Source organism: Chionomys nivalis, chromosome 20 (genome assembly GCF_950005125.1).
Source record: "Chionomys nivalis chromosome 20, mChiNiv1.1, whole genome shotgun sequence".
Taxonomy (NCBI): Eukaryota; Metazoa; Chordata; class Mammalia; order Rodentia; family Cricetidae; genus Chionomys; species Chionomys nivalis.
Genome location: NC_080105.1, coordinates 26,057,102 through 26,129,190, shown reverse-complemented (window position 1 = coordinate 26,129,190; position 72,089 = coordinate 26,057,102).

The window sequence follows — 72,089 nt, the reverse complement described above, 5'->3', positions numbered from 1 at the left end:
CCAAGCAAATGGACCTAAGAAGCAAGCTAGTATAACTATTCTAATATCTACCAAAATAAACTTCAAAGAGAACTAATCAAAAGAAATGAGGAAGGACACTGCATTTCCATCAAAGGAAAAAACCCATCAAGATGACATTTCAGTTCTTACCATGTATGTCCCAAATGCAAGTGCACTCATGTTTGTAAAAGAAACACTAATAAAGTTTAAAACACATATTGAGCTTTACACGTTGATAGTGGAAAATTTCAATACCATATTCTCAATAATTGCCAGATCATCCAAAGAAAATGAAACACAGAAACACTACAGCTAATAGACATTATAAACCAAATGGACATAACTGATACTTCAGACCATTTTGTGTTCACCTAAATACAGAAGAACATTCCTTCTCTAAGTGCCTCACAGAACTTTCTCCAAAATTGACCACATTCTCAGTCACAAAGCAAGTCTCAAAAAAAAAAAATAGAAAAAAATTAAAATGATTCCCCTGAAAACTATCAGACCATCATAGATTAAATCTGGATGTCAACAAGAGAAAGCTTAGAAATTTATGGAAACTGAACAACACCCTACTGAATGAAAAATTATTCCAGATAGACATAAAGTAATTAAATACTTCCTAAAATTCAATAAAAATGATTACACAGAGTAATCAAACTTATGTGTAACAATATAAATTGTGCTAATAGTTCATAGATTAAATGCCTTCATAAAAAATTGAGAAAATCTCATACTAACAACTTAACAGCACACTTAAAAATTCTAGAATAAAAAGAAGTAATCACATTAAACAGGAGTAGATACAAAAAAAATCAAACTAAGGGTTGAATTCACTAAAATATTAGCAAAAAGAACAACATAAAGACTTAATGAACAAAAGATTTGAGTCTTTGAGAAAATAAAAAAAACACAAATTCTTATCCCAATTAATTTAGAAAGATGACAAAGGATATCCAAATAAATAAAATATAAAACAAAAGTAGGAGCATAAAAATGGACATCAAGGTAACCTAGAGAATTATAAGAACATATTTTAACAACTATACTCCCCAAAATCATATAATTTAAAAAGTTGATATTTTTGTTGATAGGTACCACTTACCAAATTTAAATCAAGATCAGAGAAAGGATTGAAATAGACCTCTAGCTAAATAGAAACATTCATTAAAAGTCCAAGAATAGATGGCTGTAGTGCAAAATTCTACCAGACTTTAAAAGAAGAGTTATCTTTATACCAACCCTCCTCAAATTCTTCCACAAGTAGAAACAGAAGGACCATTTCCCAATTCATTTTATGAGCCCACAGTTACCTTGATACTTAAATCATATAAAGACTTAATAAAAAGAGAATTACAGACTAATTTCTTTTTAGAACATAAATGAAAAATGCTCAACTACTTGCAGTTTATAGTAAAAACTGGCATAAATAATAACATTGATTAATTTAATTTAATTGCAGACCTAGACATAAATCCAAAAACATATGGACACTTTATTTTTGATAAAGAAGCCAGAAATATAAACTGGGAAAATAGACAGCATCTTCAACAAATGGTGCTGTTCAAGCTGGATGTCTCCATGTAGAAGAATGTAAATATTTGTATTTACCACCCTGTACAAAACTCAACTCCAAGTGCATCAAAGACCTCAGGATAAAAATAGATACATTAAACTTGATAGAACATAAAGGGGGAGTAGTCATCAATGCATTAGCACAGATGCTAATGGTCTCAACATAGCACAAATAGTGTAGGTAATAAAATTACCAATTAGTAAATGGGATCTTATAAAACTGAAAAGCTTGTGTAAGTCAAAGGATACCACCAACTGGACAAGGGACCAGCCTACCAAATGAGAAAAGATGTTTACCAACTTCATATTCAATAGAGGACTGAAATAAAGAACTCAAAATATTAGATATCAAAAACCAAATAATCTAATTAAATAATTTGGTTCTAAACAGAATTCTCAATAGTAAACTTTAAAATGGCTAAGAAACACTTAAATTTGTGTTCAAGAGTTTAAAGAAATGTTCAGTACCCTTAAAAATCAGACAAATGCAAAACAAAATTACTTAGATATTCCATCTTACACCTGTCAGAAAGGTTAAGAAAACCCAAGTGACAATTCATGCTGGAGAATATATGGAGCAAGGGGAACATTCCTCCTTTCCTGGTGGGAGTTTTATAGAGTCCCTGTGAAAATTAATATGGAGGTTTTTCAGAAAATTTGGAATCTATCTAACTCAAGACCCAGCTATACTACTCCTGGGCACATCCCCATAGGATGCTCATCCTTCATCTTGCTCAACTATGTGCATTGTTTATTTATAAATAAACTTTAGAAACAACTTAGATACCCCTCAACTGAGTTGTTTTTTATTTAAATGTGATACTTTAATACAATGGAATGTTACTCAGCTCTTAAAAAATGACATCATGAAATTTTCAGGCAAATGGATGGAACTAGACAAAAAAAAAATCTGCTTGAGTTAATCCAGACCCCTAAAGACAAATATGCTATTTATCTACTTATAAGTGGCTATTAGTTGTCAAGTAAATGATAAACAAACTATAATCCATAAATCTGGAGAGGTTAGGTAGAGGAGGAGTTTAAGGGGTGATGCTATAAGGATCTACATGGGAATGGAAAACATATTTATTGAATCCCTTGAATATACATTTAAGCTAACTGCATTTATATTACTTTAATATTTCTGTTCTTATTAAAATTATAGCAACAATTCTCTTAATATATTCAATTATTTTGGGTACTATTCATAATCATTTTGCTGTCTTTAATTTTGGAAGTATATTAAAAATTTATTTCATTAATACTCATAATACTAATAGTAAACTATATCACTGATCCAAACCTAAAAATACAATTTTAATTACTAATTTTTTAGATCCTTTTTTATACTTATTTTTGGATTATACTATTGAATATGAATCCCATCTTTTTTAAAATTTCATTATTTAAAAGCAAAATACATGACACTCTGAGGGAAATTAAAACTACTAAGATCATTTGCATTAAATTCTCTGAATATGGCACATTAAGCCAAAATTCTTTTTTACAAAAAGTAAAATTATTGTGTGCATTTAGTTAACCTGGATGCTTTTCAATTTTTTATACTGTTGACACTTAAATGTTAGCTGATCTGGGAAATCTAAGGTCAGCATCTGGTTTTCAAATATTAGCATAGTGTGTGAAATCATCGGCAATATCATTTCCTAAATTACACGCATGTCAGGTGATTATTTTTTCCCCAGAGAAGTCACACAACCTTTCTTACTGAAATCAACTGTCCCTTCTGAATGTCTCAGTATATTGTTCCACTGCTGTGATCTGGATATCCCAACAAACATTTTATTTCAGATCATTTTGTGTAATAAAGATAACAACTATTTTCACACATTTTTCATAATGAGTATAAGAGGAAAAGTTTCTATGGTGCACATTTTCCTCTCAAAATGTTTTCAAAGGTGAGTTTTCTCAGACCGATTGATTAAGATATTTATTATGAGTTTAAGGTTTACTTAAAAGCAATGTTGGGAATATGCTTCATATGTAATAATATAACTATGCATTTTAGTGTGTGAGAAAAATATTACAGAATTATTATATCATTTGCATTTTCTTATTAAAACAGATATGTCACCTCCAAAGTAACCCATTTTGTTCACCATGTATTTCAGAAATGTTCAAAGAATTCTGGCCTATGGTATGTTACGATATTATCAGGTCTGTGGTGGATCAGAAAAAAAACACTAATAAAACGTTTTCAGAATTGTGCAGCTTGATTTGTTTGAACAAAGATTTTCTCAGATTGAAATGATGAGCCACACTACTGTCATCAAAACAATAAAAATGCTTCAATAAAAACGAGGCTCTTAATTTGATTGTTAATTTGGGAGGCCTGCGATCCATATGCCTATGTTGCAGCTTGAATGACTGAAGGGATTAGACAATTGCTATTTCCATCAGAATTTCAAAATTTTAAAACCTGACACTGGAACAGAATTTTTCTACATAAATGACTATTTACCATCTTTGTAAACATCCTTGCCCATTTTTATAAGCATCGAGGGAAACATCATACCACTGAGACCCATAACACCCTAATGGTGCTTTTATAAACTTTGAATTTAAAAAAGAAGTTATTTAATGATTTAAGGTGTGCCTACTAATAAATGCTAGTAAATCAACATACCTTATCATCTTTTGAAATCTAGAAAACCTCACTGAGGAAAATAAGAACAGCATTGGCTATATTTTCTTTCTTTAAATAAAATTATATCTATCTGTCCATGTATCTTTAAGATTTGACTATATCACATTTAATTTAGTTCCTTTCCTTCTTCTTTTCTGTGTGTGCAAGCACTCACGTGCACAGGTGTGTGTTCATACACACACATGCATGATGTGTGGTGAGCATGTCCTTGAATATAAAGGGGTGGTATAAAAGAATGTTTGTCATTACGTGAGTTCCAGTTATATTCTTACTCAGTTCTTCTGGACAAGACGATGAAAGATACCTTTACCTAGTTGAGCCTGCTAAAGTGTTAAATATAGAAAAATGCTGAGTGAAAGCAGACGAATCCTTTCTGCAATACTTGTCGTTATTGAAGAATTGAGAACTAGGCAAAAACAAATGATGCCTGACTATGTGGCATGCATGTCCCAAGGCAGGTATGTTATGGTGAGAGGGTAATTAGTGTTCAGTCAACTTTGACTTTTCAGCATTATGTGGGTAGGGATGAGACTTATATTGTTAGGCTCGTATTGTTAAGTTCTATTACCTACTGAAACATCTGTTTGACCAACATTTTAGTGCTTGTTAAGTATCCTGTCTCAAGTAATATGATCAAATTCAGAGACATATCACAATTGCCCAGAAGAGAAAATAAAGACTTGAGTATGTCATTAACAGAAGTGAGAATACTGTCAATTCTCTTCACACACAAACTAATATAATTCTGTCAAAGGAAAGTTATTAAGATGATTAATATGAATATTATTGACCTCCAGTCAACAGCCTGGGAGGTCATATTTCTGGCAAGATCATGACCACATGCTAGTAGCAATCTTCCTTCATCTCTCTAGTTTTTTGAATTCCTTAAGTATCTAAGTATATTAAGACAGTTTTTCAAAAAAAAAAAAAAAAAGCTGAGTTTATATGTCACCTGAAGAGCTTGTTAACACTAAAAGTTAAGACCAGCTCTCAGGTAAAAGAGGTATAATTAATTCTTAGATTAATTCTTAGAATACAGTGTGACTTGCAAGTACAGAAAATCATTAACATATGTTAAGACTATAAATATCCTAGGTACAAAACTATTTTTAAATTAAAATCCAAAGTAATTTTTGGCAAGGTTCTTACATATTCTGTATTTTCGAGGAATACACATATTAAGCATGTTAAGATTATATTTTGTTGAGGGAGAAACATCACCAAAAATAATGCCACCGTGCCTATTTGAATGCAATAGTAGTGATCTGATTACAACTGCCATGTGATTGTAAACACTTGAACACTTCATTATGTCTTAAATGTTAAAATTTTTACCCTTTTACAATATTTCTTTATTCTTCTACTAAAAGTATACTAGGATATTAATAGTTACAAATTTTGTGCTTATACTTTATGTTGTCTCTGAAATATCTTTCATAACTGGAAATGAAGCACAAGAAAATACATTTATAAAAAGCTGGGAATTGAGTGGATGATATCTGCTAATTCTAATTTTTGCTGTTCTATCTTTTCAACTCCTGCAAGAGGTGGAGTAAGCTTACTGACTCTGGTTTTAACTCATATATTGGAAGGGAGATTATGGTTATATAAATGGATCACAGAAGAAGATGCTTCTCCAAGTATTACAAGAATTAAAGTGGACACTCTGATCTTCTCACACACTTCTCCCAACTATTTTAGGGACCAGAACATATACCTTAGCAGAATTGTAACCTCCACCCAGATCTGCTATATCCTACCTAGGTATTAATCAAAATCTAAATCCTTTGTATGCACTAAGTTCGCAAAGTGATCATTAAGCCATTTCCTAATCACAAACCTACAGTTGATATCAGCAAGCTGGATGCCCTCTCTCCATGCCACAACCCCAATTCTGCATACTTCTTATATCTTACATCTGGGTTCATTTTACATTATGGCATACTATAATACATTAATTCCTAAATCAGGAGAAGTTGGGGCATCAGTGATGGTCTCTTCTCTGGGCCAGAACAAGCATGAGGATAAGGGGACAACTATCAGTGTCAGGCCAAAATGTCACACCATGCATACCTCCTTTTCCAAAGGAAAATATGTGTCTGGAAGAAACCTTGCCTACTCAAAACATGACTGTTTCTCTAGCCAGAAAGAGGACAAAGCCTCTTATTTCTCTCTTGTAAATCTTACTCCATGATCGAACAAACATTTTGTTTGTTTGCTTTATACTTTTAAATATGTTGTCCTGTATTTTCTCCCAGTCTTGCTCCCCTAGTCCTTCAGAGTGACTGCCGGTCCTGAATGTTTGCACTCTTGAATTCAACTAGCAATTCCTCTTCCATCTTTTTCTTCCCCTTCAGAGATAACATACATTTCTTCATACCTGAACCATAGAAACAATAGAACACCTCACCTTCTGTGCAGTAATACAAAATAAGCAATAAAAGACCTAGCTTCAGTCATTCTAATGTACTCTGTGCCCTTGAATGTAAAGGGAAGGTACAAGAGAGAGTTTTCTATCGTGTGCTTTCAAGTGATATTCTTGCTTAGGTCTCATCAAAGAGCTAATAACTGTTATCTTAGCTAATTGAGTTTGCTAGCGAGTTAAATATAGATAAATGTTGCATCAAAGCAGATGGATGCTTTCTGCAATGTTTGACATTGTTGACAAATTGGGAATTGGGCAAAAACAAACAATGCTTGACTATCAAATGTTCTAATAATTTTAAGTTTAATGTCATTTATGTCAGCGTCCATTTCAACCTGAAATCTCTTTATTAACCTCCATTGCAACTGAATAGACATAAGGAAAAGCTAACAGAAAGGGTCAGAAAAATATAATGTCTTAACATTCCTATCATAAGTCTATGTGAGAAATTCTATCTGTTGTCTTTTTTTGGCTGTTGTTGCTTCATTTTTTTTTTCTACTTTGCCATGCCACAATTCTGGTATTTAAAACCCTTATAAACATGACGGTTTTTTTGCATACTTCTGAGCAACTATTTGAGGTTAATTTCATCCCAAATTTATATTCTTTGACAGTTCCCAGCTGTTACTCAAGCAAGGCTCACACATACTGCTTGCTGAATATAATGCACTCATTGTAGTTAGGACTGTGGCACATCTGACAGAAAACTGTGGTCACATTGCTCAATTGACAGTTATGGCCATTTAGAGTTAAGTTATCAAAGCACTAAATCACAAATGATTAAAATGTAAAACTTCAATAATTAATGATATTCTATATTTAATCATTATGGACGAATAGAAAGATAAAAGCAGACAGACTCCTAGAATTTTAGGTACTGGCAAGCTGTTGCAGTCTCTAAACAAATTTCTGAATTCTCGACTGTAACTTCAGTGTTCTCTTGCATTCCAGTTGATGCCAACAATATTTTAAGCACATCTAGTACACAGACACCCCTAGGATGACTCCTATGCCTGTCAGTGATGATATTCTAAGATAACAAAAATTTTGTTATGTTCTATAGATCCTATGGTTTGTTATATTTGTGGTAATTTTATATATAGTAAGCATTTACAGATAATAGCAATCTATACATGTTTAAAGTAAGAAGTTGGCGTTTCCTTAAGAGAAAGAGTAAATATGAATGCTTTGTCAGAGCAATCAGACTCTCTCGCTCCATCTCCAGGTTTTTCTCTATGCTCATTAGCGTGTTTGTCCTTGAAACAACTTTTTTATTCGTTTGTAGACAATGCCAATAATTCCCATGTCACTGGGAAGAGAAAACAAGTCCTTTCTGCTCCCAGCAGAGCTCTCTTGCCAGAGATTACATTGAGTCCTCATACACATTAGCAATTTCACTTGCACACTAAAAAAGATCAGTATTTTTGATTGAGTTTGACATTTTGAAATTTCACTACAATAGCTTACCCTATAAACAGGAAGTGACTGTAAAACAGATGTTCTTATTTAGAGAAGATGTTACCAAAAGAGCAAATCACTAAATTTCTCCTTGCTGTAATTGTGTCATTTAAACCAAGAGGAAAAAGTCAGAGTCCTAAGACTGAAGAAACCCTGATAGGAAAATTATGCCATCATTCAATATTATAAGATGTCTCCTGAAGAAAGAATATGATTTAAGATTCAATGCTGTTTCCCTGTGATACGAATACTAATTTTCAAATTCTGTTATGCAATTACTGAGCGAGAGGCTTCCGGTATTTGTGGGAGTAAAGGTTTGCAAATGATTTTAAATGACTTAGGAGAAAGAGTCAATCTCAAACTCTGGAATCCAATATTAGATGTTCACTCTTTTTAGAAAAATTATTCCTGTTAATTTCTAAGCCTAAACTTTATCTATGAAAATATCAGAAAATGATGTGCATTTAAACAGATATTAAAATCATCAATATTGTAATAAATTAATCAACAAATCTTGAATATCTGTTTTGAATGAAACTTACTGTTACAATTGCTTGTAATTTTGACCAAAAAAAAATGCGTGGTTTTTGACATATTTGGTAGGGGTAAACATCCACGTAGCAAACATAGTAGGACCAACTATGTTCATGAACCAGTCTTCAAAAAGATTGCATTTGAATCTGATAAGCTTTTGTTTTTTAATCATAGACAATAGGTCATATTAGGATAAAATTTTTTTGAAAATTCACTTTGGAAAATTAGTCGGTTTACATCAGAAGTTAAATCAATAAGACAGAAAAATAACCCGTAACTTTAAGGGCTACTGTAATTACATATTCTGTAGGCAATTGAAAATAGCTAATGATGTGAAATCTGTTCACTTCTTCCTTATTTGCTTTATTACCTAATCTAAATTAGGCAATATTATCTTATATTATCCTCCTATATTATTCTTTGGTGTAATTACATATTTTTTCAACATCTAGGGTCAAAGAAATTTAGAAATGATATCTTAGGACTCACACCTCCATGACTGACTTCCATTTTTATTTTTGAACTAGATTCATGGCACATAATGTAAGTCACACAAACGTCTGCCACTAAATCATCTTCTAGAGTTATGTAATGACCTAGCTAGGGTTTCTATTGCTGTGATGAAATAATGTAACCAAAAGGCCAGTTAGAGGAAAGGGTTTATTTGTTAACCCTCACAGTGTAGTCCATCATTGAAGGAAGTCAGGATTGGAACCCAAACAGGGCAGTAATCTAGAGACAGGAGCTGATGCAGAGAGCACAGAGGAATTTTGATTACTGCTGTCCTCCTAATAACTTGCTCATCCTACTTTCTCATAGATTGAAGGTTTATGAGCCTAAGGATGTAACCACTCACAATGGAATGAGTCCACCAGCATCATTAAGAAAATGCCCAACAGGCAGGTCTACAGTGAGGTATTATGGAGGCATTTTCTCAATTGAGTTTCCCCTCTCAGATGTCTGTAGTTTAAGTCAGGTTGGCATAACAATTACCATCACATGTAAACAAATAATGTTTATCAAGGAATCCCTGGAAAAAATAAAAATGGAGTCGGATGCACCCATTACAGCTCTGCATAAGAAGGTATCACCCACAAATTTTGTTTTCTCTTTTAAAGAAAAAAGTCTCCCTCATGATGCATCAAGATTTGCTACACTCAGGCCAATCCCAGAAATGTAGTTGACTGTCTGCTCTGAGCCAATGGCATGGGCCTCCATTTCCCTTCTATGTGACTCTGAATTATAAGAAGATGGAATGTACTTCAACTCTAGCTAGCATCTTAGTATGGTGGGAAATGACAGTATTATTTCTCCTACACTGGAGCACAGAAGTCTAGAAGATCGAGATCAGTCCCTTGTCACATACCTGGGTGCCTGAAAATTTTTCAAAAAAAAAAAATCTTCACTGAAAATCTCCAAGTTTCATCTATTATACCCAACACTCAGAAATGAAATGGTATCTTCTCACATTTTCTTGTTCTTAATTTCAGTAACAGAGCAGAAACTTTAGCCTTGAGATTTTCACTTTTTAATGTTTCAAATTGTGGTCAACACTGACTTTGCTTTTTTTCTGAGCTTCCCTAGTTTATATTTTTTAAAAAAATTCAACAATGAAGTTGTCATTCATAATGTAGGTAGTTCTTATCCAGTAAACTGAAATAAACTGAAGTGATTAGTAGTTGGTAAAGCTGACTGATCTCTTTCTTTCTCATTTTTGCTCCTACTTACAGTAAGATTATTCCCAGGTAAACACCTGTCAGCTCTCCCCCAGGTCTTCTGCTGACTAATATTGTACTTGAAATAGAATTTCTAGTCCTTTGAAAATGCCATAGAATATCCAGTCAGATTTTATATACTTAACACATGCAGAATACCATGATGATTATTGTAAATATATAGTACGTGTGTGTTTGTGTGTATGTATGCACATATACACATCATATGGATTTTATTTCTCTGGAGAACCATCAATAATTAAGCTCTGAAGAACTCTGTTCCAAAATACTTATACATAAATTTATTTCAATATAAAATGTTGAAATAATTGATAATTTCCTATTAAATGGTTGAAAACATAGACAATCATGAAAGCACCATTGAACTTTACAATGTGGCAATGAAGCAGTATGAAAACTTTAGCCTTTTATGTGTATAGGATAGACAAATCAGTGACTGAGCAAAGAAAGAAAAGACTTCTATAATGGAAACAAATGAAGTTTAAGGATAATAGCAGGACACCAGAAATATCAACAGTAGGCATGTATGTGAGGATGATTCTCAGGGGGAAAAAGCATATTTACAAATTTACATTATTTTCCCAAGTTCTTATCTGATTCTGTAATTTCCATTTTAATCAGACCATGACCACAACAGACAGTGTGACCCATACTAGAAACCAAATAAGAGTAATATTTGGTTAGTGTGTCTCCTTTTCTGGCTATATTAACAGAATATAATTTGCTCAAGGATGTCATGCTGTTTTTCATCTCTCACCTAATTTATTCACCTCTTCACCCTCTACAGACATTCTAGGTCTGAGATTATTAAGGGAAGCTAAAAGTCAATATTTCAGAGCAAGTAATTTTCATCTATTACCAAAGAGAAATGGGTAAAATACAATGTTTGTTGTGCACCTTTGCACTTTACTCTCTAATTGTCAGAGATAACTATGTGCCCGAAGCATAAGAATGGACTTAAGAAGGCATAGAGGACACTCTACACCTCTAATTCAGCTCATTAAACATTCATGAAGAATGTATTGCCTGCATCTAAAAGCATTAAAAGCCATATAAAACAATGTTTTCCTTCCTTCTCTCTCTCACACACACAATCTAAGCATTAATAAAATCCATTAATATACCTTTTAGTGATAAGCCAATTATTTTGTTGTTTATTAGTGTTTTTATACAGGTAAAACTTCTACACTAGCATTCAAATAGGTAGCCACTCTACATTTATATATGTATATCCAACACAAAAGATATTGCCTGTCAAAGCTTTTGAGGCATTATCTGTGTTACAGAGGAGTACAAAAGTGTCTTATTAACATTATAATAAAATCAGTGACCTAAGTGGTAGTTTGCCGAACTAATGTACGAGTTTCTGAATGAGAATACTTTACAAACAATTATAAACTAAGACTTTATTACAAAATTGATTTAAAATAGACGAGAAACTGTGTGAACAGAGATATATGACACAATATGTAGATGGTACCCATCAAAACCATCAAAATCCATATTTAAATGATTTTTGATATTTAAAATAATTCAAAATTGGCCACTTTAATAACTCATTCTATTTTTGCATGCACATATGTGTATTGATATATGTTTGTGTGTGTGTGTGTATGTATGTACCTTTGTATTCATATGTGTAGGAATGCACATATGTACAAAGGTGTGAATAAGTACACATGAGTACAATCTCTTGTGCAGGTATGAACTTGATGTAGAGTTTCTTCCTCAGTTATTCTCCCAACTATTTATTGAGGTCTGGTATCTCACGATACCCTGAGCTCCCAAACTAATGAAGGTCCAGTAAGCCAGACTATTTCCCTAGTCTCTTACACCCAGCATTTATATTTACATGCTTTGCCATCTTTTGTGGTTTCTATTGCTCTGAAATCCAGACCCCATGCTTGGGAGACTAGCACTTTATAATTGAGCCATGTCCCCAGCTGTCATTCTACTTTTTAAAAAATAAATCTTGGTAAGTTCTAGAACTGTTGTCTGAGGTTTCTGTCCTGCCTGGTTTCCATAAGAAATCACACAGAGGTCTACATTAGTTATAAACTGATTGGCCCATTACCTAAGGCTTCTTATTAACTCTCATAACTTATATTAGCCCATTATTTTTATCTGTGTTAGCTACATGGCTCAGTACCTTTTTCAGCGAGGCAGTCACAACTTGATTCTTCTGTTGCTGGACCAGGACTGCAGAGCTGCTCTTTCCAGAATTCACCTGTGCTCATTGACCCACCTCTACTTCCTATCTGGTTGTCCTGCCTATACTTCCTGCCTGGCTACTGACCAATCAGCGTTTATTTGAAACATAATAGACAGAATACAGACAATTGTCCTATACCATAGAACCTCAAAGAAAACGACAAAGTTTTAGTATGGATGATGACTTTCAATAATTCTGTAAAATCACACATGTGAAGACTTCCATTAGTTTTTATGGAGAGAGAAAAGGAAGTGAATGGCATCAGGAATAATTTAGCCTGACTTGTTTTATATCATATTTAATTCCTTTCAGTATATCTCTTAAGGCTTATATAATCCCATTTTCCTTATATGTACAATGGGAATGAAATGTTATTGTCTGATAAAATACCAGAGCCAATTTTGGTCAAATAAGGTAGGTTTAATGAATATCAACACTTTATAAATTCCAAAATATTAAAAATCCTTTATAAAATGGCCGCCATATCTTTCCTGGATTCCTTTTATTTACTCTGAAAGATGGAGTAAATCTTAGGGGTAGCTTTTCCCTAAATTTCCCCTAAAACTTCTCAAAATTAATATGTTCCTCAGATACCATAGAGAAAAAATTATGGTGATCATATGTATCTATACACTGAAAAATAGAACAGGAGTTATAAGTGTAGATAAAAGATAGAGATAAACTCCATAGAGATGTTCTTAAGACAGATTTTTTTTTTTGTACATTTGTTTGCTTGTTTGCCTTTGCCCTCAATTCCATCATATATATATGTCTGTCTCAACTCTTACTTGTTCTGGATGAATTTTCTTTTTCATTTTCTTCTTTTATTGATTCTTTGTGAGTTTACATCATGCATTCTGATTCCGCTTATCTCCCCATTCCCTCACTCTCACATTCTTCCTCTGTCCTTGCCAAACTCCTCACAAAACAAAACCCAATTTAAAAGAAAAACCAAAAACCAAACAAAAGGAAAAAATATAATTTTGAAAGAAGTGACATGGTAAATATTTAATTTTATTGATTTAATATACGCATAATTGTGTTGTGAAGATCCACATTTTCATAAATGTTTAACCTACTATATCCCACTAATTGTAAGGTTTGAATCTAAGAGATGACGATTTTCTTTGCATTTCTGTTCAAGTCTATTTTCCAGAGAAAATAATCATCACTTGTAAAAGCACCAAATCCCACTAGTAAAATGAATTGGCTTCAAAAGACATATTAAAATAATGTTTATCTGAATATAAATATACATATTTTAGGTAATAAATATAAAGATTTTTCCATGAATTCAAAAGCCTTAAAATATCTTTTCTTCTCTAAAAATATTTGTTGGACTTAAAATCTTCTCCAAATCAATGCAAATGCCTCCTCTCACATTACCTGACTCTGATTGAACAGATTTTCCAGTCCCCATGACTATTTAATGGAAGTATTCAGACTCTATACCTCACTCTAATGCAATTCCAATCATTGCACTTCAATAGACTTTATACTGGATTCTCAACACAATTTGAAATGAAAGGATTATAGGCCTAGGATAGCCCTTCTCTATCTTTGACTATCTTTGATGATTCTGCATTCTAATTTCTCCATATTTATACCATGGTCAGGTTTTGGAATGCACTTTAAATAATAGAAAGGAGTAAGGATTTGGGAAAAGTTTTTCCAATCAAATGGACCTAAGAAACAAGTGGGTGGAGCTATCCTAATATCTAACAAAATAGATTACAAACTAAAATTCATCGCAGAGATGGAGAAGAATACTTTATACTCATCACAGGAACAATGCATCAATATGAAGTCTCAATTTTGAACGTTTATGCCCCTAATACAAGAGCAACCACATATGTAAAAGAAACATTACTAAAGCTTAAATTGCACACCAATCCCCACACACTAATAGTAGGAGACTTCAACACTCGGGTCTCACCAATAGACAGGTCAGTCAGACAGAAACTTAACAGAGAAATAAGAGAACTAACAGATATCATGAATCAAACAGACTTAACAGACATCCACAGAACATTACACCCAAACACAAGAGAATATACTTTCTTCTCAGCACCTCATGGAACCATCTCTAAAATTGACCACATGCTCTGTTAACAAAGTAAACCTCCATAGATACAAAATCATTGGAGTAACCCCTTGTATCTTATCAGATCACCATAGCTTGAAGTTACAATTTAACAACAACACTACTCTCAGAAAGCCTACACTCTTGGAAATTGAACAGTGAACTATTGAACCACCCCTGAGTCAAGAAAGAAAAAAAGAAAGAAATAAAAGACTTCATAGAATTCAATGACAGTGAAGGCACACCTTACTCAAACCTATGGGATACTATGAAATCAGTGCTAAGAGGAAAGTTCATAGCACTAAGTGCCTACACACACACAAAAAAAAAAAAATGGAGAAAGCTCACATTAGTTACTTAACAGCACACCTGAAAGCTCTAAAACAAACAAACAAATAAAGCAGACTCACCCAGGAGGAGTAGAAGACAGGAAGTAATCAAATTGAGTGCTGAAATCAATATAATAGAAAGAAAGGAAACAATACAAAGAATCAATGAAACAAAGAGCTTGTCTATCAACAAGATAGACAAACCCTTATCCAAACTAATCAAAAGACAGAGAGAAAACAACCAAATTAACAAATTCAGAAACAAAAAGGGGGCATAACAACTGACACTGAGGAAATTCACAGAATTATTATGTCATACTACACAAACTTGTACTTCACAAAACTGGAAAGCTTAAGAGAAATAGACAATTTTCTAGATAGATACCGTATACCAAAATTAAATCAAGACCAAGTGAACAATTTAAAAAGACCTATAAATTGGAATTAGAAACTGTTATTAACCACCCCCACAAAAGCCCAAGGCCAGATAGTTTTAGTGTAGAATTCTACCAGATCTTCCAAGAATTGCTAATACCTATATTCCTCAAAGTGTTCCACATAATAGAAACAGAAGGAACATTGCCAAACTCTTTTCATGAAGCTTCAGTTACCCTGATACCAAAACCACCTAAAGACTCAACTAAGAAAGAGAATTATGGATCAGTCTCATGCATGAACATGGATGCAAAAATACTCAATAAAATACTGGCAAACTGAATCCAAGAAAACATCAAAAAAAGCATCCACCATAATCAAGTCAACTTCATTCCAGAGATGCAGGGATGGTTCAACATAGAAAATCTATCAATGTAATCCATCATATAAATAAACCAAAACAAGCCATATGATCATCTCCTTAGATGCTGCAAAAGTATTTGACAGAATCCAACATCCCTTCATGATAAAGGTACTGATAAAGGAACAGACACTGAGAATAATAATAAATAAATCTCCTGAAACTGAGAAGCTTCTGTAAGCAAAGGACACAGTCAATAAGACAGAAAAGCAGCTTACTTATCTTTACCAACCCACATCAGACAAAGAACTGATCTCCAAAATATATAAAGGACTCAAAAAATTAGACATCAAAATTCTAAATAACCCATTTAAAAAAATGGGTTACAGAACTAAACATAGACTTCTCAACAGAAGAATCTGAAATGGCCAAAAGACACTTAAAGAAATGTTCAGAATCCTTAGCCATCAGAGAAATGCAAACTAAAACAACTCTGAGAAACCATCTTACACCTGTCAGAATGGCTAATATCAAAAACACCAATGATAGCATATGCTAGAGAGGATGTAGAGTAATGGGAACACTCGTCCATTTCTGGTGGGAATGCAAACTTGTACAACCAGTTGGACATTAGTATGGCAGTTTCTCAGAAAATAGAAATCAGCCTACCTCAGGATCCAGCAATACCACTATTGGGCATATACCGAAAAGATGTTCAGTCGTGCTACAAAGACATTTGTTCATCCATGATCATAGTACCATCACTCATAATAGCCAGAACCTGGAAATAGCATAGATGCCTCTAAATGGAAGAATGGATATACAAAATGTGGCACATTTGCACATTAGAGTACTACTCAGAAGTAAAAAACAATGATATCTTGAATTTTGCATGCAAATGGATGGAACTAGAAAACACCATCCTGAGTGAGGTAACCCAGATCCAAAAAGATGAATATGGTATAGACTTATTTAAGTAGTTACTAACCATAAACAATGGATATTGAGCCTGTAGTTCATAATCCTAGAGAAGCTAAGTAACAAGGTGAACACTAAGAAAAACATATTTAGATCCACTTGGAAAGTCGAAATAGACAAGATCACCTAACAAAATTGGGAATATAAGTGTGGGGGGAGAAGGGAGGGTGGAAGAGGAAGAGAAGGGGAGAAGGGGATGCGAGGAGAACTTGAGGAAAAGAGATAGTCAAGATGGAGGAAGGACAGTGATGAGAGCAAGGAAAGAGATAACTTTTTTTTTTTTAAAGAAGCCATTATGAAGTTAACAAGAAACCTGAGTCTAGAGAAATTCCCAAGAATCTACAAGGTTGATCCCAGCTAAGACTCAAAGCAATAGAGGACAGGGTCCACAAACTGGCCTTGTCCTGTAGTCACCATTGAAACATAAAGCAATGTTCCTTACCCTCTCTGATGCTTGGATGGAGCTGGGATGGGAGAGTATGTGAAGGGAATGGGAGGAGGGAAAGGAATGGGAACTTGGATTGATATGTATAATAAAATATGATGGTTTGTTTTCTTTTAAAAAATAAAAAATGAAGCAGAAAAGATGAAAACTCATTTTACATTTGATATATAATATGGTCTCTAATCAGTTAAGATTTTGTTCCAAAGACTCTTGGCAAAAAAAAAAAAGGAGGAAAGAAACAGAAAAAAATTCATGTATTTCATAGAATTTTCCCTGAGTATCAGGGATAGTCCTCCAACTCTATTAAGATAAAAAAAAAGGCTGTTGTATTTATTTGCATCATAATTGTCTGAAATGATTGGAAAATGCCACAAAATACCCATAAAACTAAGAGCGTCCAAAGTTGTGTACCTATGCATAATCTGTTTTAAATTCTCCTGTATTTCTTATGGCCTGGGTAAATTTTTCTACTAAGGTATTCTATTATTTCAAGGGGAAAACTGTTCAGAAGGATATTGACAAAGATATAAATAAGTTTGGTAGTATACACTTTAACACCTGAAACCTGGGGTGCAGAGGAAGAATAGCTGTAAGTTAAGGCCAGCTTAATCACTTTACTTACTTTCAGATCAAATAGTTTACACTGAAAACTATCTAAAACTGTTTTCAATAAGTGTACTAGTATGTATAAATTTATTTATAAAAATTTAATATAATTACATAAGTACATTTTTACTTACTAGAATAAAATTGTTTGTATATAACATATTGTTTAAAATTAATACTTAAATGGTTTATCTTCATGTAAGCCACTTTATTAATTGATTCCAAATCCTGTGTACCTTCATCACTCCATATATTTTTTACTGTGCTCATGTTCCCGTCTACTGGGCAACATTTTTAAGAGTACCATGACACATTCTATTTTGTGTATGTATATTATGTCCTCTCAATTGAAATGTTCTGTGTCCTGATTTTTTCTATTGAGTTCAAGATTAAGCTCAAATTTACCTTCATTTTTTATTGTATTTCCTCTTTATATCAATATAGCAACAAAAAGAAAAAGAAAGCAAAGAAGAAACCGTAGCAAACATCAAATAACATTTTTATGATCTTATTTAATTTTTATAGGCATTCTTTAACCTATAAATTAAAATAGTTAAGTTACATTAAAATGGCAATTGCTGAGTATTTTAACTAGCAAAGTAATCTCAGTAGAAGAAGTCAATCAAATACTTTGGTGAACCAACGGAACAAATACTGACGAAGGCTGGATAATGATTTCATACAACTGATATCTTTCGGGGATATAATCCTAGACTAGCAACTTGATAAGACCGAAAGTATGTTAGAATACGAAACATTAATTAGGAAAATACCCTTATCATATTGGTCTAGCAGCAAACCTGAAGGCTGTATTTTTTTTTTTTTTTTTTTTTTTTTTTTTTTTTTTTTTTTTTTTGGTTCTGTCCTGGAACTAGCTCTTGTAGACTTGGCTGGCCTCGAACTTACAGAGATCCGCCTGCCTCTGCCTCCCGAGTGCTGAGATTAAAGGCATGCACCACCACCACCTGTCTGAAGGCTGTATTTTTGATTGATGAATGATGTGGGAACCCCCAGATCACTGTATGATAATACCACCCTCACTGGACATCCTGGGTGATGTAGGAAAGCTGGCAGAACAAGCTATGATGAACAAGCTATTATCCTGCGTTCTTCCAAGTTCCTGCCCTGTTCAAGATCATGTCCTGAATTCCTTCAGTTATATCCTGTTCTAAGGATGTTTAAGATGACATAAATGATTTCCTCTCCAAATTTTGTTTTGATCATAATGTTTTCTTGCTGCAATAGAAACCCTAACAATTTCAACTATAGTTTTTGACCATGCAAATCTTTTTTCAGATTTTTTGTGAAAGAAGTTACAAACATTAACCTTTCAGGGTATACCCAAGTGAGCATTTTCCATATAATTCAGTCAATTCTCTTACCATTTCTATCTGGACCTCAAATCCTAAGATGAGAGAAACAGCTACATTGTAAAAATTTGACAGTTTTTTTTCTATAATGAGTTAGAGCAATTCTGTTGAGCTTTATCTGAACAAGTCATAAGCTTACCTTGTTCAGCAAATATTATTGGCTAAATAAATATGAATTATTAGGAGTGTGATACTGAATAAACAACCCTTAAGCTGTCTCGGTGGTGTTGTCTGTGAGCTATAAGAATACTAATGGAAGAGATTGAGGAGATGGGGATATCTATTATGCAGAGAGGAAACAAATGTTCACAATGTCATCTGCAATAACTCACAACACAGACCAAATGCCTACTCAGTCTCTAGCTTTAGTGGAAGAGAATGGGAAAGAGAAACTAGTAATATATGTTGGGGACTTTGTGTTATATTTACAAACTTTACATAAATGAAAAGATTTCAGAGCCTTGCTTTTAGGTAGGAAATAAAGGACTTAGATAAAATGCAAACAACTGATACAACTAAAGATTAATACTGGCACCAAAATGAGTAAAATTCTCACATACTTTGAACATAAAAATCTTGACTGGATTTTGAAATTAAATTAAGGCTATGTCTTACACTTTTGAGGTCATTTCTGTAAAGCAATGCAAGAAGACCATGAGAACAGATGTAAATAAAAAAGGATGGTTAAAAATTAAGACCTTTGGTTGGAAATGTTTGTAAACTAATAATTTAAACATTCATTTTTGAGAAAACTTAGTTTAGAAAAAGTCAGAAGCTGGAAGAGAAAGCATATAGCTAATGAATATTCTACTCTAACTTGGTACATATAGTGCCTGCTAACAGTACATTAGAACTGACTAGCGATCACTCAGAGACACCAGAAGACTACCTGGAAGAGAAGAAGGAAGAATAGGAGGAGGAGGAAAAGTGCATGATAAGGAAGATGAGGAAGATAAAGAATGGGGGGAGAAGAAATTCCTATAAGTTAAAAGCATAGCAACTATGGCTACACATGCCCTCACAGAGCTGGGTGCTAAAAGACACCTAAAGCTTCAGATACATGAAACTTGAAGTATAGAAAGTTGTCTTTCAGATCTCAATGAACAAGACACCTGACAATTCACAAAGAATATAATGAATCATGGCTGTGAAGGGCATGGTAACAGTGATTCCTGAAGTGATTATTAAGGGTGTTGATTTTTCTTGTCTTGAATTTTATCAACAGGAAGTGGGTTACAAATATAAAAATCTTTAATGAAAGCATCTCCATCAATACCCACTTCTGTATTGGTAGTAGTCATTGAAGTTGCCTGGGCTAAGGAGGTCAATGTTCAAAGATACTTGTCATAAACAATATGATCTATAGTTTGTATTAGTGATGCAGTGTGGGCATTTACACTGTCCCGTTACTGAGACTGAGAGAATTTCCTGTCCTATCAGCAAGATGTTGTGTGTACCAGTGATACCTTTATCTTAGACTTCCACTCTTTTTTTATTTCGAGATGGCATGAGATCAAAGAAATCTGTGTAAGACATAAGTCACTTGTGACCAGTTTGGGTTTGATGCTGTCTTCCCTGAGAGTGATCATTGCTCTGAAAGAAACTGTGATTGAATAGATGCAGTTGTGTGCAAAATGTGATGAAGACCAGGATCTAACCATTCATCTTTTTCAATATTCTATGTGACTAAATCTTAACTAATACACAGAATGGGCTTTGACAAGTGATACATTCACATATAGTCTTCTAAGAGGTGGTCGGCAGTAGAAGAAAAAGAATTAGAGAAGGCTGTGAGGAGGGAATATGTTCACAACATACTGTACACATATATGAAATTGCAAAATATTAGAACAATAAAGAATGAAGTCAAAATAATTCCTATGCCTTCACACATAAACAATAAAATTTAGTCAGATTAATTTTGATTTAAAGAGTAACAAAAATAAAATTCCTTTATAAGCATCTATTAATTTTGGTGTCTTCTGAGTAACTGTTGACACCAGTAGTAAACTTGCAAACCCTATTGTGAATGTCCCCTTGAAATTAGCTTTTGAGAAAATCAACGAAACTCCCTCTGAATATCTCACATTTTTTACCTGTTCATTTAACATTCTCTTAGCTGGAGTATGTCTGAGAAATAAAGGAGTTCTGCTTATGCTAATTCACCAAGAGGTGACCATTTCTCTATAATAACTAGCAGTATCATTTTAAGTGGAAAAAATTCAAGTAAATCCAAAATTGAATGCAGTGCTGTTTTATAACCACTTAATCAAATAAAGTACCCCTCAAATGCTATAAGCTATCTTTCTAAAAAATATTTTTTATTTTAATGTCTGTGAGTATTCGGTAAACTTAAAACACATGTCACACATACACTCATGTCTCAAACTACAAAATGCCTGTCTTCTTGCTCATCTGACCCGGGGTCAAACTCCTACTGGCCCATCCTCCTAGCTACCTACATCAATGCCCTCACCCCAGGGCAATGTGTCTATATCTGCTTTTGGGGTTCTAAAGAGGAATTTCATTTTGTCTGCTGTGAAAATCATAACACTTATTATCTCAGTTCCACAGCTGTGAGTCACCAAGTAGATGACCGAAAACAAGCAGCAACCCTAGGTGAACTCCTCTGAAATTGAAAGCTTTCTGATGTAGAATATTTGATATGCACAAATAAAGCCATTGGAGATGAGACAGTTCTCATTAGCACGTTTTGCTAGTAAGAAAAATATAGAAGGTATTGATTCCAAAGTCACGCAGACAGAAATGAGGCAAGATGGAAAGAAGGGATGTAAGAGGGAACACAAAAAAGGAACAAAGTTCTCATTAGGCAATTTAGATACGAATTCAATTAGTTGAGAATCTGGGATTGGAACACAACTGAGAAAATCATAAAGATTGTTTACATAGAGAGGCTACTATAGTCAAGATATTTAAAATAACAGCATTAAAAACACTTAGTGGACACCAAGACTCTCAACTGAACAACACCCCTCATGAGATACCTCATAAATCTCTCTACAAAAAAAGAAAGCACTTTAAGATAAAGAGAAAAGCCAACTCTCCTATATTTTTTATTGATTTTTATTGAGCTCTACATTTTTTTTCTGCTCCCCTCCATATCTCTCCCCTTACCTTCAACCCTCTCTCAAAGGTCCCTTATATTTTTTAAACCTAGAAATAAAACTGTATTTACTTTTAAATTTTACTAAATATTTTAACCTGTTTATAAATTACATTGAACAATACAACCTCAAACAGTATGAAATTAGATTATATTTTTATGTATAGTTAGGATACATACCCTGCTCTCTGGCACTGCCTCCATGTCTCTTTCTCTGTCTCTCTGTGTGTGCTCTCTTTACTCTCAACTAAGTCTTCCCTATTTAATGCCATCCATTTCTTAAGGAATTTCCTTTCTGCTCTTGCTGAATATCATCAGTTAAATCTAAAGAATATGCTTTCCTCATCTTTACTTAGAAAAACTGCCAACTTTATTTCACTGGCATCATACTGGACTTCAAGGATATAGCTTTAACTAAGAGAAATTTTCCAAGTTTCAGATAGTGGCCAATAGTGTGTGACTGCATCTAAAGGTGTCATTCCTATTCGATGTGGTTAAAAAATCACCTTTGTTATTCATTTTATATAACTTAATGTTTTATGAATTTTTAATGTATAGTCTACAACTCAGACCCTACCATATTCTCTTTTATTATTGACTATTTGAATATTTCACATAAAATACTCTGGTCACCTTTACTTCTCAATCCTCCCATGCATCTTCCCCACCATTATGGTATCATCCCCCCAAAATCAAAGAAAAATCCAATTTGTATCGTCCAAATAGTCACTGAACAATCATCAAACTCCAAGTGGCCAGTGCCTTAAGGAAAAGTAAGGCCTTCCTCATCACACCCCTGTCCATAGATAGGTTTAGAGAACTGTACCTCAGCATCCTTATCATAATCTTTGAGAGTTGTCTTCCATGGCTTCTTGTCTAGATCGTTCCTTTTTTCCCCTGGGGATTAGGGGTAGAGATTTTCACAGAAGTCTTCTATGTTCCTCAGTTATATGTTGGCAGCCATCAATATCACTGCAGAAGAAGCTTCCTTGTTCTTTCTAGTCAGTAGGAACATAATTCATGCACTTCTTGCTCTATGGAAACAGCACCAATCACAGATATTTACAAGTCCTCCATCTTTGATGATGCCACAGACCTCTAGGGGTATTACAAACATGAAAGCAAAAGGTCCTTGGTAGCAGTCAGCCAAACAAATATAAATATCTCTTCTGGTGACAGCACAGTTGACACTGATTTGTTTCATTGTGGTGCTGTGAATCCAACCCAGGGACTCTTGGATATGAAGCCATCACTCTTAGACTGAGCTGTATAACAGAGGTGTAAGCTATACTCACTCTTTGTTTAAAATAGTTTTCCATCAGCCAATAAGAATTGCAAAGAAACTCTACTGTTATAATTAGTTCATTGTTCAGTTCTTTAAGCATTGTAAAGCTGGAAATAAGATTTTAAAGTGTGATGATACATTATTTGTCCAAATAAAGCTTGTCTGAAGATCTGAGAGTGGATTTATCCATTAGCTGATGATAGAGGTCTGAAGGTCTGTACAGACAGGAAGTTATATGGCTAGGCTGAAAGAGAAACTGATAAGCTGGGAGGAAACAGGTACTCAGTCACTTTTCTGCTGGGAAGTTGAGCAGGTAAAGTGGCTGTGGTTTTGCTCCTAAGTCTCTCTTATCTGTCAGCATTTTCCCCAATAACTGACACCAGGATTTTATTTAGACCCATTAGAACTCATGCTACATATTGGCACCTAATATGAAGCTCAAATCCATGGCTCTGAGATTTAAGAGTCTCATACTCTGCCAACTGAACGAGCTGGGTAGGATGATGACTTTGGCAGGGGCCACACATGCGTCTCCAGTCTCTGAACCTGTAAGCAGCTTTTTCATGAGTGTATGCCTTAAGTTGGGTGCCAATATGTACCATGAGTACCATGATACGTCTTTGCTTAGGGAAATTGGTTACAAATTGTTATTGGTTACAGTCAGGAAGAAAATTCAATAAAGGAGATTAGATTCAAACTTCTTCTTTTGAATGAAGAAGGGATATAGACATGATAAGATATGAGGGTAGATTTTTGAATTCCCTCTGAAAAGAAATAAGGTGATACAGAAACAGAATTTAAAGGTAGATTATTGAGTCTACTTTTAAAACAAAAAGCAAATACTAATTTTAAATATTTTACATTGACTTGGATATTTTGTATATTGACATAAAGTTGAGATTATTTTTGTTAGAATATGTTGTACATATTTCTAATCTTGTACAATATATAGTGCTTATGCAAGTCATTTAATATTTAATGAAAATTTCTAGTTCTTAAAAGTTCTTATTACTAATCACTTAGGATAATAAGGAAATGCAAGTTAGCAATTAGTCACCTATGGCAATCAAACGTGAAGTCATATTAAGTATGCATTCAAGATCAAACAGAAATTTTAGATATATAGGTAGTTTTCAAACACTTCAAAAATCTACAGATTATGGCATTTAAAATGTTTTAATAACATAGGTTCTTTTCTTTTTTATGAGAATGAGACGTGTCTGTTTCTGGAAACAAAAATCTACCTCAGAGAAGATAATGCACATTGAAGAAATTCCATATGGAGTTTACTTTCTTTGTGACAAAGGTTAGTCAATGGGTACAAAAGTGCTCTTGCCTCAACCACTGCCAGTATGTTATACAAATTGGGCAAGCAGGACACAAAAGAAAGGACTTCCAAACATTGACAAGACAAGGTAGGACAAATCTTCAGAATATCCTGCTTCATAGAAAAGTATATCAAATGTGCTATGCCTATAGGCCAAAGATGGATGGCCCAATGTTGCAGAGGAACCTTGGGCAACTGTCCAGAAAGACCGTTGTTTCTATCATTTCTCACATTTTTTTGAAGGTACTTGCTTGCTCTTACTGCTTACTCAGGTAATATCATTTCCTTCTCAGGTCTCTGATGGAGTTGAAAACTTTGTAGTTATAATTATAGTTTTCCTTGCTACAAGAGTCAGAAAAAAAACACTAAAGAAATATGAAGTACATAAGGTTGAGAGACATAAAAAGACCGTTTTGGCACTGCAAGTTGGAATAGAAAGTGAATTAGGTACAACTTTTTGACTCACCAAGATAGGATAAGCATGGAATATTTAATTTAAATTCATCAATTGTTAGTGTACTATACATTGTTGATACATTTATTACCTGTATAAATTGTATATGTAGTTATTGTATTTATTGTATATAGTTTTTCTTATATTAGTTATAATCTTTTCTTTAACTTTAAGACAAAACAAAAGAAAATATGGTGATATGTTATTTGAATAGATAAAGCTTGACTAAATATCAGAGGGAGGAGCTGGCCATTAGCTAACCACAGAGGAGACCTATACAGAAAGACATGAAGTAATATGACTGGGTGGAAAGAGGAAGGAAGTGATGAGTTGGGAGGAAGCAGGAATTCAGTCTCTTATTTATTTGTATATCATATATATATATATATGTGTGTGTGTGTGTGTGTGTACATATAGCTATAGCATGTATGTATGTATGTATGTATGCATAAATATATGTATGTATTTCACATCCTCAATAGACAGTGGTTTCAGAATATCTTGAAATAAACTGAGTTTTATTAGTTATGTAATTCTATATTCAATAATGTAGAAAAGTTTATCAATCTGATGACTTTTCAATTGTTTTATAAGTAGAAGTTCCTGCTTACAGAGCAACGTATAAGAAAGTGTTGCTGTCATCATTTCCTACTTCCTTTTCATATTAACAAATCATGCATCCACTCTTTGTTACTCCAGTTTAAATAGTATCAGAAAAATGTTTCTAGCTTTATCCTCTGGCCCAGGGCCAGAGCATGCGTCCATTCCTGAATAGCCATATGGCAATGGCTCTGCCGTCTGCTTATGCTGATTCTTTATTCCTGGCAAACCTTGGCTCCATATGGGTTCTTTTTGTATCATCTGTGTCCATCATGAGACGAAGCAAAATCAGTATCTGTAGTTTTCCTTTGAAACAACATTTTTATAATTTCTCTGAACATGAAGATCATTTTCTTTTTCCTTTCTTCTAGTTTGTACACAGCCGCCTTCTTCTGCTAGAGGCAGAGACAATTTGATTTCAGGCAAACACAAAAGCTGTCAAGGCAGACCATCAGGTGTAGGGCAACATAATCAACTCAAAGGACTGACAGCCCATGTTTTGTGGCTATAAAACTGTGTCACTCAGGTGATGAAATGAGGCATCCTTTTACATGTTGACAGGAGAGGAATTTTGTGTCAATGTGTCAAGTCACGTCTTCAGACAATAAGGCAACAGAAAATCTATGAACAAGTCTCTTATATTTCTATTGACAGTCATTTTATGGGATACCTAAAATATTTGACATGTGCTGTTTAAAATAATTTGAAGTTACTGTGTAATTTCTTTATGACACATTTTGATTCTTAATGACAGGAGAGAAAATCCCTTAACAATATGCTCTTTAATATTTTCTTCAACATAAGCAGTCATATTTGATTTATTTAATTTGTAAATACATATGCAGATATAAATCCACTTTAGGATTTTGTGTATATGTTGAATTTATTTAAAAATTCTCTTTTAAAAGGGGCATTTCAGGGCAATGTAGAAACCCAGTGCAATGAAAACTCCCAAGATGATTTTAACTAAAACTCCTAGCAATAGAGGATACACAGCCTGAACAGCAATCCCATAATACTCCAATTCAGCCACAACTTTTGGCCGAAAATTTGTCCTGTCTACAAGATGTAATGAGGTAAAGTTGGCTCAGAAATTGTGGGAAAGTCTAGCTAATGACTGGTACAATACAAGACCCGTGCCACGAGAGAGAAGCCACCCCTGATACTGCCTAAAGTGAGAGGACCCAGAGCCCAAAGACTTAGGATGCTGGGATATAACAAAGCATGACTGGTCAAAAAATTGCCCAAACTATACTCCTCCCCTGGGATCCACATTAGGACCTACAGCCTTGGAAGCTTTACTAGAGGCCAGAGTTGTCCTAGAGACCCCAGGGTTGACACAGCCCACCACCTGCAAAAACCCCTGAAACCCCTTCCCAATAATCACAGACGACACTTCCTTGCCTGGGTTCCATACTCAGGTATGCGCCCACAGCAGCCATTTAGGAGGCCAGGCAACTCCTAAGAACCTGGTGCTAGGAAGTCCACGTAAGACACAGTCCACCACCTGTAAAGCCCCTTTAAGTCTGCCCAACAATTCCAGACTTCACCTGGTCCCTACACTATACTCCCCACCACACACCCCCATTCTCCTGATTCTATCTACTCTGCCCTCCCCTACTCCATAAGCTGGTCTATAATCTCAGGAGCAGACTTCTGCTGTACTGGAGGTCAGGCTGGTCCTAGGGACCCCAGGGTCCAGACCAGATTTAGGGACCCCAGTTTGTACCACACCCCTGTGCTTCACATAATGTTCTGCAACATTAGAAGATGACTTCAGCTTTACCAGAGGCCAGGCAGGAAATAGTAACCCTTAGCCCCCAAAATATCAGAGAGGACATTCTTCTTGATGTAAAGACATGCTAATCACCAGAACCCTCGGCCATTTAGACCAGAAGACCAGAGAGAAACAAAAGGAACAAAATACCAATCTGACAAAGATAAATGCAGGAATCAGCACCTAGACCTAGAATCATCCCAAATCCAGATGTTTAAACACCAGTGTAAGATCATAATTGATGTTTAATTCCCTGTATGTGCTGTGAAAATGTTTTATTACCATTGGTTAATAAAGAATCTGCTTTGGACTATGGTGGGGTAGGATATAGCGAGATAGGAAATTCAAGCAGCGATAGAGGAGGAAAAATGGTGGAGTCAGATAGATGTTATGTAGCCACACAAGAAGCAGTATGTGTGGCAACAAACCACCCACAGCATGATTAAATAAAAAATAGCAGAAATGGAATAATTTAAGTTGTAAGAGCTATCTAGGAATATGCCTGAGTCATTGACCAAACAGTTTGGTAATTAATATAATTTTTTGGGATTATTTTGATGTGGGTAGCCAGAAAATGAATGCACAATATCTATCTATATAAAATTAATAACAGAAAAGGCAATATGACATCACCAGGGTCTAGCTGTCCTACAATTAGATCTAAACAATACAAAACTTAAGTATAAGAAAATTACCTTAAAATGAATTTATGAAGATGATAGTAATTAAAGTGGATATGAAAACATCCCTTAACAAAATTAAAGAAAAACAAGCAAAAAGATTGGAAGAAATCAATAGATCCTTATAAGAAAGTCAAAGAAAAGTTTACAAACAGATGAAGAAAATTGTTCAAGACTTAAAAATGGAAATAGAATTGATAAAGAAAACACAAACACATTCAATCCTGGAAATAAAAGGAGGAGAAAAAAAAACTCAAAAAATTAGAGAATATATTCAACAAAATCAGAGTAGAGAAACATTTTCCCAACCTAAAGAACATACCTATAAAAATACAAGAAATTTGTATCATTCCAAATAGATTGGATTAGAAAATTTACTCACTAAATAATAATAAAAAAAACGCTAACCACACAATAAAAGAAAGAATATTAAAGGCACCAAGGCAAAATATGACAAGCAACATATAAAGACAGACCTATAAGAATCATGCAGATTCTCAGTGGAGACCCTAAAATCCAGAAGGGCTTAGACTGATTTCTTGCAGACTCTAAGAAACCATTGAGGCCTACCCATATTATTATATTCAGCAAAACTGTCAGTTAACACTGACAAAGTCAAAATTAAACTACCTACCCACAAACCCAGCCCTAAGGAAGGTACTAGAATGAATTTTTTTTTTTTTTTTGGTTTTTTGAGACAGGGTTTCCAACAGCAGGTCATAGATTTAAAATGTATCCTAGCAATCTCTGAAAGTCATCAAGAGTCCACAATTGATTTCTCCTAATTTGTACCTTTTGTGTTCTAATTTTCTGCAAACATATTTTATAACTTAGGTAATTAACACAATCTTCTCCCTGTATTTGTAATCCCCATTTTGGCAAAACTTTATTTACTTCTTAATACATTTTTCTTAAGTATCTGTTTGAATCAGATAGCAAAATATCATCCACTTATTGCAAATTATTGATTAAGGAAATTGTTTATGTATTATTTTCAATGACTGACTTACAAAGTATCGGCACAGGGTGGGACTATGACCATTCCCTGAAGGAGGATGTTCGACTGGTATTTTCTAGTAGGCTAAGATTTATTATAAGTAGGCACCATGAAGGCAATATTTTTTCTCTGTCCTTTACTTATAAAGGTATAGTGAAGAAACAATCTTTTAAATCAATAACTATAAGAGGCCATCCTTTTGGTAATAGAAAAGGCAGAGGAATTCCAGATTGTAGAGGACCCATAGGTTGAATTACCTTGTTGACAGCTCTTAGATCTGTCACATTTCTTCATTTTCTACTATGGATGGATTTATGCAAGAACTATTTGACCTACCTGGTACATATTTTTTTGTGGGCATGGCAGCTATTGGTTTTTTTTTTCTATATTATATCCTTAAGAAAATGGTTTGATAACAGAGTCAAGAATAAGAAACTTTTAGAATAATACAGCTTTTACAGACTGGTAATGAGAAATTATATAAAAAGATTCAAAATGTTGAAATTGACAATCAAAATCAGTTTTCAAAAAGGTATGGTAAGGCAGCAGATAGAACATTCCTCCAGGAAGGCAATCTAGACATGATCCAAATAATATCTAAGGATGAAAAGATATCATTAATGGAAAAATTTAAAACCTTGGTATCACATGTGCAGAATGAGAACCAGAATTATTTGATTTGAGTAAATCATTAGAAATATTCACAGGTCAAGAGATTCATGCTTTAAAAACTAATAAAAAGATTTGAATAGATTAAGGAACTTGTCAAAACTGATAAGCAAGGAGAGGAGGTAAGAAAAATGATTTAGTTTAGCCAGTATCTCTCTGAGTCAGAAATTACTTACCAAGAGTTTTAACTACTTATCCTGTTATTACCTCTGAAAAGACAGAAAATATTTAATACCCAAGTGGATATTCAGAATGTAAATAGGAACATATATGTAAGAAAGATCAAAAAGATATTAAGCAAGCAGTAGTATGTTATGATATGCATTCACCATATTAAAGGCGTGGACTTCAAGTAACAGAGTTACTCCACATGATTGCCCTCAATAGGTCTCAGCTGGCTAGAAGATAGGTCACAGTTACAACGGAAATGCTATTGGACAGAGGAAGCTAAAGTCCTAAAACATAAAAGTACAGTCAAAGGATTCGAGGCCTCCAAATATCAAATTCTTGTTGAGGGCCATTATGTTTCTCAAGAAAATCAAGCTATATACAATGAACATATCTTTTCCCTGTGCTGTACAGTACCCTTGGATGCTTGGGACAAGCTAGGAAGAATAGTTGAATATACTAAGGTTATACAAGGTCTAAGAGCATCCTTTAGAGATTTTTAAACAGATTAGCTAAAGCTGTATTAATAGGAGTAACAGATCTAGAAGCTAGATGAGTACTTACTGAATCTCTGGCTTTTGAAAATATCCACTTATAATGGAAAAGCATACTTGGGCATTTTTAAAGTCAGATCAGTACCAATAGGTGAATGGATCCTGCACACAGTCAATGTTGGGTCATTCAACTGTAATACTGAGGCTTGGGTGGGAGAATCAGTTTCCAAAGGCATGAAGAGACATCAAAATACCAAAAGTTTTAATTGTGTTAGAAGAGGACATCTGAGAAGGAATTGGAGACAAGGTGTCCCTAGAAATAATGTTTTCTCTAAGAATAATAAAAATAGAAGTTCTCGAACTTCTGGATTATGTAAAAGATGTAACAAAGGCTGACTTTGGATCAGTGAATGTATATCAACAAGAGACATACAAGGCAACCCATTAACATTGGGAAGCTCCTTGGGGGTTGTCACATAGATCCCCAGGTCAAACGTGGTCTAGGCATTCCCTGCCACTGTAGAGGACATGTCTTTCCAAGAAAATTAAAGAATCCAATGCCTGGCCTGGCGGGAGGCAGAGTCAGATGGATCTCTGTGAGTTCGAGACCAGCCTGGTCTACAAGAGCTAGTTCCAGGACAGGCTCAAAAAAAAAAAAAAAAAAAAAAAAAAAAAAACACAGACAAACCCTGCTTCGAAAAACAAAACAAAACAAAAAAGAATCCAATGCCTGTTATGAAAATTCATAAGTCTGTTGATGATAGAATAAGCATGGAGAGTAAATCAAAAATTCCATTAGAAAATAGGAAACATATTTTGGCAGACATCTCTAAATGATCAAGACCAAAACTGTTAGTATGAATCAATAACATATATTGAAGCACTATTGGACGTGGGTGCTGATGTTACTATTATTACTCAAGAATTTTGGCATCCAAAATTGGCCTCTTCAGGAGGCAGAAGATAAATTCCTAAGAACTGAAACCCTACCTCAAGTAAAATAAAGCATGAGATGAATTGAATGCGAAGTGTCAGAATGACAGAGAGGAAGGCTGCTATCATATGTGACTAATAAATATAGTAGTGAATCTATGGGATCATGATCTGTTGCAGCAATGGAATACCCAGAGAAGTCGACCAATGGAATCGTATAGAAGACCCGGATTTTAACCCACAAACCTATGAACACCTCATTTTCGATAAGGGAGCTAAAAGTATACAATGGAAGAAAGAAAGTATCTTCAACAAATGGTGCTGGCACAACTGGATGTCAACCTGTAGAAGAATGAAAATAGACCCATATCTATCACCATGCACAAAACTCAAGTCCAAATGGATCAATATCAATCTGAACACACTGAACCTGATAGAACAGAAAATGGGAAGTACCCTACAACATATGGGCACAGGAGATCGCTTCCTATGTATAACCCCAGCAGCACAGACATTAAGGGCAACATTGAATAAATGGGACCTCCTGAAACTGAGAAGCTTCTGTAAAGCAAAGGACACTGTCATTAAGACAAAAAGGCAGCCTACTGACTAGGAGAAGATCTTCACCAACCCAACAGACAAAGGTCTGATCTCCAAAATATATAAAGAACTCAAGAAACTAGACTTTAACATGCTAATTAACCCAATTAAAAATGGGGCACTGAACTGAACAGAGAATTCTCAACAGAAGAAGTTCAAATGGCCAAAAGACACTTAAGGTCATGCTCAACCTCCTTAGTGATCAGGGAAATGCAAATCAAACAACTTTGAGATACCATCTTACACCAGTCAGAATGGCTAAAATCAAAAACACCAAGGATAGCCTTTGCTGGAGAGGTTGTGGAGAAAGGGGTACCCTCATCCATTGCTGGTGGGACTGCAAACTTGTGCAACCACTTTGAAAATCAGTATGGCGGTTTCTCAGAAAAATTGGGATCAACCTACCCCTGGACCCAGCAATACCACTCTTGGGAATATACCCAAGAGATGCCCTATCATATGACAAAAGCATTTGTTCAACTATGTTCATAGCAGCATTATTTGTAATAGCCAGAACCTGGAAGCAACCTAGATGTCCTTCAATGGAAGAATGGATGAAGAAAGTGTGGAATATATACACATTAGAGTACTACTTTGCGGTAAAAAACAATGACTTCTCGAATTTTGCATGCAAATGGATGGAAATAGAAAATACTATCCTGAGTGAGGTAACCCAGACCCAAAAAGAAGAGCATGGGATGTACTCACTCATAATTGGTTTCTAGCCATGGATAGGGGCCACTGAGTCTATAATTTGTGATCCTAAAGAAGGTAAACAAGAGGGTAAACCCAAGGAAAAACATATAGTTATCCTCCTGGCTATGGGAAATAGACAAGATTGCCGGGCAAAAAATTGGAATCTTGGGGGTGGGGTGGGATGGGGGTGAGGGGATATGGGGAGAGAAAAGTGTGAAGGAGAGGATGAGGGGAACTGGGGGAAATGGGATGATTGGGGATAAAGGAAGTTTGGATGGGGAGCAGGGAAACTCATATCTTAGTTAAGGGAGCCACCTAAGGGTTGGCAACAGACTTGAACTTGGAGTGGTTACCAGGTGCCCAGGGCAATGTCCCCAGTTAGATCCAACAGGGAATTTTAAATAGCCTCACCCTGTACCAATATTTCCTAAGTCAGTCTTTGGAAATAAAACATAAGCAATATCCTGGGTCTATAGTTTACCATTGCATGGATGACATTTTACTTTCTGATTCAAATATAGACACTTTCAAAAGGATGCTTGAAGAAGTAAGGAAAGTTTTGCCTCATTGGAGATTACAAATTCCTCTTGAAAAGATGCAAATAGGAGGTTCTATTAAAAATGAGTTTACAGAAAATTAGAAAACTAAAAGTAGACATTTGGAGATATCAATTGCAGACACTTAATGAATTATAAAGATTGCTAGGAGATGTTTCCAATGTGAAGCCCACTTCTGGCATAAAACCTCACCATTCATTGAACTAAAACCTTAGATAGTGAGAAAGACTTAAATAGTCCTAGGGAATTATCTGCTGAAGCTGAGAAATAATTGTCTTTCATTGAAGAACAGATGTAGGAAGCACACGTGGATCATGTGGATCCAAATCTTAACTGTCTTCTGTTCATATTATCATCAAAGTATTCCCCTGCAGTAATTTTAATGTAATGGGAACAAAATATCTTAGAATGGATTATTTTTTCCACATAAACTGAGTAAAATGTTAAAGTCTTATGTGGAGAAGATCTTTAAGGAATAAGTTATAAAAGGAAAATTGAGACTTCATCAGTTAGCAGAAATAGACCCAGGAGAAATTATAGTAACCTTTACTAGTGATGAAATTAATGAATTATGGGAAGACAATGAACCCTGACAATGAACCTGTACTAATATTTTTAAGAGAGATAAATAACAATTGTCCAAATTTAACTTATAAAGAGAGTTACTTGGACTTTTCTTTGCCTTGTATGTGACACACCAAAAACTGGATCTTCTACATTCCAGATGATGCAAATAAATCAAGAAGGGAAGGTTCAAAAGATTTAAATAAAGTGGAGCAAAGCCCTTGTGATTATGTCCAAAAGTCAGAATTATATGCTATTCTCATTGTACTAAGGAATTTTAAAGAACCTCTTAATACAGTTACTGATTTACAATATACAGAAAGAGTTGTTTTGCATATTTAAACCAATAAATTTACATCAGATGATACAGAATTGGCTTTGTTGCTAATTCAGGTCAAGTTATAATCAGAAATAGGCTTTGTCTCATATACATAAAAAAATTTGATCCTATATGAGTCTGCCAGGTCCTCTAGCACAATGTAATGCAGCAATTGATCAATTGCTAGTTGTAAATGTGCTGAAGGTCTCAGAATTTCATAAAAAAATTTCAATAAAAAAGTCTTTAAAAGGAGTTTTCTATTACATAGAAACAAGATAAGGAGATTTTAAAAAGATGTTCTATTTGGTTTTTGTATAATCAAGCACCACTACCTGCAAGAAATAATGCAAAGGGTAATCAAAGGAATGGAACTTCATTTATTTCTCTTTAAAAATCCTAATAGACTGGAAAACTAATTACCATATGCTTGTTCTGCATAATAATTTAAGTGAATGAAAACTGGTTTCTGCAGGATTTCAATAGCAAGTACAACTTACTTGACATTTTAAATGAATTTATTTATGGTTTAGATTATATCCTCATGTATGCAGTAGACAAAAGCATATTATTTAATTATGTAAAACTAGTGAATGCAAAAATCAGTATTAGCTTGAATTTTATTTTCTTACAATGAACAGCAACAATAGATAAGGCGATGTGGTTTGGTGAAGTCATGAGGTCTTAACCTTACACAAATAATTACAAGCAATGAAATAATGCTGAGAACAAGGTAAATATATTGTCTGGCATGTCGGAACACACCAATTGGTAATCTAGTACAAATGTTCATCCCTAATAACAAACATTCGTGTAACATACATACCCAATAGGTTGGTTATATTTGGGAATATATATGTAGGTATATATTCACATGTGCATGTCACAATAATCAATGAAAACAAGAGGCTGTGAATTCAAGAGAGAACAAGGGGGTTATATGAGAGAGTTTGGAAGGAGGAAAATGAAGATAAAAATGATGTAAATGTACTGTAATCTCATAAACTCCCTGTGTATGCCTCCTTTCCACCATCTGCCTGAATATTCAGTGTTTATAGGTCCACATGTTTGATGAGATGAAAACAAACCATATTTTTATGTATCTGAGAACATCTGAAGGTAGGTTGATTCTTAGTGCTCTGTATCAATTGTGTGCTCTCCTTCACAGGCTCATATATTTAATCCTTGGTCCCCAGCTAATTTTATTATTCTTGGAAGAATTAAGAATTTCAAGTGCTGCTAACAACCTGCAGAAAGTGGGTTACTCAAAGTGTGTTTTTGAGTGGTGAGTGAACAATTCTGTTCCCCTTTTTATATTCTTTCTACCCCCTTGTTGATGTGCAGTGTCTACTTTCTTTTACTAGCTCATTTTGTTGCAATACACAGTCCTGGATCAAATACAGAGTAAAGAGGAAGAATTCAATTTCCTAACAACACTAAGACCAAAGATGAATTTTCCTCATGTTTAGTTTGTCAGGTATTTTTTCCTATGACATTAAGCTTATCCAATTGTTATTTCAATGAAATCGGTAAAGCATATTATTTGGCATATTATGCAATGCCATCTTTCCTGCATTACTTTAACATTTGCCAAAGAGTTACAAGAAAGAGAATAGAGCTTTTCTGTATAATTTATATGTAATTTATATTCTTTTTGCTAGTGGAAAACTGTTTTTATTGACCAACAGCTATTTCTTTTTTCTTCTCGAAACTGCTTCTAGATTTTCTTTAACTTGAATAGTAAAAGTATAACATTTCATGGCTCTGGGAATATGGGGTTAACTGTATTTACTTATTGAAATCCTTACTATATCACTAACCAAAAACTAGCCCCAAAAGATGTCACACCAAGCCAATTAGAGCCACTGAATATATTTTGACTGCATCTGCCAGGATTCAATTACTTTCCTTCAAGGGTACAAGGGTGATATAGTATTGAATGAGGTGTTTGGAAGCCTTTTGTAATGTATTTTGGAGAACATAAAAAATCCAGAGAGAGCATAAAAACTTGTATTTCTTACTGGAACTCCTTCAGTAGCTACATAGCATCTCTCTGATCCCATCTTTTCTCCCAGCATTCAATATCATCTTCCCATCTAGCTCCATCCTTCCCTACCATAAACCAAACTAGGATCTCTACTAACCAATGGTAATAAAAACATATTCATAGTATACAGAGGGGAATTCCACTTCATCCCCCCTTTTCTGTCTAAATAAAAAGGAAGGTTTTAACTTTAACATAGCAGAGTTACTTATAACAAAGCAGGTATAAAGCAAGAAATACAGCTACAATATTAGTCTATTTTTATCTGGCAAAAATAAGAAGATATTCTATCATCTATTTTATCTTTGTGAGTCTAAAGTTTTATATCTTTTATAATAACTAAGGAAAACTATAATTATTGCTATCTGTAATCAACTTCCTCAAATGTAGCAGGAGGCCACTTGTTGGTTTCTGGCTGCTCAGCCCCAAAATAACCACACAGAAACTGTATTAATTAAATCCCTGTTCAGCCTATTAGCTCTAACTCCTTATTGGCGTTATCTGAATTTAACACATTTCCATTATTTTATATCTTATCATAAGGCCTATAACCTACCAGAAATTGTCCAATGTGTCTGTTCCCAGTGCACTTGTGGAAAAACATAAAGTTTTATGTTCAAATATGTGCAGTAAACTATGTGTTAATCGTAAATCAATACATTTGATTTTTACCAAGAATCCATCCAGAATACAGCAACATCTGTGAACGACTGTTTTCTGGGAACAGACATAAACTGAATAGAGCATGATTTACTTTATTGTCTTCACTGTAGCTTAAATAGCTGGCGAATTGTTTCATGAACCTTGGATTCTCAAATTTGCATCAAAAATCGCCATTCAGTGATTATCACAAATGAAATGAAGACTAATGAGACACATAGACATGGAAGTTTCTAGTCTCCAGATATTCGGTGAAGCCCAGATTATTTTTTTGTTTTAACTACATAGACCTGACAATGTCTGCTGGCAATAATCACTATAACAATACTCCATTATCAGATCCCTTACTTTCCCCTAGGTGACTTATCATCTCACTGAACTACTGCTAACTGCGTCTGCCTTTTGCAGGCCAACTAGAATATAGATTGTTTATTTTCCAAAAGACTAACCTTGGAATAACTTGTGGTCATAACGTCCTGAAAATCTATTTAGAAAAATATTGAAGAGGAAGAAAAAGGCTGTGAGCACATGAAGAAAAGAAAATATAGCTGTGAAAAATTATAATTAACTCTCTTATTTAGTAAAGAAACAGTGCAAAAAATAAATATGCTTAGTTTTAAGATAATTTAGCTTAACTGAAATTATTACTTTCTTAGCAACTAATATTACTGATTTGGCCAAATAAAAGTAACCACTGTGAGCAGTACAATAAACTGATTTCAGTCCCTTCATTTTACTGCTGAGTGGATTTAAGCAAGGTATTTAAACATGTCTCTAGTGAACTGATGAAAATAAAGGAGTTTTTTCCTTTTTCTATCAGTATTAAATCTGTGAATTGTTTACTTATTGTAAAATAAACATCTCAAAATCAATTACAAACCACCTAAAATCAATACCTAAATATAAGACCATTCTTTCACTACTGGCTGAGTTTTGTATGATATAGAACAGTTATAATTAGAAAAATTCACTGAAAATTAGTATGCATGAAAATAATCTTAATTTTCAGATAATAAGTCCTACCATTTATAATTAAACAAATATCACAAAATATTATTTTGTATTAAATTCATTTTGTACTCTATTTCTAAGGCAGCCTTGATAGCAGGTAAATATTTTTATCTCTTTTGAACTTCAGGTCTCATATTCAAATACTGTTCAAAACTTTCTTCTACTTTTTCTACTAAGAAGACACGTCTTTAATATTCTTTCACACTAGAATGTTAAGAAACACCAAAAACATTCCATGTTTTCAAATAGAATGTATTCACTACAGGAAACTTCATTGTTTATAAACTGCTGTAATTCTTACTTTAATGTCTGAATAGCTGGAAATGACCTGATCATAACTAACCCAGGAGATTCTAAAGCAAACCAACATCTCTGAAACAGATAGGCCTCCTTATCTCTATTTTCATATCCAAAGGCTGATGAGTTCATGCTGGAATTTTGATACCAGCCAGCTTCCAGGATCCTGTATTTTTTTCCAACCTGAAAACTCTCCAATTGTCTTATACTTCCCAAAGTCTTATACTGCCAATCAAAGTAATTCACAAAGAGACTCAAATTAAGAACTGTAGGTTTATTTGTGCCTCTCTGGACTACATCATTTACATAGTCACATTGAGTCAACCCAAAATGGAAATGTACTGTCAATTGACCATAACAAGCACAGTTTGGTCTTACACCACTATCTATAAAACCAGACTTCTTTCTCATAATGACAAACAGCTATGAACTAACTTAAGACAACTTCCATAACTGTTAAAGAGGAATTATTTGGTACCCAAAGTTCATTCTCTTTGGCAGGGAGTGTTTGTTCCCACTGTAATTTTGTCCTGTAAACTATGACTAGAAAATAACATCCTTTCATAGGAAGAGAATATTTTACTTGTACATAAGATATAGACAATTGCAAATGTCTGACCTAAGAGAAAAAAATCTGGGTGTAAAAACAGAAACTTAAAATGTTTGTTCATGATTTGAAGAGAAGTACAACAGTTGGTACCTTTGCTACTGGTGCAAAGGACTTCAATTTATTTCTTAGCCCCAGTACTGAATGTTTCACAGCTACCTTGAACTCCAGCTACATGCACTTTAAAGGTATTTTCTGTCCTTCTTGAACACCTACACATATATACACACATGTGTAATACACACACACACACACACACACAAATTTTTAATAGATTTTGAACCTGCCAGAATGGTGAAATGTCACAGTACCTTTCATACTATAGCAAAGCAGGTTACACCAATGTACTGGAAGAAAAACATGAGATTCTCTGTGCAAGGACCAAGAGGAAGTTATAAGAGGAGACATACACAATGGTGCACAAGTTCCATGTATACTTTCGGCAGATCTCTAAAAGCTGAGTGCTAGAAAGATAGTTTGAATACATGGCAACCATAAACAAATGTGGAGTCTGAACTCAACCACGTGTTATTCACAGACCATCGTGGAGTTTAGGTCAATAAAATATCGGTATCAATACTGAAGTTTTATATTGATTTCATTGCTGTTATGCAAGATCCTTCACACTGATAACATTCACATGAAGGCACAGTTGTCTGAGTCACAGAACTAACAAGCTATAATTAACTTAGTTTCAAAAAACAATTCATTTGCTTTTCTCCGCCAAATCTACAACTAAGAAACGCAACTAAAATCCAAGTTCAACACTACAAGATCTGTTGTGTAGTAACTGGTGGAGTGTGACACTGGAAATCATGTCATGTCGAAAGTATTCAAAGCTGGGGGGCTTAAACGTGAGAGTTCAAATTACACACATACAGGTAGAACAATTAAATCATACCAGGTTTGATTACATACCATTTTACCTTCAAAACAAATTACAAAGGGGCAAAATGGTATTGTTTTACTTAACATGTTTGCACTGGAAAATGATTCAGCATAATACATGGAATCAAGTTTATCATGGGTATTATATGAAAATGAGAAATTAAGATAATTTACTAAGTTTAATATGCAATTAACCTCGGGTGAATCACCAAGCTTAGTCTCTCTGTATAAACATAACCAAACACATGTGGATTCATTAAAGTTTAATATATCTTTTACCTAAAATGGAGATCAAATTTTTACATATCTTCTATAATCTGCATCTGTTTGAATACTGCTGAGAAAAGCAAGTGATATTAATTCACAAATGCTTAAAGGATCAAGCTGTATAATCTCATCCAAGTTTAGGAGTACAATATACAGCCAATCGGGAAATAGAATCATTGTATTCAAAGACAAAAACGTTCAAATGCTACCAATTATGAAGATAAAAGCACAGCAAAGTGTTTGCAGAGTGTTTCATATGCTATCTCCTTGATGACAGACCCTTGTAGGTTTCATTTACTACTGCATCCCTGACTGCTCATGTGGAAAATGCTCAATAACTATTTTCTAACAAAATGGTAATGATGAAAAATATAAATATTCATATTCACATAAAAACTATCTCTGCCTCTTGAGATAAACTATTTCTGTCAAAGAGGGAAAAAAAGGCTATGAGAAAAGTAGTCACATAATGAAGGCTCATTTTGAAATTCCCTTTCTTATTCCATAAATGATTCAACATTATGTGAATGTTGCTATGCTTCTTTTATGGGAAACTGAGGCATAAAACTTAATTACATCAAACAATGTAACCACAATCAGAAAGTTAGAAGGCCTACTAATCTGAACAGATTTGCATGTTTCTATTTTACAAATTATGTCTTATAGTTCTATATTTTCATAGAAGATAAACAAACAAAAAACTAACTGAGCACATTCATTCTGACCTTTATAATTATCTAATGATTTGACTATACTTTATTAGAATACCTATTAATAAGCAAATAACCTTTAATTATCTACATTAAAAGGTACGGCATAATAAAATAAGAGAATTTACTTTGTATGTTTCATAGGCTAGGTTTCCGAACATCTGTAGTAGGGAGCTGCGGGCCTGCTTTTCGTCCTGCCCGGCTCCTGCACGGCTAGCTTTACACCCGAAATAATTACACGGAAACTGTATTCTTTTAAACACTGCTTGGCCCTTTAGCTCTAGCCCTTACTGGCTAATTCTCATATCCCGATCAACCCATCTTGAATAATATGTGTAGCACCAGTCTTACCGGGAAAGATTCAGCATGTCTGACCTGGCAGCTGGCTGCATCGCGTCTGCCTCTGAGAGGAGCTGCCCTGCATCTGAGCTCACTTCCTCACAGCATTCTGTTCTGTTTACTCTGCCTATCTAAATTCTGCCCTATCAGATGGGCCAAGGCAGTTTCTTTATTAGCCAATGACCTTCCTCCATCAAACATCAGAGGGTACTACAAATCCTCTCATAATCACCAAACACAGTATTCTGAGATATGAGGAGCATAAGGTTCTCTACCCAAACCCTTTCACTCAATCACAGTGAAGAGTCTAATTAAATTTCTTCCCATACTTACCAAAAAGGAAAAAAAAAAAAAAAAAAACTTAAAACACAGAACACAGGTCATCATAAAAATTTAAGACTTTCTTATAGTTCATTACCTCTCTTTATCAGAGTCTTGAGGCATATTCTCACAATACTCAAGAGTAAGAATAACCTCCTAGGGAGATGATTGTAGCATTTCTCAATCTCCTTTCTTTCAAGTCCTTTGAATATTTTTTAAAGAGCACTCATGAGCCTTAGTACAGGGAAGACATTGTTTTCTTAATCATGAGGATGGGTTCTTTCTTTGTCTGTGAGTTATTCCAAAGGATTTTTGGTAACAGTTCTGCTACAAACTGAAAAACTGTTTTTTTTTTTTGCTCTGAATCTATTTACACTGATTCACTCACACTACTCTATCAATGCTTTTGAAAATAATATGCTCTTACATTATTATAGAATTCTTGAAACTGATTGTGTAACCATTTTCAGGCATTACATATTTTAATACTAGTAATAATAGTATAGGGTAAATATAATATGAACAGATAGTTTTATCTTGCTCTGAAAATGAAAAATATCCTATTTCAATGCATAATGTTAAAATATTTATTTACTCATGTAAGGAAGATAATAATTCTAAAGAAGGATGCTGGTTAGATTCTTTTTGTGAATGTGATAAAAGTTAGTGTTATCTAGAAAGAGGGAACCACAGTAATGATGATAATTTCTCAGATAGACTGGCTTGGAAGCAAGTCTGCTATGTGTGTTTTCTTGATAATTATCCATGTGGCATGAACAGTCAACTGTGGGTAGTATCATTCATAGTCAGGTGGTTTTAGGTGTTACAATAAAATAAAGTAAACAAGCCGTGAGTATCAAGCCAGTATGTTGTAATCCTTCATATCTTTACATCACTTGCAGCACTCAAACTTTTATTTTAAATTTCTGTTCTAACTTCCATTTAAGATATACTATAAGCTGTAAGCTAAAATAAAATATTTTCTCTCCAAACTGCTCTTAGTCACAGTCCTTACACAATAATGTAATGCAGCAATTGGTACCAGGTTATGAAATATTGCTGTAACAGAAATGACTGTGTTGTTTCTGGGGGGAAATGTTCAGTACTTAGGGACAGGAATAGCCAATACTGCTCAAAGCTTAGAGGATGTTCTGTAGACACTTGGAAGAAAAGAGAGTTGAGAGAAATGCATATGGATAAGGCCTGACTCTGAAGTTTCAGAGGAAGCAAATACTACACCAAGGCTGTTAATGTAATATTGGATTTGAGAATCTGTCATTTCTTTTCAGTTTGGGCTGAAGATTCAGCTCTGACTAACAAGAAACCCATTCCAATAAAGGAAGCCCATGTATTACAGACATATGAGTATAAGATAATCACCAAGGACCATGTCATGTGTAAAGTAAAGCTGGACAGAACATACAAGACAAATTCTGTTGTGCTATATAGATGACAGATCTAAGAAACTGGAGCTGACCAAATCTTTTGGGGCCTGGAAGATAGGTAAGTCCCAGACAGTGGGCATTAAGCTACTTACACTGTAGGATTTTGGTTTTATCTAATTAAACTGTGCCTTGATTCTTCCCTCTGGAAATCATAAATTGTAACTTACTATTTTATTTCGCAGTAGCTCACAGTTTACTTCTGATTTTAAAGAGACAATGGTTATTATATTTAAAAAATTTAACTTTTAAAATGGTTGAATTTTAAAGCCTGGGATTACTGAAGATATAATAACTTTTATTGTGATATTAACCTGAGGTTTTTCAAATAAGCAAGATAGGAATGTCTATTTTTAAGCAGTTTAAGCATAAATAAGCTAGAATTATCGGGGAAGAAGAACAATAAATTGAGAAAATGTTACAATCAGACTGGCCTATACGTAAGTCTATGGAACATTTTCTTGATGGATGATTGATGTAGAATCGCCAAGTTCATGCTGATCAACGCCACCCACAGGAGACAGTCCAGGAAAATATAAGAAAGAAGATCAGCAAGCAAGCCAGTGTTACTCCACGAGGTCTGTTTCAGGTCTTACCTCCAGGTTCCTGCTGTAAGTTCCTGCTATAATATTGGATTGCAAACTGCATATTGAAATATACCATTTCCTCCTCAGGTTACTTCTGGTCATGGTGTTTTATAACAATAATATAAGGTAACTAATACAAGAAGATATCAGAGATCATGAACTTGCTACAAGAATCTTCAGAGAGCAAATGGGTTTACTGTAGAGAAGCTTTCCTATGAAGTACATGATTACAGACAAATATTAGTTTCAGAAGAGCAGGAAGAAAGTATTAGAAAGTGCAGCAAAAGGAGATAGAACCCAGAGCCCATTCCTCTACACTCGGCTCCCATTGGGGACTGCTTGGCTCCCAGTGTGGAATGAGTACAGCTCCTGAAGATGAGAAATATGGATTAGAAAAGAACCAAGCAGTAGACTTACAAGACTACTCTCTAAGGACTCATTTCCATAGAATTGTAGGATGTATGCAAGCATCCAAAGGGGAAGAGTCATAGGCTTGTCTAGGATGCAGAAGAGGAAGGTGTGGGAATAATGTGATAAAGTGTACTTGTATATAAAATTCTCAAAAACTTGTAAATGAAAAGAAATGAAGAAAAAAATACAAGAAGATAGCAAGGCTTCATCTGTTTGTGAGTCTATAGAATTCATGAGGGAAACAGGTCTAGTACCTAGAGCAATTTATAGATTACTGAAATCTACACCAAAACTCCCATGCTATTTTCACACAAATAGGAGAAAACAGTACTAACATCCATATTCTAACATAAAACTTCACAGACAGCCCAAGAAATTCTGAGCCAAATAAACCTAGCTGGAGGTGACATGTCCTATTTCAAGTAAAACTGAAAAGTTATTGCAACTGAAAGATACAGTAACTCAAATATCACTGTCAGGCAAACATGTAGATCAGTAAACTAAAACAGAGGATCTCACAATTTAAAAAGAAATCAGGTGTCATCTTTTGACAAAGATGCCAAAGACCTACACTGTGAAAAAGGCAGACCTCAGTGAATGGTGCCAGAGAAAGTGAACATCTCCACATAGAATTAGGAAAGTCAAACCCTCTCTCTCATTGTATATTAAAAAATAGTTTGAAAGAAAAAGAGACCAGGATATGAAACCTGAAATTCTTAAACAGTTGAAATTTTGAAAGAAAACAGAGAAAGCATTCTGAACTATAGGCATAAGAAGCATTTTAGGAAATGGCATGTCAGTTAAATTACAACTAACTTCAGTAAACCACACATTTTCAGAAACATTTTCTAAGCATTTCCAATGATCCAAGGGCATTACAGTTTATTATAATCACATAAGCCTAAAAGACTCCATTAACTTAATTTTTATAAAATTTTATTTCTGTTCAAATAAAGCCATCATAGTGTCAGAAAACAGTTTTAAGGCAATTTATTGAATAGGAAAAACATAATTATTTCACACGTTCTTATAACAGGAACTATCAAAAATAAACTTGTTTAATTTTTAAGACTAGTATATAAAACATAGGTGTTTATAACCTCATAATATATCCACCCACATACAATTCATGATGTTTCCCATCTAAATGGAAAAATCTAAATGGAAAAGTAAATATATTTCCTGTGGTAAAATACCATGACCCAAGGTAGGTTAAAAAAGAGAGAGAGAGAGTTTATTTTGATGTTTCATTGTAGAGAGATAAAGGTGCGCCATATGGGGAAACAGAGTTATTAAGTGACAGGCATGGTAGCTAGAGAAAGAAGCTGAGAGCTCATATTCTACAAACATGATTTAGAAAGGGAAACTGGAAGTGTTCTAGATTTTTCAACATGGAACGTCTGTTTCCAGTAATGAACTTTTTTCATCACGTCTGCATTTCCTAGTTCTCCCCCAATAGTGCTACCAACTGGGACAAATTCTTCAGTTAACAAATCTAATGGGGTCATTTCTCATTCAAAGAACCACATTTGGTCATATGCTATATTCTTGCTGTTAAAACTATATAAAAGTATGTATTTATAACATGAAATACAGTAATGGATCTTCAAATTAAAAAGCAAATTTAAAAACTGGTTTGAGTTCATATAGAATAAAATTATTACAGACTTCAAAATATTTTTATTTATTTTATCCATATAAATGTTACGTGTGTGTGTGTGTGTGTGTGTGTGTGTGCGCACGCGTGTACCATGTGCATTTCTGGTGCCAAAGAAGGTGAGGAGAGGGCATCACTGTAACTGGTATTATGAGGATTGTGTTTATGTGGCTTCTGGGAACCGATCCAGGTCCCTCTGTTAGATTAATAAGTGCTCCTAACTTACTGCTAATACATCTCTGTGGTCCTGTACTTCAAAATAATTTATTTTTAAAATATGAAATATTCAACTTGATCCTTGAAAGTTTTAATCAATAATCCGTAAGTCAAAATATCAATTAAAAAGAAGATACTGCACAAAATATACAGCTAGACAATTTCTGTATTTTGTCTACTATTTAATTGTATGTGATGTCGTAGTGATTTGTATTATTCATTAAAGAACTGATGATTAGCTTAATTGTTATTATAGAACCTTTATCTGGAAACTTATGGAAGGAGATATGGAGATCCAAAGCTAAGCACTGGGCCAAGCTCCTAGAGTTCAATCGGAGAGAGGAAGGAACCATATTATGTGCAACGAGGTCAAAAGCATGATGGGAAAACCCACAGAAACAGTTGACCTAATCTAATGGGATCTCACTGACTCAGACTGACAGTGGGGTACCTGCATAGGACCAAACTAGGTCCTCTGAATATGGATGACAATTGTGTGACTGGGGCAGTCTTGGAGAAAACTGGCCATGGAACCAAAATGTATCCTTACTGTTAAAACTGGCTTTTTGGAGTCCATTCTTTTTGAAGGGGTACCTTGCTCAGCCTAGATATGGACGGAGGCCCTTGGTCTTGCCTCAAAATGATGTGCTAGACATTGTTGATTCTCAATGAGATACCTTACCCTCTTTGAGGAGTAGATGGGGGGAGAAAGATTGGAGGAGAGAGAGGAGGGGAGAGAGAGGGAACTGGGTATGTAAAATGAGAAAAGATTGTTTAAAAAAAAGCAAATAATAAACAAATAGAACTGAACTTTAGATACTGACCTAAGAATCAGTTTTGACATAATTCTAGTGTTGAACTACCCATATTTAGGGTTGTGGGGAGAGGCATCAATGATGTTACCTATCCTTGACTCCTCTGTGGTGAAATGCTTACCTGCCAGGCAATATGTGCCTACTGATGCAATCGTGCCAAGACAGTTATTTATTGGGTAATTAAAGCTTTTTGCTTAAATCCAAGACCTCTTTTATTGGAAGGAATTTCATGCCTGGTACTGCAATCCTGGTCAGAAGCCCATTGCTGTGGAGTCCTAGTATAGAACCTGATATTATCACTTTGTTTTCATGATGTCAAATTGCCTCCAAGGTATTTATGTTCATAGCTATTGACTAAAGATCACTCATAACCTTAACCAAGGATACGTTTTGCAGTAGAGAACACTCAGTGGCAAGAAGCATAACTGCCCAGTGTGCTAAGGATTAAACAAGGTATCTACAATATCCCCACCACCACTAAAGGAACATCATAAAAGAGGAGGAAGTAAGCTTCAAAGGACCTAAGAGTGGAAAGGAATATTATAAATATCATCTTCAGGCCTTACATGCTACTACAACCATAAGTAGAAACAGTGATTACTTGCAGAAGACATAAGATCTATATAAGATATTCAGTGAACCACCCCTTAATGAGGAACTATTGATAGTGGATAATTGCTGTAAACTTGACAATAAATTTTAAAGTATGTGACCACTGGTAGAATTTTACCTGCTACAATGGATGGTTTCACAACATGCACCTCTACGAAGCACTAACTAGACTCAATGTGTTATCAAAGGATATGAAGTAAAGTTGAGAAGGGCATAGGGGGAGATGGGGAAGGGAAATGGAGGAGCAGCCAAGACCACATTTCATTATATGCATAACTTAAATTTTAAATTTGAAAAATATACCCATATGCCAGTTCCATCCTATGAATAGCAAATGGTGAGTTGAATGTTTCTTCTGCTTTAAATCAGAATACACAATCTCAAATATGTCAATTTGACATATTTATGCTTTAACCTGAGAATAACAGAGAGGCAGACACAGGAAGGGATCTGACCTTTCCCTTTTCTAGATAAAAGCAGGACATAAAGTTTTCCATGAAAAAAAAGTATCACTTTTGTATTAGGAAATAAACATTCTTATATCCTTGACACAGAATAATTGACATATACCAAAAAAAAAAAAAAAAAAAAAAAAACATTGGGAGTACAGGCACTCACATAATTTTGTATTATTGCTTATATTTCAGTAATTATAATTGATTAAGACAAACAAGCAGTGTATACTTTTTCTGTTCTGCTACAGTCAAAGATGACAAGAATGAGACTGGAAAGAGCACAAAACAACATTGCACTCAATGACTCTCAATGATGTAGGTAGATCTTGCTCCCTCTTCCCAATTGCAGCTATCCTTACACCTATAAGTAAATGAATATATTTAATAATACAGTACTTCCATTAACACAATATATAATTTTATAAAAATAAGTAATCCAGAGAGAGGGAATGAAGAAGACATAAAAGGATTTCACCCAGCGTCTCCAAGCAGTGAAATATGGAGACCTTATAAAATACTTGAAGCACTGAAGTACATTGGACACTAAGACTGGTTGGTGATGATATTGAAATTCTGAGCAGATGTCATCCCCAGGCCAGGGTCCATCAGAAGACAAGGTAGCATAGCTTTTTTTTTTTTTTTATCACAGCCAAGATGGTATAATCCTGAATATATACCACAATATCTTCTACATTTTATTATCCTTTGGATCCTTCAAACAAAATTAAAAATTTATTGTGAACTGACTTTGGTTTTAAAGTTTTTAAAAAACTGGGTGGGGTATTATAGAGTCAGCAAGGCAGTAGCATGAGTATTTTATCATACCTGAGATAAAATATCTGGGTTGCAATAGCCCTGTAGGTTTGAGAGTTTATATTGTAAGGTCTATGTACATGCTCTTTATATCTGTAATGAACTGTAGAACACATGATTGATAATAGAAGATTTGTGTTGAGAATATGAAGGACCTGTGTTTAGTAGCATTTTTTTTAGCCATAGAGAATACCTACCTTTGCAACAGATTTATCCTTCTTTTTAGACTCTTTCAAGGATCACTTCTTAAAAAAACTGTAAATATCTACAGGGAAAACTGATGAGTTGAAGCTTTCTATTCTAATGTCAGTCTTGGAAAACTACCTTTTCCTTAGTAGTTCTGAAATACCTTGAAGTCTTAATTGCAAAGGTGTTTAAGGATTAATTTAGCATAAATTTTATTTCAATATATTGTTATCAGTCTAAAATATTTTGTTTACTTTGGTATAGAATCTTTGTTTTCATTATTTTTTATTTGACTTTTTTTTTTCTAAAATTAGGATTACAATCACACATAGTAGGGAGGGTCAATCAATATCCAGTGGCTTGCTTTTAAGAGTGCTAGAGTAAAGGTGTTGCAGAACTTGTGGAATTGGCCACCCAACAACTGGTCCAACTTGAGATGCATATTACAATAGAGACCCCATGCTTACATGGCCTGGATGGCCAGAAACCAGAAGCTGTATAAACTAGAGACCTGAGATAGAAACAAAAAAGACTGACAAAAGCAAAAATAAATAAATGAAAATATAAAAAGTTCAATAAAAGATATTCCTATTTACTCATATACTCACAGACAAGAGCATAGTGTAATACTCATCACAGATCACCAGAGAGGCTTCATCAATCAAGCAACGGAAGTTGATGCAATAACGCTCATAGTCAAACTTTAGGTAGAACTCTGGGAGCACAGTGGTAGAGGGTAGAGGGAAAGACTGTAGGAGCAAGAGGAGTCAAGGACATCACCTGAAAATGACCCACAGAACCAGTTAACCAGGGCTCTCTGGGGCTTGTCGAGATTGAACTGGCAATTAGGGAGTCTGTATGGGTCTGACCTAGGTTTTCTGTATTTTTGTTATGGTTGGGTAGCTTGGTGTTGTGGCACTCCTAATGGTGCCAACTAGGACTGGGTGGGGGTAATCTTTGACTCTTTTTGTCTGACTCCCTTTCTCCTAATGGGTTGTCTTGTTCAGCCTTGATATGAAGTATGTGCCTAGTCTTTTTTTTTTTTTTGGTTTTTCAAGACAGGGTTTCTCTGTGGTTTTGGAACCTGTCCTGGAACTAGCTCTTGTAGACCAGGCTGGTCTCGAACTCACAGAGATCCGCCTGCCTCTGCCTCCCGAGTTCTGGGATTAAAGGCGTGCGCCACCACCGCCCGGCTGTGCCTAGTCTTATTGCAACTTGTTTTGTTGGTTTTGGTTGATATTCCTGGTAGCCTTACCATTTTCTGAAAGGAAATGGAGAATTGGATCTGAGGACTAAGGGAAGTGGAGGGGAGGGCCTCAGAGGAGAGAAGGGAGAGGAAACTGCAGTGGGAGTGTAATGTATGAGAGAAAAAAAATGAATGAAATGATATACTTAAAATAACAAAAAACAATGATTTTTATACATTACAAATACAGATTGTGCACCCCGTTTTCAGGTGGCTGTGAGCTGCTTGACATGGTGCAGGGAACTGTACTTGGTCATCTGCAATAGCAGTAAATGTTCTTAAGTTCTGAGTTTTGTCTCCTGTTCTAACATCAGAGTTCTTAAAAGTATGTGAACCTGCCGAGCGGTGGTGGCACACGCCTTTAATCCCAGCACTTGGGAGGCAGAGGCAGGAGGATCTCTGTGAGTTTGAGACCAGCCTGGTCTACAAGAGCTAGTTCCAGGACATGCTCCAAAACCACAGAGAAACCCTGTCTCAAAAGACCAAAAAAAAAAAAAAAAAAATTATGTGAACCGAATGACTTAGAGCTTGATAAAAATATACCTCTGAAAAGTTATTCTTTTTCTATGGGAAATAACGTGCATATATATCTGATTGCCAGTGTGGTGCACTGGTTCAGCAAATGCGGATTTTCACATAAAATAAATTTGGTTTTCAAAGTTTGTTTTAGCAAAATTTAGCAGATAGTGAATATTGACTGCAGGTGGAAAAATTCTAGAAGGTTCCCATACAGCAAGGGAGCGGTTATTGTTCCTTTGCTTTGCTTCTTTATATTGGCTGGATAGTGGCTACTGTGTTTTAACTGGCACAACTATTTGACACCATGAAGAGGATCTTACAAATGGAATTTATAGACAGGAGCAAACAAAACTGATGATTTTTATTTCTGAGATAATCTGTATAAATGCATATGTACAGAAATATATATCACTGGTTGTTTTGATTACTTTGAGTCTTAATGTGTGAAACAATAGTGTGGATATTATTTTGAGTCCAGTGTATTTTGCTTGACACTACTTATCTCCTTTATTTATGTCATCTTTACCAATGTGTTAATTTGCCATAAAATATTTAAATATTGTACTGTGACATACTTCATTTGTTTACATGATAGGTTTGTACTTCTGTGAAGATTCTAGCACTTCTCTGCATGTATATCTTGTGTGTGGAATGTGTGTTGTACACAACTAACAAATTTAGATATAGTATAAGAAATACTGCTAATATAAATACAATAATATTTTTTCTGGAATAGCTACTAAGACTTTACACATTATCTGTCATCATTTTTCTGATGTGTAAACATTTGTAATATTATTTCTAAATTTATATATGGTTACTGTATTTATATCATTTCAGTGCTTTATCTCCTTTTTTCCTCCTATGTGGCTTCAACTATCTCTGAAATTCATCGCCTCTTTTCCTTTCATTACTATTGCTACATATATGAATAATACATGTCTGAATAAATTTATAAAAACTACCTGGTTAAACCTTCTAGTGTTGCTCCTAAGCCTTTGTAAAGATAACATCTTGGTTTTGATAACCAATTAGGGGCTCATCCCTGAGGAAAACAAATTCTTTTCTTAGCAGTCATTAATTGCATGTACTTCATCTAGGAGTGAAGGCCAGTGTGATTCTCTTTTTCATGTCAACGTGTCAACTGGTGTCATTTTAGAGTTATCTTTCTTAAATAAATTGTGAAACTTGACAATGTTTTATCTTAATTAAAAACTTCTAATTATATATTTCAAAGCCATCTTTTAATTCTAAGTATTATTTTCATTTAATTATTTTTGTATTTTGCTTAAACAAGTTCATGTTCTGTTGTCATTTCTTATATTATGTGTGTGACTTTTATTTACCCCTGAGGAAAATAGTTAAAAGGAATATAAACTTTTTATGTATAAATTTTATGCCATATTTTCATAATGTAACACTTCTCTGGTATTATAACCAACCCTAAATTATATTAATAACTTAATGTTTAATTCAGAAGCAAATATTCTTTGTCCTGTATTTGATTTTTCTTTGCATTTACTATTACTTTTTTCAATTACTATAAAGAAACTTCTAAAGTATATCGTGTCTATAAAAACCTTTTTATTTTTTATTACTGTTTTTCTTCCTCTTATTTTTCTCTGGAGGATATGTTTCTATAACAAATGAAATCAGGTCAGAATGCATGGGACTTAAAATGCATTCTGGATCTTTTCTATAACATTGTCTTTCTATTTCATTCTATTTCTCCATAGTTTACATGTTTATTCTCATCTATAAATACTTTCCTGATTCTTCTGATTCTTTTTATGTAATTATATTTTATAAGCATGGTGGGTTTTGTTTTCCTTTACATGTTCACTTGAAGAAATCTGAGTATACTGAATTCAATAAGTTTCAGTGATGTCCCTTTCTCAATTCTTATATCTAAAGATGTCAATGATCAACTAATGTGAAAATCACCAAATGGTTGCTATTAAACACTGTAAAAGTCTCATATATCTCCATTCCTAATAGAAATTCCAGCTGGGTAGTGATGGTGCAAGCCTTTAATCCCAACACTCAAAGGCAGAGGCAGATGGATCTCTGTTAGTTCAAGACCAGCCTGGCCTACAAGAGCAAGTTGCAGGACAAGCACTGAAGCTACAGAAAATGTTGCCTCAAAAACACCAAAAAAAAAAAAAAGAAGAAAGAAAAAGAAATTCCAAGGAATATAGAAATGCCTAGGAATAGCCATAGTTCTTTCTGTTCATTTTTCATACAAACTCCCACTTCATTATTGTCACAAATACTTTAATTTTCAATTTATTATGAAAATAGATACAAAGATTGTAAAACATTTACTTTTCACTCCTATTAAATAATGCAGCAAATATTTCCAAAATAAACAAACATTCTCCACAATTTACTCACGATTATTCCAATCGAAGAATTCTCATAAACATACTTAATCAATTTAAAAAGTGGTTATGTTTTATGTTCTGTATGTACGATTTGTGCATATGAAAATCTCTGTTTTTTCAATTCTGGTAGAAAACATTAAAATCATTGATATTAGCAATCCCCCACACCTATCCCTGAGCTGGCTCTTTGTGGTAAAGACCCGATTCCACTTTGAGCACTTTATCTTCTTCTTCGAGAACCCCAAACACTCTCCTTTATATCAGGTTTGTAACTTACATTCAACCCTACTCTAGTTCCCTGTTTTTCTTGACTATCTAATTTAGACTTTATAGCAATTTGAAGTGAGAACAAATGTAAGGCACTGCCAATGGGAAGGAAATATTGCCTGGTGCAGGAAAGCTGACCAACTCCACATGGCAAGTGAGGTCGTGTAGATCAAAGAACCCACTGCTTTCATTTTCTGAAGCAGTTTAGTTTCTAACGACCTTCTAGATACTTTCATTCTATCCACAGATCAATGCCACCCTTGTGCCCCTAAAAGAAGCTTCTTATTGCAGGAGAGACTACTGTAGAAATCCAGAACCGCTCAAAATGCCATTAACAGCTGATCGTAGGATGCCCATCGCCAGTTAACTTATCTGTAACACAGCTCCTATATGTGAGGCTCAGGAAGCATTGTCTCAGAGAAAGAAGAAACATTGTAAGAGTCAGAATACCAGAAAGCCTATTGTAAGGTTATGCTACTAAAAGAAAGTTACAGCAATGGAATCTCAACATGGATGCCTTACACAAGACTTGAACAATGGCAGCACCAGTTGACATGCCAGTGTGGAAATGGGAGAAGCATCTTACAGGGTCTCACCTCTAGATGAAGAGTAAGAGATTTTTAGCAACTGCAAAGAAAAGAAGAAATATTCTTCCTCGTGACTAACTCCATGGGTTGCATTTGTGTATGTAGTGTGTGGGGGGGGAGGGGGGGGTCTGAGTGTGTAAGTGTGCCTGTGTGTGTGATACTTCTTTAAAAGAGTTGTGAATTTTTTAATCTGATGGGGAGTCAGATGGGATAGAGAAGAGGTAGAAATAAGGTGAGGGAAAGAGCAAATGATGCAAATGTAGAGTCCATATATGAAAATAGGAATAAAACAGTAATTTTTAAAATGCTGGTAAAGATATGGTAATTTAACTTTAGGAAATAAAAAGTTTGCAACAATTCAATTTTCTGCTTTGCAATTAAAGCCTTTTCTCCAATGCCCGAATTAGGCTTTCAGTTAGAACTGAGATTTAAAGCTTTATTTTATAATTTGATCATCCTATTACAGGCATTTTCATTAATTGAATATTACATTTGAAAGTTTTAAAGACAGTACCTAAATAATTATGATGGTATTGCTGGAACATAAATATGACGGTAATTATAATTGCTATTTTGCTCACTTTAAAATATCTGATTTTATATTTTTGGTTGTGAGCCTAGCCTTTAACGGCTGAGCAAGGAAACCAGGACCACGAGGGATGCACCCACCCACTATGACAGTGGAACTGATTTATTGTGAGCCCACCAAGGCCGGCTGGTCTGGGTCTGAATAAGCATGGGTTGAAACTTGACTCTCTGAGCATGGCGGACAATGAAGGCTGATGAGAAGCCAAGGACAATGGCACTAGGTTTCGATCCTAATACATGAACTGGCTTTGTGGGTGCTTAGCCTGTTTAGACGCTCACCTTCCTGGACATAGATAGAAGACCTTCGTCTTCCTGCAGGGTAGAGAATTTGGACTGCTCTTCAGTATCGAGAGGGAGGGGGAATGGTGGGGGGGAAGAGAAGAGGAGTGGGGATAGGGGGAGGGGACTGGGGGGAGGGGGCAATATTTGGGAGGAGGGGAGGGAAATGGGAAACGGGGAGAAGGTGGAAATTTTAATTAAAAAAGAATAAAAAATAAATAAATAAAAAATAAAATAAAATATCTGATTTTAGGGACTCTAGGAAACAAATTGTTTTCATATGTACTGCAATTTCACTAATTGAGATGTCTCTAATATTTGACAAACTGGTTTAAAAAGATATGTTAACTGAACATTTCAAGGACAGTTGAGAAAAATGAAATACGCATTTTATAGGGAATAAAATAACATTTAATAAAGGTAAGTCATGTATTGTGTTAGTATTACATAAAGGTTGAAAAATATAAAAATGTAAACACATATTGCTAGGGTTACTGAACACTAAATTATGCAATTCTTAAGGTTCCTTTCAATATTTTTCCTAAAAGCATATGCCAATATGGAATGGGTTTTTTTTTTTTTTTTTTTTTTTTTTTTTTTGGATTTTCAAGACAGGGTTTCTCCATACCTTTTTGGTTCCTATCCTGGAACTAGCTCTCATAGACCAGGCTGGCCTCGAACTCACAGAGATCCGCCTGCCTCTGCCTCCCGAGTGCTGGGATTAAAGGCGTGCGCCACCAAGGAATACGGGTTCTTGAACGTGAGAGTAGGTGGAGGGAAATAGGAGGAGTTACGGAAAAAGTGGAAAGGATGAAATGATACAAATGGAATACCACATGAAAATCTCAAAGTAGCTGCTAAATGTGTTAGGTATTTTAATATTTTAATTTTATTAAAGTTTTAAAGTGATGGACATTATATTATTCCAGTGTTTCTCTTTGTATAAATAATATATCTTAAAATATCAAAATCCTCCCCAAAATAAAAATGGTATTTTTCCTCTTACCTTTCTCCCTGTAATATTGGGGTATACATTGAGCTTAAATATGTTTAGCTTATACACTAAACAATTGATTTTATACTCATTGCAAGTAGTCATTATTCAGAATTATTTTGTCTTATGAAATTTACAGAAGGTAAAAGAAAAGGAACCACAAAATCTTCAGTTAATTTTATATTAATCTTCATGTGAGGGAGTTTGAATTGCTGGTCAAGTAAATTTGTACTCAACGCTTACATGGAAAACATATTTCTCACAACACAAGAAATCTAAGACTAATGTCAAGGCCTTATCTAAATCATCCTCTGCTGTGGGCTTGCTTCCTGGCCCCTAACTACTGGTTCCCATCCATAACCTCCCAGACATAGCAGGAATGGACTCACTGGGGTTTGTTCTACTGAGGCTATCATCCAGTTCTGAACACTCTTCACCCATTAACTGACCATAGCACAAAGTCCACACCTCTCCAATCCATATCATGTGGAGAATTAAACAGATTAAATGGCAACATGTGAACAGGACAAGAGCAGAAACCTTTAGAACATACCTTTGCCTTTCCATCCCTTCCACTTTTAAAAGGAATTTTACTATTGTTTTCTGGCAAAATAATTACCAGATATCATTTTTTTCTACATAGATTGTCATTTACCAACATAATTTTATATTCACTGTTAAGTAGATTTCATGTTTAGCTCACAAAAAATATTACTATGGACTAAATATTTATTTATCACTAATTTACTTGTTCAAATCTGTTCTCTTGGCCAAAGAGATTGCTTGAGTTCTCTCATGAGTACCAACATGATAGAAACAAACAAACAATTCCTACAACTTGTCCTTTTTCCTCAATGGTATGCATAGGCTCTTACATATACATTTATCAGTGTACAAAGGAGCATGCTTCTGTGAGACAGTTAATTTCTGAGGACTCAACTTTTGACTTCTTAGGTCACCAAAATAATGAAAAAAAATATTATTTTGTATTTAAGCCACCCTCAGGGATCATTGCAACATGTCAAACTAATTAGACATATATACCTTGTTGCTTATAACATTTTCTAAGCCTTGTGAAAACAGAAAAGAAATATGTGATTCTAATCGAAGGAATTTCTCTTTGAAACAGGAAGAGGAAAGAAAATAAAACACAAACTTGTCAAAATACAGAAAAGACGTGGTCATGGAATGACCAGCAGCAATGGATATATCTGCAGTTCAATTCCTTCACATAATTCTCAGAGAATATCTCTGAAGAAGGAGTGGAAACATTGTAAGAGCCAGGGGTTTAGGAAATCTGTGAGGTTTTTGTCTCAGAAATGGAAGAAGTACTTGTGAGCCTTCAGCAATATGGATGCTGAAACAAGGCCTGATCAAGTTAAACAGCAGTAGGCATGTTAATGTGGAAAGAGGAATGTGCACAAGTTATGCTAACTAGAAAAGAAATTTCTGACTACTAAAGAATTTTAGAGTAGATGAAATAATCTTCCTTTAAGGAGGATTCCCCTAATTATTAATGTACTAACAAGTGGTCAGAACCAAGAAGTCAGGCAAGAAATCATGTACATGCAACATTGAATTGATTCAACAGGTTATATCTCTATACTTACGTGTGTGTTTAGTGTGTGTATGTGTGTGTTTGCATGTGTGTGTGTATGCATGTGGAACTGGACAGGAAGAGTTCAAGAGTTTAAGAGGGAGGAGAGTGGAAGGCATAGCAACACACTTTGAAGAAGAAAGGTATAGAAACAAATGATTTAAATATAGCATAACACAAAATGATTAGAAATCAATGTTATAATTGCTCACTTTTAAAAACTAAGACAACAAAACAAGGAAAACCCAAAGTCAGAAGAAACTGTAAGAACTAGGCACAAAATTTGTGCTATGAAAAATAAATATCTAATAAACAATGCCACAAAAGACAAATATTCTCTTTCAACTACTTGGAAAAGACACAAATCTCACATATCCCAAATCATTGGGTATTCTTTTACATTACTTAATTTATCATATTCAAATTCCAAATTACCACAAATTAGTTTTTGTCTGTAATCTGAATGTGTGGATAACAATATTGTTCTGTAATATGTAGGAAACAATTATCAAAACAGAACACATTCTTTTAATTTTACGAATGAAATGTTTTTGCATTTGCCAAAAAATTAAACAGCACAATTTCCTCCAATAACCATGTTCCAGTAAAAATAGCCTGCTCCATTATCAGCATCCCCTGTCAAAAAATTAATTGAGTCGTAGTGGATGAGTTTGCATCAGCACATCGTAAGTTGAAGGTGAACTTTTGTTCTTTTATACATTCAACAAGATTGGATAAATGTGCACTGATGTGTGTTTATTTTAGCTTAATACTAGTAAATTCATAGTCTTAGGAATCTTTTCATGCACTGTTCCTTCATTCCTTCCCATTTCCCTCATTCTTGAAATAAGCATATACAATTTTATCTAAATCGGATTGGTACAGGTGGATATAGTGAGAGATGATGCTGTCTTTATTGTTATTTTGATTTCACAATGTGGTTACGTAACCCAATATTGGAAAGTCATGTTTTATCTAAGCACAACTTCATAAATTTTGATCATTATTTATAGATGATGTGTAAATTAGCCATATCCTAACACAGATATGATTCTCAGTATATTTAAAAGGTTTATCCTATAATATATCACTGAATTTAGGGGACTAAGAAAAATGGCAAAAGTAAAAAGGTGTTAAGGACCATCCAGATGGTCTGCAGGTCTCGCTTAGACAAAAACTGTGACCCAGGAGTGGTCCCATGATTGTGGAAAACTTCAGGACCATGAAGAAAGGAAGAAAGACCAAGAGACTAGAAGAAATGTCCTATGATCAAAGCAAGGACTAAAATGCAGAAGGAAGAACTCATCTGAGGAGGTAGAAGATACTGCTTGATCAAGCACTGCTTACCGTGATATATCTAGTATATAATATATGTATTGTATACTGTTTTATATGTGTATTATGTATACTATGCAACATGTAAGCAGCAGTGGGAACAATAGAAGTTGTTTATTCCTGAAGTGAAGTCAGCTGTCTCTGTCTACCATTACTGTCCTTTCCAGTTCCCTGTGATACCCTCAGCTAAGCTGGTTACATCAAAAGAGGTTTCTCAGTGTGAGATAATTAAGGAAGGAGTAACTCAAACTCCAAAATGTAGTGATTTGACCATCTACCTGGCATCATGTACAAAACTTCACTCTGGCTTTCCTTCGAAATGGACAATATGCACCCTTTGCTCTGTGCTGTCTGTCATTTCGTAAGTGACAATGAACACTGCCTGACAAGTTTTGCACAGATTTACGACTATGTATATTACAAATCGCCGTGTTTTATTCTAAAAATATTCTGTGCTCTTACATGTTTTTTTTTTAATTTGGGAAAACAAATGGTTGTTATTACCCTAGTGTCATTATTCAGCATGTATATATCAAATTAATATATCTTTGAACATACTGTGCTAGAATATTTCAACAGCTGCTATTTGAATTTCTAACTTAAGTTCTGCATTAAAAATACCATTAAACAAAATTTTACATGGTGGTAGGGCAGAATTTCAAACAATTTCTAAAGTGACAATGAGAACGCTTCAGTACTAGATGTTTTACATTCTGTTTTCTGCTAACATGGTGCCTACCATCTCAGAAATTTTCCTGCTTTAATTATTTAAAGAAAATTCAAAGTATCCTAAAATATTTCTTTTTTTTATGAGAAAATCAGTCTCTTTACGCTATTAAAATAACTTCCAGGATATTTTATTGTTACTTACTCCTGTCATACTAAAGTTAGTGCTGTAATTTTCTCTTGGATGGGTAGATTTCATGCCTACTGACTTTTAGGACAATAATATGGCCTTATGGCTACCTGGTCTGATAAATGACATTTTAATAAATTTCCACATTAATTATATTGGGATCTTTCAGAAACAGGAATGACTAATACTGATCAAAGGATAAAGCTAATCTGCAGATATTTTTTCTTTATTGTTTTTATTTATAATTAATTTATTAATTTATTTTACATTGGACTGCAACCTCCCTTCTCTCTTCTCTTCCCATCCCCCCCCCACACCCATCCTTTCTACCCCCCACCAATCCTCCTCTTCTCCACTCAGATAGGGGCAGGCCTCCCATGAGTACCAGCAGGGCATGGCATATCAGTCTGCCATGAGACCAAGCACCTCTCCCTGTGTTCAGACTGGGCAAGGCAATATGGCATGAGGAATATGCTTCCAAAAGACAGTCAAATCACAGGGTACAGCCCCTACTCCCTTTGCCAGGTGTCCCACAAACAGACCAAGCTATGCAATTGTTACATATATGCCGATGATCTAGGTCAGTCCCATGCAGGCTCGCTGATTGTTGGTTTAGATTCTGTGAGTTCCCATGAGCCCTTTACTTCGGGTTTTCATAAGATACCCCTGGGCCAGCTGACTCCGACAATCCCTCCCCTCTATTCTCACCAGGACTCCCTGTGCTTGTCTCAGTGTTTGACTAAGGATCTCTGAATCTGCCTCCATCAATCACAGCTCTCTGCTGACAAAAGATGGAGTCACCATCCCAGGAGATGACCCATTTAGGCTATGCATTCACTGCTGCCAGGAATAGCCCCCAGCTAAGGGGACCACAAAGTACCTATAAGTCATCAATTAAAGCAAATTAAAATGAAGGATTTTCAAAGAACAAAAAGTTTTAAGACAGTATATGTGATATCATCCACATATAATTAGGTAAATAATAAAGACTAGAAACAAATTAACCAGTTAAGTCTCCAAGTCATGAAAGAAGATAGAATGGAGGGAGTGTCATTGCTCTGTGTTCAGTATTTCCATTCCTCTATATAAAAATGCCATACTGTCTGAAAATGACAGTGATACCTATTATTCTATTTACTCTACAATGGGAAATAGACCACGAATTGTGCAAATCTTTAAATAAAATGATTTATTACTATTTACAGATAAAAAGGATTTTAAAGACAGAATAACTTAAGTAATCTCTGAAGCCAAAATGATTATTTTGAAGATTTTAAATTCCTGAAGATGCTGTGATTTTCATAGTTCCTTCTTAATTGCATCAAAGATATTTCTTGGGATTTAGCCATTACAATTTAGTGTGTGAAGATGAAATTTTAAAATGTGAGTGTGCAGAGACAAATTTGAGCAAATGGAGTGGTCAAGGTCAAGAGATAACTAAAGCAAAAACAAACGAAAAGAGTCAAGCAAATCAGATTGCACTGGACAGCATTAAAATATTTTGTGCACTGAGGGGATGGCGGAATAGGGTAGAAGGGGAGAGGGGAGGAAGGGAGAGGAGTGGAGAAAAATGTATAGTTCAACAAAAACAATAAAAAAGGGGAAATACTGTGTGCAAAACACCACTTGTGATAATTTCTAGAACACAGAGGACTCATTGTCCAAAGTGAGAGCAGAATGCAGGTGCAATTTACAAAAGTGCTCTGGGAAGGGAAAACTCCCCATTCATTTCTTTGAATCTCTCTGCCATTAGATGCCTGAATAACATCTCTACTTCCAATGAATTCGAACCATCAAGACCTGAAATCATTAAAAAGCTCTTAGGAACTCTTTGTTGAGGGACTTGAAATTAATTAGAACCATCACAGAAATTGATCATTCTCTAATCTATTCAATATCATACAACAACTTTTTTTTAAAAAAAATGATTTTCGTTTTGGAAAGCAGAATATAATTAGTGTGATATGTAGTTGTGACTACAAAGCATACTGAATGTACCTGATATGGATTTTTATCTATATCTTTATAATCTATATTTAAATATAGAATAGCATGGTTTTTAAAGATCAGTATGTTATTTAAAATTACTACACTGCAATTAGAAGCTCTGGAAAAAAATGGGACAAAATTATTTTTAATTATCCTCTAGGTCAGCTGCCACTGAAGGTCACCAGATATAATTTGACTAGAGAAGTTCTCAGGAACAGAAACAACCTGCCAAGGTGTTTAGGCATTCTCTGCCTAAGGATTTAGCTGGTACTTCGGCGTGAATGAAATTGAGATCTACATGATAAATACTGATTATCAAATTAGTGATGTTCGACATGAGCAAATTAAAAGTCCTCAGACCAGATAGGACATACATTCTTCAGTCTAAAAATGGCCTTAACTCATTGCTAAGATCCATCCATCAGATTTTTTAAAATTTTGTTTACAATGCAGAGACTATTAATTACATTGTTCTGTTGGTTTCTTAGCTTGTGATTAAGTCAGTTGTTCCTTGGATTTCAACTCAAATCATGGATTCCATATTGCAAATTTCTAACTTTCTTAATTATGAATGCAGTCACAAAATATTATTATAAAAGAATAACACTAGATTACTGAAAAAGAATTCATTTTCTTTATATGTATATACATATATATATTCATTTTACACTATATTTTAGCATTATTTCTTTATATGTGCTTTAAAAACATGAAATACTTTGTGATTTAAAATAAACAAAAATTGAGAAATATAAATTTCACAAGTCACTCTTACTAACTTTTTATTGCTTCAGAATTTCATGCATATAAAAACTGTATTTTGATCAAATCCAATCTATTCTCACCTCAGTATTTGCTCACCCAATGTTCCTGCAATTTTCCCTTCCAGCTTCCTGTGCTCTGCTTTTTTTTAAAATTTTTCCAATTAAAAATTTACACTTCCTCCCATTCCCCTCCGCTCCCCCACTCGCCCGCCTCCCTACCCCTCCCTCCATAAGAGAGGGCAGGGAACCCTGCTCTGTGGGAAGTCCAAGGCCCTCCCCCCCCCGGATATCCAGGCCTAGAAAACTGTGCATCCAAATAGACTAGGGTCCCAAAAAGCCAGTACATGCAGTAGAAACAAGTCCCAGTGCCTTTATCAATGGCTTCTCAGTCAGCCCCCAATGTTGGCTACATTCAGAAACAAATTGGGAGTATGGGAGTGGGGGTAGGGATGGGGGTACGGTTGGGGGAAGGGGAGGGGGAAGAGAGAAGGGAGAAGGGAAAGACGGGGGAGACCTTGGGGGAGTGGGAGGGTGGAGATGGAGGAAGGGCAGATATAGCAGCAGGGGAGAAGACATCTACATTAAGGGAGCCATTTCAGTGTTGACAAGAGACTTGGTTCTAGAGGGGATCTCAGGTGTCCACGGGGATGTCCCCAGATAGGTCCTTGGGCAGCAGAGCAACAGGTGCCTGAACTGTCCTTGTCTCACTATCACACTGATGATTATCTCGAATATCACCATAGAATCTTCGTCTGGCGACGGATGGAGATAGAGACAGAGACCCTCATCAGAGTAAACGATTGAGCTCCCAAGGTCCAGCTGTGCTCTGCTTTTTAAAACCCATAATAGAGTCCCCTTAGTTCTGTATAGGTTGGGCCTAAGACTATCAAGTCTATCAAGTGGAGCACGGGTAGCCATTCTTTTTTCCCACTTGACTTGTTAGGAAACGTGAAAGAATTAAAATGTTTGCCAAATACTTTTTTTTTAGCAATTTTACTATCTGATGCTTCCTGCTTGATAGACTATATAGACAGTAAGACAATTATTGCTAATATTTATTTCTGAATATTATTCATTGTAATGTTCTTAGACTACATTCTTTGGAAGCATGACTTCATAACTGTATGCGTTTTAGTATCTTCTGGTCATCAGTATAGAGAAATTATTCATGTTTCAGTTCTTCAGTAATGAGATATTAGCCCATAATCCTCAGTGTTGAAGGGATTGTCAGAATGATTAAATCCCTAGTGATAGGACCTCAATGCATTTTAAAGAACACTCTCATAAGAGAGTTTATGCTATCTCAAAAGTCTTTTCTATTCCTCTTAGACTTTAAGTGGTTCTTGCATGTCGTCCATGTATGTCATGTGTTTGGATAACTCAAACAGAAAAATATTGCAGAAAAACTCATGAAAACGTAGAGCTCTCACTCAAAAATGTTTATAATGCATAGCTATTATGAAGATATCATGTGTAGTTATTGAGTAAAATCATTTCCTCTAATTAATCTGCAAATGCTAAAATTACCTCATTTGTTAAAGAAACCACTCAGTATCTTGTCTGCTCCAAAATCCTATATATTCTCATAATCTTCTGTTCTGCTAGACTGACCATTTTGAAGGAATGAAGATTAATTCAGGGATTAATAGTGTCATTATCAATTTAATGTTAACTTATTTTCTGTGTTCTTGGTACACCAATACCATAAATGCAAAAACACTGCTCATATTCCCATCTAATACATTTTACTATTAAATTAGAAGCAAATAGTTTCTCATCATAAAATACAATAAAATGGAAAAAAATAATTTGCTGAAAGTATGGTTCAATAATTGTTACTATTTGTTTTATTTTCATGAAATCCATACAGCAATGTTATATCAGTGACATCATAGTAAATATGTTTGCCCAGTCAGGATTCTTTTTGTTTGATAATTAGTAATTTGATTACCTTAAATGAATTTTAAATGATCATCATTGAATCCACAAACTCACAATTTTACAAAATAGTAACTTAACAATTATTAAATAGCAATAAATAATAGTAAAATATAATTGTTACTAATCTTATTCAGAGCTATGCACCAGAATAGCTAATCATATTTGAACAAATTTTGCAAAAATAGCAAGGCATTAAACTTTAATAAAACTTAATAGATTATTTTTTGTTGAATATAATTTCTAAGCGATACTAGAAAGTAATTATTTGCTTAAAATAAAATAATTACTATTTTTTGTTTTTGTTTTTTTTAATTTATTTATTTATCTATTAAAGATTTCTGCCTCCTCCTCACCACCACCTCCCATTTCCCTCCCCCTCCCCCAATCAAGTCTCCCTCCCTCCCTCCCTCGTCAGCCCTAAGAGCAATCAGGGTTCCCTGCCCTGTGGGAAGTCCAAGGACCACCCACCTCCATCCTGGTCTAGTAAGGTGAGCATCCAAACTACCTAGGCTCCCACAAAGCCAGTATGTGCAGTAGGATCAAAAACCCTTTGCCATTGTTCTTGAGTTCTCAGTAGTCCTCATTGTCCGCTATGTTCAGCGAGTCCGGTTTTACCCCATGCTTTTTCAGACCCAGGCCAGCTGGCCTTGGTGAGTTCCTGACAGAACATCCCCATTGTCTCAGTGTGTGGGTGCACCCCTCGCGGTCCTGAGTTCCTTGCTCATGCTCTCTCTCCTTCTGCTCCTGATTTGGACCTTGAGATTTCAGTCCGGTGCTCCAATGTGGGTCTCTGTCTCTGTCTCCTTTCATCGCCTGATGAAGGTTAATATTCAGGAGGATGCCTATATGTTTTTGTTTGGGTTCACCTTCTTATTTAGCTTCTCTAGGATCACGAATTATAAGCTCAATGTCCTTTATTTATGGCTAGAAACCAAATATGAGTGAGTACATCCCATGTTCCTCTTATTTTTAAATATTTGATTTTTAAAAAAGTAATTTAGTTTTTATAGCCTTATTTTTGTAAATATAAAAATAGAAAAGTAGTAAGACAGCAAGTGATATAAAACATTATTAAATCACCAGTGATACTATTTTTCAAAAGTAAAATTTAACATGGTAGAATACCTTATTTAGGTGACTTATTAAATAGCATATTTAACAACAAACTTAGGTATACTGAAAAGAAATGGTGGCTTTTTTGTAAATCTAGTTGATGGGTAGGGGTGTCTGATACATATTAGTGACATACAGAGTAGCATGTTCAGAGGTAAGGCTACAAAGTTGGTACAGAATAAGACACTGGTGAGTGCTGCTAGCTCTACTTTAGATCCATTAACTACTGCTTTTGATTTAATCGTTACCATGTGTGTTAAGAAAATTTTACTCCCATTAAACGCATTATAATTCAACTGGGGTCTTGGCTCAGGTTAAACAAATCTCTTCAGCAATGAATAACGTTCTTCTTGATGGAAAATTCAAAAGAAATTTAGTAAACACTAATATGAAAATTTCTGAAGTACATTTCATTGTACTAAAGCTTAGCTTAGAAACATTTTTCCAATTAAATATCTCTGGATGACAATAATTTCAAAAATCCTTTAAGGGGATGACTAGTGTTATTTATTATGAAATTCTAAAATTAATGAGCTTGGAAATCAGTAATATCATGATATTTTAAGTGCATAGTATCACTGAAGATCCACCACAACAGCATCGTTTTATTGTTGTTTAGTTTCATACAGACAAAAAATTGTAACAGATGATCACCAGATGAAAATGCACTTCCATTAAAACAAAAGTAGTTGCATTTTTATACACTTATACATAGTGCTATCATTGCTACAAAGATATATGCTTAGTAGAAGCCCAGATAATGCCCATGAACTGATTATTATTAATATGTATAAATGCATAAAAATATACAATTACATCTGTCTTAGTCAGGGTTATTTTTGCTGTGATGAATCACTGGCGTGGATCTAATGATAACCATTGCTGCTTGACAAAGTTCCAGCATTTCAACGTTGCAGACTTCTCCATTGCCTTTTGACTTTCATTTTTAATGGTTCTCAATGTTAATGATGCCTTTCTCTTTGGGAAATTTTATTTGAGATTTTTTTTTTAAGGATAAAAGTGTGTGCAATGGTAGCTTCTATAAACAAAATAATTTTTGGAAAAAATTCCCTGCCACCACAAATGCAGGAATTCAGTTGTGCCATCCTAATTATACCAAGAAAAGGAATGTTAGAGATTTATTAGCTACACCTGAACTCAAGGATGAAATGTCAACAGTTCAGAGCCAGAGCTTGAGGCCATTAAGGGCAAGAGTTCAGTTAATAAACACGGAGAAAACAGAATAGTACGGTACAACGAGGGCAGGCCCATATAGAAAGACTACGAAACTATAGTTTATTGTCTGTTGCTCAGAAGACCTTTTTCATAGGTCAAGAATTTGGAGAAGGGCCCCCATTCCCTTGGGAACTTGAAGAAAGTTCCTGCTTGATAAAGCAATCATTCTTTTCTTTCTATTATTTTTTTACTTTTTAAATTATCATTATTATTTTCTCATTTTAAATAGCTATCCCAATTTCTAATCCTTCCCCTCCTCTCATACCATTGTTCCCTTGACTCACTCCCATCCACTCTTCAGAAAGGGTAAGACTTTCCATGGGGAGTCAACAAAGTTCAAGGCCCTCTCCTCTTTATCTAGGCTGAGCAAGGTATCATTCCAAAGAGAATGTGCTTTTAGATACCAGTTCAAGCACTAGGGATAAATCCTGGTCCCACTGCCAGTGATCCCATAGACTGCCCAAGCCTCACAACTGTGCCCCCACTATCAATGCAGGTTGCTGGGGAGGAATCACTATCTTCAGCCTTGTCCAGGAGTCAACCCTATGAAATAACAATCCAATCTATTGGACATGTTATATCCAATATACATATATACAATAATGGCATGACTGTGTGAGAACAACCAACTGACCTCTTACTGATTTCTCTAGTTACTTGCACTGTGTCCACACAGCAGGGCCTAATAATCAGTATTGAAGTTTCTACCATTTAACTACTTTTGGTTATTGATAAATTCAAGAAGAAGCAGAGTCACTGTCTTTAGTTTGTGACATACTGTTATGCCCAACTTGCTCTACAACATGACTCAATGCTCGTGGCCACACAGTACAGGTAAAACTAGGTAGGTCCAAAAATAAAATGAGTGGACATGAACATGGAAGAAGTTTGGGGGGGGGTAGTAGTTACATGTAGGAGTAGTGGGAAGTGAGAGTGCTCTGTATGCACTGTGAATATCTTTATATGTGGAAAACTATCTTTGAAAAAATTTAGTTTATGAACAGATTTTAAAAGATATAAATTTAGCACGTTTTATTAAATCACAAGGTTTTAGTAGCCATATTTATTTTTACTACTATCAAGTTGTCACTAAAACATATTTAAGCCTGTGTATACACAATTTTAAAGAAAATATTTTAAATAAAATAAAATAGCTTTTAAGATCTTTTATTCACTATTGTGTAAACAATATGTCCTTCAAAGACAGTACTGAGTTATAAACTAAATGGTAGTATAGTTAGAAAATAAATTTTTATAAAAGAAAATGAAATTTGTCAGGCAGGATAGCATATGAATTTTGTTTGTTTATTTTGTTTGTTTTTTTTTTGCATTCAGGAGGCAGAGGTTGGTGCATCTCTGTATCCAACTTGTTCTATACAGGGAGTTCCAGACCAACAAAACCTGCACACTGAGATTCTTCTATACAAAAGAAAAACTAAAATAAAACAAAGTGGGGCATATTAAGATTGTACAGTGATTATTTCTGGGGTAAACACTTACTAATAAGCAATATAATATAACTGGAATCAGTGTAGTAAGTGAAATTCTCTTCCTATGCAGTACAAATCAATTTATTCTCTCCTGAGACATTGTAGATTACAAATATCCAGGTAAAATATATCAAGACACTACTAAATATTAGAAACTTTAAAAGGAGTAAGAATGCTTATACTAATACCATGGAGTTGAAAAAATACATTTGACATTTTAGACTAGGATAGAAAGCAAAATTTGCCTGTAATCCTCACTGAATTTGGGCTTATTTGAGCTTAACAGAGGCTTGAAAAACTTAACAGAGGCAGAAAAGGAATTATAGATAGATTCATGTTTTTATTAACATGAAAATAGTAAAATAAAAATGAAGACTCAAATGTCATTCTTTGTAATGTGCCAGTGATTATTTTCTTAATTGGATAAATAAATTAAAGTTGAATCAACTACAAGGTACTTTCTGACATAGTGTCAATTTTCTGCTTGCTTTCAAGTCTTAATTGTATGCATAATTTTCCACAAAATTTTCGTTTGAACAACTGAGATATTCTTTGGATCTGACAGGCTTGTTAGCAGAATGCAATTAAATCTATTGTTTATCCTTTGTTTTATTTGCAGCAATGTTTTAATACCAGAAGATAGAATGGTATGTGATTGCCAGTGGCTGCCATTTTGCACTTGTTAAATAATAAAGAATCCTTGAACAATGCTTCCAAATATAGATTTAATTTGATTCTGTTTTAAATATTGTTGCTGGGTAATGAGAAAGTTTATTCTTTCCACTCCAGAGTTACATATATTAAGGATGTGATAAGTAAATATTTTTGTGTTAGGATGAGAGAGATACCTGGATTGTTGAAATAATGAAGACAGTGATGATTAAAATGATGATAGCTAACCTTAACATTTATTAATATCCCAAATGATATGCCCAAGAACTAATTTATAATAACCTATTTTGTTACTCTCAGCAATCTTATGTTGTACATATAACTATGATTTCTTGTTTTTAAATATTTCCTAATTTTAATAAAATATATATAATATCCATAATCATCTTCTGTTAGTAGGTAGCTTATGTAATAATAAAACACACTATTTGCACTACTCATTCTAGCATATGTGGAAAACTAAGACATAGTTATACGGTAAAGTAAATGTATTTATAAAAAACACCAAGATCAAAGAAGAAACCTTTTTCAAGGGATATTATTAGATGATAATAACCAGAACAAAAAAAATGCCTAGTCTGGCTTTCTGATCAGTATTTTCTAGTTTCTCAGGACATTCAGGAGTAATAACAATGTTGAGAAGATAGTCTGTTATTCTATGTGGATTTGAACTCATGAGAGAATTAGTAAGCAATGTTAGCATTATGAAAGATGACTATCAATTACTGGTGTTAGTGGCTTTCCTATGCTATACTCAATATTCATGAGTAAGATGGTATTTGGTGTATTCAGGCTATTCTTTAAAAAAAATGCCAATATTTCTAAGACATAAAAACCATACAGAACAGTAGGGACATGTGACAAGAAAACATGTTGAATAAACATCAGGTACAATGAATACATTTTTATCTCACTTCATTCCCTGCCAACCAGAAGAAGAGAAATAAGCAAAATGACGTTTTTTTTTTTAGGTGGAACATGGTGTGATTAAAGACATGTTTTGAACAACTATGGTTGGAGAGGATATCAGACTATCACAGGAAAGGAGTTAAAATACCCAAGAAGTGGGATAAAAAACATGCCTGGCAGTGAAGAAGAGCTCACTGTAATTTTACCAGAGGTAGCAGAGAAATTTGATGATGTATCTAGGCCCATGCAATCTATCATGCAAGTCACTTCTCCCAAGAACTAGACGTGCTGAAGATATTTTGTCTATTACTGAAGAAATGACTTCTTGATATTCTCTTTCTTTGTAGATCAGACATCAAATGTTAGGCAGATTGAAGAAGGATTCAACTACTAACTTTGGGGTTTTGTTCATACTAATACTTTCTACAACAAGGCTTTTAAATTTCATCTATTAAAGGAATCACTAAAAAAGTAATCTTATATTTCTCTAAAAATAATAATTACACGGCAATCACCAGCAGGAGTGCTTGAGTTCTTTATCATAAAGAATTGCAGAGGAACTGCAAAATGAAAACTTTTTACTGTTAATGTATCATTAATTGCGTTTCCATTTGCTTCTCCAAGGGGAGGCTTAAGAGGGGAAACGTTAATGACATTGACCTCTACACCTGCTATGCTCATTTACTCTCTATGACTTGAGCACGAAAGAGTGCTACTAGCAAAAAGAAGCATATATTGTTTATTGCCTACTAGCTATTCAGTACTGTTTTGGATAGATGACTCATTTTATATCACTAATATCTGCTTACTATTAAGAGATAGCTATTAGGAGACAGTTTTAGTGATAGTGATGATGGTGAGAAATTGCTGTAAAATATTTCAGTTCCAGTGACAACTTTAGGAAGCATGACCATTTTGGGTGTAACATCATATGAGAAATAGTGGAGCTTTTGCAACCAAGGTCAGACACAATGGAACGATGTCATATATATGTGGAATTATTGCTTGAACTTTTCTTTGATCTGCTATTATTTTTTTAAATACTTGTTATTATTAACATTTTCAGCAATATCTGTCCTTAGTGAAAATACCAATCTTAATTTTGGAATCTAATTATTTCCTAAAATTTTGTTTGCTGACACTTTATTTCAGTTTTTTCAATAGTGTTATAATGTAGACAAGTTACTTGCAAATTCTCTGGGAAATTTGTGCAATGTTCCCATATTTCCCAGTTGATAATTGACTGTTTTTTCCTTGTCTGCTGTTTTTTTTTTCTTACTCAGGTTTTTTGGATTTTTAAATGCTGATATTTAGATGTTTCCTTTTGACAAAACAATGTTTTGAGTATACTTCTCAGCCTATACCAGTCATACCCAATCTCCAAAAGCAGTCATTTTTAGGATATATAGCTTTTATTTCCCTCCCACTGGAAAAAAAGAAAAATTGTAACCATGTATATCACATTTCAGAAACCCTTATCAATGTGTGATGTGGGGGTTCTTTTTTTCTATGTGTTGCTTTTATTGGCTAATGAATAAAGAAATTTGCCATGGCCTGTGATAGGGTAGAGCAGAGCTAGACAGGGAAAATTAAACTGAATGCTGGAAGAAAGAAGGTGGAGTCAGTGAGAAGCCATGTATCCCCGCCAGAGACAAGTGCCAGAATTTGCCCGGTAAGCCACAGTTTCTTGGTGATGAACAGAGTAATGAAGAGATGGGTTGATTTAAGATAATACACTTAAGCTATTGCCCAAAATGTATTGCAAATAATATGATTTCTGTGTGATTATTTTAGGGCTGAGGAGCCCAAAACAACCAAGCAGCCTAACACTACAAAATAACTATGTAGTTTTGAAACGGAGGCTTCCTGGATGTGCTGCCAGCACTAACTCTTGCTTTTTTAGGAGACTGAGCCTTTAAACGGGATCTGTGAACAGGGTGCAACAACTTGTTAATGGAGACAAAGACACACTGTGTGCCTAAAAATGAAGCAATGTGCTTTGCTCTTAGAGGCAACAAATATTCTCAGGCTTGTTGGACTGGGCAGAACAAGCAGGCAGGGCTGCATTGTCTCTAGTCTTGTCCACTTAGCATTTTTTTAAAAAAAGCAGTTCTGGTCAGAAAAGGATTACAGATATGCAATAAAGATAAATCCAGATGAAAAAGACATCTAAATGGATCACAATGTTAGATAAATAGACATAGACTTAGGGGAGATAAGAAAAAGAATATAGACAGTTATAAAAAGAAGTAATTTTTTTTAAAAAAGTAAAGTCTTTAAAAAGACAAAGAATACAGATGTCTAGATTAAAAGGAGAAAAGGAAAATAAGCCATGTAAGGATGAAATATACTGTACACGGGAAGTGTGGATTATGTACATTACTGTGTTTTCTTTGAATTTTTTGACTGTTAAAGAGCTAAGTAATGAGATAAATTTCATTGTATGGACTGCTAAATTAAACTAACAGAAAGGTATCTTGACATCAAAATTTGAGTCTAAGGATATGTTGCTTTGGAAAAGAGGTTTTACTTTTGTTTCCACAGAAGATGAGAACCGGTGGAATCCTTCCATACTAATGTGGTTTGATG